Source organism: Tenrec ecaudatus, chromosome 15 (assembly GCF_050624435.1).
Source record: "Tenrec ecaudatus isolate mTenEca1 chromosome 15, mTenEca1.hap1, whole genome shotgun sequence".
Classification (NCBI taxonomy): domain Eukaryota; kingdom Metazoa; phylum Chordata; class Mammalia; order Afrosoricida; family Tenrecidae; genus Tenrec; species Tenrec ecaudatus.
This window is the reverse complement of record NC_134544.1, coordinates 94860099-94932187: the sequence shown is the minus strand read 5'-3', so window position 1 is coordinate 94932187 and position 72089 is coordinate 94860099. Positions and strand designations below refer to the sequence as shown.

The following is a 72089-nucleotide window of genomic DNA, read 5'->3' as shown; positions in this document are numbered from 1 at the left end:
TTTGCATGGGGTGAGGTGAACGTCTTTTTTCATTTTTCTACATGTGGATATCCATTGTTTCCAGCACTACTTGTTATAAAGGGCCTCCCCTTCCCACTTGCAGGTTTTGGGACACGTATTGAAGTTCAGTTGTCTATATGCTGATGGTTTTATTCCTGGGCTTTGTATTCTTTTCCACTGGTGTGAGTCTCTGTCATTGTGCCAGTACCACAATGCTTTGATCACTGTAGCTGTGTAATATGTATTAAAATCAGTTAAGGCGAATCCTCCAACTTTGTCCTTCTAGAGTTCTCTTCTAATTCTGGGCTTCTTCCCTCTCCATATGAACTTGGTGATCAGTTTTTCCAATTCTTTGAAGAAGGTTGTTGGTATCTGAATCAGAATAGCTTTGAGCTTGTATGACCGGCCCCATCTTTGCTATGTTGAGCCTTCCAATCCAATAGCATGGGATATTCTTCCATTTGTTTGCTTTTGGTTTCCTGTAGTAGGATCCTGTAAATTTCCTTGTATAGGTCTTTAGGATTTTTGTTAAATATATTCCTAGATATTTCAGTTTGTTCTTGGCTACTGTGAAGGGTGCTGCTTTCTTGATGCTTTCTTCCATGGTTCCGTCCGATGTGTATAGCAAACCTACCAACTTCTCTTTGTAGATATCATATCCAGCCACTCTTCCATATTCCTCTATTGCTGTAAGTACTCCCATATGGAGCTTTTGGGGTTTTCAATATACAGTATCATCTTCAAATAGCGATGGTTTCACCTCCTTCACTGCCATTTGGATCCCTGTGATATCCTTCTGCTGTCTTATGTTGTTAGCTATAGCCTCCAGTAGAATATTGAATAGAAGTGGGGACAAGGGGTATCCTTGTCTTGTACCCTTTTTCAGTGGAATTGATTTTGTCTTTTCTGTATTAACTATGATGTTGCCTGTTGGCATTTCGTAGACAGCTTGTACCTGCTTGAGGAATTTACCTTCCATTCCTATCTTCGTGAGTATTTTAATTAGAAATGGATGTTAGGTGTTGTCAAATGCTTTTTTTGTATCGATGCATATTATCATATATTTTTAAATCATTTTCCTTCTTGATGTGGTGTATAATTTTGATGGATTTTTGGATGTTAAACCATCCCTGCATCCCTGGCATGAATCCTACCTAGTCAATGTAGATAATATGTTTTATATACTTTTATATTCTATTGGTCATTACTTTGTTAATGATTTTTACAACTATGTTCATTAGAGGAATTGGTCTGTAATTCTCTATACCTCTGGGGTCTTTGCCCTGTTTGAGTATCAAAGTTATGCTGGCTTCGTAGAATGAGTTTGGGAGTTTGCCATCCTTTTCTATGCTTTGGAAGACTTTGTGGGGAATCTGAGTCAATTCTTCCTTGAATTCTTAGTAGAATTCTGCTGTGAAGCCATCTGGCTCAGAGGCTATTTTTTTTGGTAGCATCTTGATGACCCTCTATTTCTTTTGCAATAGGTTTTTTGACATTCTTGACCTCTGTGTGAGATAATGTAGGGATGGACTGTTATTTCAAGTATCTATCCTTGTCTTCCTCTTTTCTGAATTCATTAGAATACAGACTTTCATAGTGTTTTTTGATTATCCTCTTAATCTCATTTGGGTCTGTTGTAATTACCCCTGTGTCATCCCTCATCCTGTCTATGGATGCTTGCCCTTTCCTATCCTTGGACAGATTCGCCAGTGGTCTGTCAATTCTGTTGATCCTTGCATAGAAACAGCTTTTAGTTGCATTTATCTTTTGCATTGTTCTTTTGTCTTTCCACTGGTTAACTATGCCCTTAATTTTATTATTTCTTTTCTTTTGCTATTGGAGGGGTCCTTCTGCTGACCCTATTCTACTTGTTGGAGTTTTGTGATAATATTATCTCTCATAAGTCTCTCTTCTTTTTTTATATGCATTTAATGATATCAAGCTACCTCTGATAACTGCCTTCGCAGTATCCCATAAGTTTTGATATGTTGTATTCTCATTCTCATTACTTTCTAGACACTTCCTAATATCCTCTCTAATCTGGGCCTACCCATTCATGTCGCAGGAGATAATTGTTTATCTTTTTTATTGCTCTTGCTCTTCCAATTGATTGCCCTTGCTCTTCTGGATGTACTTTTATTAATGTCCAGCTTTATGACATGATGATCTAAGAAAGACGTCTGAATAATATCTATGTGTTTGAATTTACACGGACTTGACTTGTGTCCCAGCATGTAGTCTCTTCTTGAAAATGACCCATGTGACCTTGAGAAGAATGTGAATTATTTGTATTTGTATGGAAAGCGGTATAAATGTCAGGCCCAGTTTCCTAATTACATTTTTTAGCCATATAGCCTCTTTACTGAGCTTTTTCCCCAGTAATTTGTCTTACCCTGATAGCAGTGTTCTAGTCACCTTCTATGATGGTTCAATCTGTGATTTATTTTTTCATCTTTTTAATAGTTTGATGAAATTTGTCACTCCAACGTGCGCATAAATATTCAATATGCTAACTGGTTCTTGGTTTACTGGGCCTTGAGGCATTATGTAGTGTCCCTCCTTGTCTCTTTTTATGGTTTGAACCTTGAGATCCATTTTGTCAAAGATTAAGATTGCCACCCATGCTTTTTTAAAGTTGTCATTTGCCTGGTATACTTCTGCCAGCCTTTATTCTTAGTTTATTTTTGTCTGTGTGCTTAAGGTGTGTCTCTTGAAGGCACATCTTGATGAATTATGTTTTCTGAGCCAGTCCTCCAGCCTCCTTTCTTTCCGTGTATGAATTGAGTCCATTGGAATTCAGAGTTATTATTACAATCTGTGCATTCAATGTTCTTACACCCTGTCTTGTGTTTTGGGTGTTTTCCTATCCTTTCATATCAGTGTAGAGATTTTCTATTTTGTCTTCTTTTCTCTCTTAGGCCCTGTTGTCTTGGTAATTGTTGCTGGCATTTTGGCTTCTGGATACATGGTGTCTGCTTGTTTCTGGTGGAGGTTGAACCTCTGGCCACAATGAGTCAGCCAGTATCTTCTGCAGGGTCAGGTGTCTTGCAGCATATTCTTTTATTCTTTCCTTGTCCTGGAAGACCCTTATTTTCCCATCTATCTTAATGGATAATTTGGCAGGGTAAAGGATTCTGGAGGAGGCATTTTTTCTTTCAGCTTTTAGAAGATGTTTCTCCACTCTCTCCTCTTCATAGTGTTTGCTGATATGTCTCAGCATATTCTTACCGGATATCCTTTGTATGTGACTGCCTTCCTTTCTCTTGCTGTTCTTAAAATTTTCTCTTTTTCCTCAAAGGTGGATACTTTTACTATTATATGTCTTAGTGAGTTCTTCTTGTGGTCTAGTCTAGTTGGTTTTGTTCAGCATCCTGTATGAGTGTCTGGTTCTCACACATTAAGGTGGGAAAGTTTTCTTCCAGAAATTCTTCCACTATCTTGGCTGTCGACTTCTGTGGTGTGTTCTGCTCCAGTAGACCAATTATATGAATATTATTCCTCTTCCTAGCATCTGTCATTGATATCTGGTTATTTTCTGCTTCTTTGATTTTCCTATTTGACGGTCTTTCCCACTTGCATATGTCTGTTTGTGGGTCTTCGAGATCACCGATACCGTTCTCTGCCTCCTCAAGCGTAATCGTAAATTCTGTAAGCTTGTGTTTGGCTTCTGCTACTTCATCCGTTAGCACCTGTGTTTCCCTTTGGTGTGTGGACTTCATCCCCTCTATTGTGGACTTCACCTCCTTTATCATTGTATCCTTATTCTGCATTGCTTCCTTCAGCTCCAGTATTACTCTGAGCAGTCTTCTGAAGATTTTCTTCTGTGACAGATCTGTCTCTGATTCTTCTACGAGAGTCATTAACTCTGCTACTGTGTTTTGTCTCTGGATTTTTGTAGGGACTGATGTGGTCTGTTGATTTTTCCTCAATTTTTTCATAGGCCCCATGTTTCTAGGACACCAAGGGCCCCTTAACTCCTTCCATGTGTTACTATTAAAGGTGCTTCTGGGGGCTACATATGACCTTCTATAGAGGTGGGTCAGACTCCTTTGTAGACAGAGTCCCTTGATGGTTCAGTGGCCAACAGTGGTGAGAAGTTTCAGTGACTGGAGTGGAGGCTGGAGCCTAAATGTATGCTCCTAGGATCCTTTGACCTGGTCTGTCAGGGCACACTTAGTCTTTTTCTTGGTTAAAAAAAATTTTTTAATAGGGAAAATCATAAAAGCAAAAAAGAAGAGAAAAAAGAAATAATAATGTAAAAGGTCAAAGAAAAAAGAAAAGAAAAACAGATTATTTTCCCCCTTTTGCCTCCAATTTTTAAAGATGCCGAATTGAAGGCGTATGTTGGGGAGAGCTCACTGTCACCCGAATGGTGCTGATCAAGGGCTCCAAAGCCAGACTATGTGGGAATGAATGCTCTTCAGATCAAGCATGCTCTTCCCAAGGTCCCTGCAGGCCTATTGTGTTTAGCCAGTAGGCAGAGGTTAGGCATCCAGGAAACGCACAACAGCAGCGAGCCAACCACACCAGCCTGAAAGGACTGGGGAAGCAAGAGGTGCTGTGGAAAATGCCAGACCAAGATGCCCACCTCCTCTGCCAGCAGGAACTGGGCTGGGGCCAGAAGGCATTTGGGGCCGCTGGTGCTGGGGATGCCTTGGGGTACTGCAGTTGCTTGGGCCATCTGGAGTGGATAGAAACAGCTCCGGCAGGAAACCCAAAGATTGTCATTAGCCTCCTTAGCAGGCAAGAATGCTTATCATTCGGGCCATGCTGTGAACCCCGCAGGGCTGCACAGGGCTCTGCAGTTGCATGGGCCAGGCCAGGAAAGGGCAGAAGTGGTTCTGGTGGGAAACACGGGGCAGTGGGGCCAGCCCGCTGCACTGTGGGAATGGGCTGGGGCAGGCAGGCTTAGCTCTTGGGGCTGCCAACACTGGGAACCCCTCAGGGCACCACAGTGGCATGGGCCAGCCTGAAGTGGCTCTGTGGGTAGAAGCTGGATGGACTTGGCAGCGGGTGCATGTTGGTGGAGAGTGCCCACCGTCATGCAGCCTCCCAGGCAGGGAGCAGTAGCGAAGCTGACAGGAGCAGGCAGGCAGACCAGGGTGCTGGTGGTGAGGTCCCAGGCAACAATGGGGGCGGATTTTCCCTAGTGCAAGTTACCAAGCCAGCTACTGGTAGATTTCAGGTCAGTTACCGGGCCCAGGTGGATTGCTGCCACATGGGGAGAGGGGAACTGGGAGAAAGGGAAATTTCTCTCTTAGTGGGGTCCCATGTGTGGGCAGCTGTTGTAGGGAGTCCCACCATAGCTTTGCGTGTCTGGGCGGGGCAACCAAGCAGCTCCTGGTGTGGAGGCCCGGCCTGGGTGTGGAGTGAGTCAATCACTGCTCACACCAGTGGTGGGGGTGCACTGGGGTCACTCAGCCTGATGAGCCGAGATTTCCCAAGAATCGATCCCAGATCACTGAGTCTATGGCTCAGGACAGATGTGTGGAGTGGGGGTTGGGGGGCTGATCCAGGGGCATCTCTCACCAGAATCCTTCCACTCGACTACCAGGACACTTAACCCACCATGTCCAAAAGAGCCTTCGGTATGTGTGGCTCACCTGGTTGCCATCTTGACCCCTCCTCCATTTCACTCTTCTAATGTAGTCTTCTGATGTGCATAAGTGGTGTAATTTCATTTATGTCCAGATTGGGAATCTTTATTCTAGCTAGTGGACTTTGGGAGGATTCAAACTCTCTGAAATTCCCCAAGGCACAAAATGATATTCTGGTAGGTTTATAAGAGCAAAAACCATAGTCGGTTTGGCAATCAGTAGGGGTTGAGGATATTACAAAGTATAAACAAAGAAAGGTTGAGGCTTCCACATTCCTTTCAGCAAGCAGTTTATAGAAACTAAGATAAGCATTAATGTTCTTAAGTTTGTGAAGTAGGGTGGAATGGGGTATGAGACAAAGGGCACATTCTGAGAAAAGGAGGATATTGACTTTTGGGTAATAATACACTGTGAAGGAGCAAACCTGAGTGTGGAAGAGAAAGAGGTCACATATTTTAGTGATTAAAGAGACCTGGACATCATTTTTACTAAATTCGAAAATGGGGGCACACGAGTCAAGCTTAAGTCCTTACAACACTGCACTCTGAACCAAATGGTGATTCACCCAGAAGGCCTTGGAAGTCAGGCTTATTGAATTAGTTTTCAAAGGTCTAGCCTTTAAAATAGAAATGCAGTTCTGCTCTGTGCAGAATGGGACACAGTGCATCAGAATCAACCCCCATGGAATCTAAAACAGTACTACATTGGTTTGGTTTTGTTTAAGTGCTATGAGCATAAAGAAACCCTGGATGCACAGTGGGTAGGGCGTTGACCACCTGAAATCCAGCTTCTAGCAAGGATGATTAAAGGGTGTGCCTCCAAATAATTTACATTCCAGACCCTACAAGGCTCCTATGACTTAGAATTGACTTGGTGACTGTGTGTAGGGCCTAATTGTATGATTTGAATCAAAGTTTCTTCTCATTTTGTGGACCTGGTTTAACAGCCCCCAATCAGAAAATATTGCACAGGAAATGAAAGTTTTTTTTCCCTCAAAGCTTTAACCACTACGTGGAGAAAAATAGAGACAGCACACAAATTGTCAAAGTCATTCCCTCTGTCCTGGGTTTCTGGGACATTTTCAGGATGTGAATTTTCACAGTGTTTTCTACATAGTCATAGGTGGCAGTGTCCTCAGACTGCAGTGTGATAATCTGAAGATATTCTGTGCTGACTGCAATGACTATGGAGAAGACACTTCCTTCTGTAAAGTCCTCAGGGAGATGCATTGATACAGTGACTGCAGTACTAGTCTTAAACATAGCAGATACTGTTTTGCAGATGCTGTGTACTTGTTAGGTGTCCTGTAGTCAGTTCTGATTCACTGTGAATCTGCAAACAATAGTCATAAACACTGCTTGGAGTTAGATTTGGTCAGTCATACTCAAGGTGCACTAAAAACCCCAATATTCTGAAATGTGGAAATCATGGTAGAAAATATGATTCCAAGGAAAACATAATCTAATTTCATGCAGTTGTGCTGTTAATTGATAAACAAGAATAAAATTTTCAGATTAAAATTCTAACTACTTTGTTGTTTTGTTTTTCTGACTCTATGACTAAGAGATGGCATGGAGGAGATGGTTCCATTCCAGATCTTATCTAGTGCCTGATTGAAAAGCTCAACAGATGAATGGAGCCTTTTCTTCCAAGATGGCTTTGTCTTAAGTCTGGCCAGCTGGCCTGGTTGTAAGCTAGGAATGCATACAGGGCTGAGGATCAGCACCTTGTTCTAGCACCTGGATCTCTCCTTTTGACTGCGCTTCCTCCCAACATGGTGCCTGCGTGTGTCCTGAAAATCATGAGTTAAATAAAATGAAAGCTACATTAAAATTTATTGATTTTCACTTATGTTTAAATTAAAATATGAAATTGTTTAAATTAATATGGTCTCTAAGAGCTGACAAATTAGAAATACTTTGGGTATTTATAGACAATCAACCCCACAAGGGAAAGTGTAGAGTTTCCTCAGGAATAAGTCCCTCCCTTTGCTTCAAGCACAGGAGCACACTATTCCAAGGGCCCCAAATGTGTCCTCTGAAACCAGTCACTTCTTCTGTCCTGATTCCCAGTCAGTGGCTTAGGATGGTAGCAGGATTTAGGCCACCAGTTTTTCAGACCCACTTGCCAGCTCTGATGAGCAATTGTGGCTTGAGGATACCACTGTGCTCTCGCTGGTCTACCCTGGAATGAGCACATTTCAGGGAACCCCTACCCATCCTATATCTTCTCCTCCTCATAGCAGTTCCTGGGGACAGGGTTGCATCAGAGCTGACAGGTCCTTCAGCTTTGCCTTGTTCCCTCTGCATGATGTGCCTCCATGGGTGGTCTTCTGCTCTTTGGGAACAGAAGGGCATTTCCTCATATTACAATGAAATGTTTCTAATTCAGTGTTTGATACAGACCCACACATCTAGAGAGATCCTCAAGGGAAACGGTAAGATAGAGAGGAAGCCCCAGACACTGACAGGAAGTCAACTTTTAACTCCTCTCTGTTTGGTCTGCTGGAACTGAGCCCTGGGTCCGAGGGTCCTCAGCAATCATTGAAGTCCAGTGTCCCACTGTAGGGAGATTTGTGTATAAACATTTAATGATTCCCTTCACGGTGTCTCTTTTATGGTGATACAAGGTTATGTCTTTAACTTTGAGCCTGACTATTTGAATGTAGGGAATGTTCTTGTCATTGTCTCTGGGGACTGCCAATCAGCCACCCGCTGAGCTTATGTAGGGTGTAGTACCAACATTAGTACTAGTAATTGAGACCCACTGCAGGCCTTCCCCTGGAGCTGGCTGATGCAATCCATTCATAACTGCTGGTAAATGCAGAGACATTGTCTAGTTAGCCTTGGGTCTCCCCCCAGACTCTACCAGCTACTCTTTACCCTAGACATCTGCAAACACAAAAACATCCTGTTCAGGAAACTATCACAGATATCCACTGTTTCTCTTGTTCATCATCTTTTCTTCCTTTTTATAATTGCCACCAGGGAACCTTAGGTCAGCAGACTCCATTGGGACTTGTGCATATCATATCTGCTCAGTGAATGGGGAGACCTGGGCAGCCCATGGCTGTGCACTCTCATTTCTAGAGTTTAAGGGTTAGGCTAGGCTGCTTTTCATCAGCAGACGAACATGCTCTTTGGGAGATGCTTTCATTAGAAAGATATCTGAGGGGAAGATATGAGTGTCCTGGGGCAGATAGCTGGTAATTATAGTGTTTGGAAAAATATGATATCTGATTATACGAGTTTACTGCACTGATTAATCCACATAGACACCAAGAGGAACAGAGGGAACAATATTTTCCCCCGTAATACAGCTCCTGTCATCCATAAGATATAATTGCCTAAGTGTAAAAGTGAATGACACTAAAACAGGATGTTATGCTCACAGGTGGTAAACTACTGTAGCTTGGGGAAAAGATGTGTGTGTGGGGGGGGGAGGGGGTGGGAAAGAGAAAAAGAAGTTCTATCCTGGACAGGGTCAGAAATTTCTCTCCTGGGCCCATAATTCCCCCGAGGGAGAGACATGGATACTTTTAAGGTCCCAAGCCAGTCTTTGGTTCAGAGTGCTCCCTTAAAAATGATGCAAAGTCAGAAGATTAGATTAATCACCACTCCCTTTAAGAAAGCCACATCACAGAACTAACAGTCATCAAATATAATAACCCTGAATGCACCTGAGAGTGCTGGAAAGGCAAGTGGGGTTGGGGGGATTTTTTATATTTGTTTCTGGAGAGTGCAAAGCCAAGCAAAAGAAGCAAAGAAAAAACTTCAACTCTGATACCCACGGATTGAACCTCTAATAACATTCCCTCCTCTGAATTTGGCTTTACCATTTGAAATCCTTGCATCATACTCTGAAGTTCATGACTCTGGGTTAGCAGTCATCTGCGCCTCCATTCCAGGATATTCCAGCTTTAAGTCCAATGGAATATTTCCGTTCCTTTAATAACAGCAAAGTAAGTGATACTATTAAATTGAGCTGAGCTACAGTCATGTAACATTGCCTGGGGCATCATATGAAATGATTACCTAATCTGAGAATAGGTCTCAGACTCTGTGTTGGTGTTTATGCTGATATTGGCTTATGCATTTTTTGCCCTTTTGAGATGGACTGCTTTGACTCAGCATAATGTTCTTTAGGTCTACCTGTGTAGTGATGAGCTTTGTTGGTGTTACACTATTTCCTACACATATATAGTATCCGATTGTGTGTATGTACCAAAGTTGCTTTATCCAATCTTCTATTCGTTGGTTTTTGGTTATGGCCAATTTCTTGATATTTTGAAGAGTACTTTGATGAACATGGGCATTCATATGTCTATCTTTAATTTGTGATCTTAATATACCCACTGAAAGCTTTGCTGGAATACATGCAGTTTATTATCCCATTTGTTTGTGGTATCACCATATCACTTTACAGAGTAGTTGGACAGAACTACCAGCAGCAGTGTCTGGGAATTCCAATCTCTCTGCTTCTTCTCTGGTACATTTATTTCTGTTTTTCTTTCCTTCTTTTCATGGGCTACCATTTTCAGTGTAAAATTATATATCTACAATTTTTTTATATCTGCATCTTCTGTATGGCTCATGATCAGGAACATTTTCTATGGTTGCTGCAAGCCAAGTGCTCACTCGATCAGGAACATTTTTAATGTACCTATTTCACATTTAGATGCCTATTTTGATTAACAGTCTAGGTATAATTTTTACTGCTTTTATTGTTGAGTTATTTGGATTTTTTTCTTATTAAAGTCTTGCATCATTCTATATATTTTAGAGGTATATAATTGCCCCTGTGTCATTGGTCATGATTGTTTTCCAGTCCAGGAAATAATTGTTAATTCTCTTATTGAATTATTTTGATGTACATATGGGTTTTATTATACAAAGAATTAGTCAGTTATTTTGCTTCTCTTGTGTGGACTTCCCCTGCTGTGTTTGAAACGTGTATGCCCTATATTTGGGCCCTTAAGTATGTAACTATTTTCCCATTGGTGATCTTTATGGGTCTGTACATGGAGGTAGGTCTTTGATCTATCTTGAATTCAGTTTTGTATATGAGAAGTCAAATGGGTCCTGTGTAATTCTTCTGTAGATTTAGATCCAATTTTGCCATCACCATTTGTTGTAGAGAATGGTTTCTTCCCATTTAATTTTTGGCACTTTCTTGAATATCAGTTGCCTACAGGTGGTTGACTTTATTTGTGAGTTGTCTCTGCCCCCCGCCCCAGCCACCACCACACACACACTGGTCAGTGTACCTATGATTTGACCAGTCTTATGCTGTTTTGCCTAATGTGGCTGTATAATAGGTTTTGAGATTGGGTAGTGTGAGTTCTCCTACTTTGTTGCTCTTTTGATCTTTCTTGCTTATCCTGGGTCTCTTCTCCCTTCATATGAAGTTAGTAATTAGTGTTAACATTTGATTATGGGATGAAGTTATTATTTGGATCAGTATTGAATGGTATTTAAAATTTGTGTTGGGTAATATTGATATTTACATAACGAGCCTTCCTATCATGAGCGAGGGACAGTCTTCCATTTGTGTAGATCTCCTTTGGTTTCTTGTTGTTAGGTGCTGTTGAGTTGAGTTCTGTCTTAACGTGACCCTCTGTACAACAGTGTGTAGTGCTGCTCAGTCTTGTCCCCACCCCTGTCCTTGATAAACGATTTAATCAATTATTGTCTCTGTGTGCCCAGCACTTCTAGACAATAATAATTATATAAAGATAAAAATAAAATGTAAGAAATAAAAGTCTACTCATAATATGTTTAAAACAGAAAAGGAATTACTCTCATAGAAAAATAAAAAGATATTTAACCCTAGAGAAAATTCAGGTTGAGTCAAGAGGGAAATCAAGTGACCTTGTACCATATTTTTCCATGATTAAATCCACTATAATCAAGTTTACAATAGTATATGTCTGATACTAACACTGAAAGAATTTCTTCAGGGATAATAAATTAAATTAAGGAAAATTTAACATTGTTTATTATTTTAATTGTCTTTAAAGATAACTAATATTTAAAACAATAACAAATTTGTATACTTATCTATTATATTCAAGTGATTTTGTTTAAAAAGGGACAGAAGATAGGGAAGGAAGAATTGGAAATATGTTATTAAATTATCCTTATGCTCAATGGAAGGAATGTATTATTGTCTAAACATAAAATAAGATTATTAAAAATTCATGTTATAAAACAGGATAGATTTGTAAAAGTTCGTGCAAGAATAATTTACTAATTCAATTAATGTAAATAATATTTATAAAATACTAATTCAAAACAAGAAGTAGAGCATAAACAATCCAATAAATAGAAAACTACTAGTTAAAATGTACCTACTAGTAATGTGTTCAGTTTTAATACAAAATGTTCAATGTGGTATAAGTTTAAGTCTGAGTACTGATTTGAGTTGGAGACATTTCCTTTGAGGCAAATACCTATCATTCCCACGTGAGAACAATATATGGCTGTTGTAGGATAGGGGCCCACCTGGGTAAAGTTCAATCTGGTATGAGGGGAGAGAGTAAATTTGGCACACAGTATAAGATTTTTTTTTTCCTCTTAAGAAATTCTCTTGAGGGAGTGGGGAGTTGGAAGGGAGGGGAAAAAAGAGGACTTGATGCAAAGGGCGTAAGTGGAGAGCAAATGCTTTGAAAATGATTAGGGCAAAGAATGTACAGATGTGCTTTACACAATTGATGTATGTATGGATTGTGATAAGAGTTGTATGAATCCCTAATAAAATGTCAAAGAAAAAAAAAGAAAGAAATTCTCTCAACCACAGAGCTGATGAGAATCTTCGTTTAATGAGAGGAAAGGGCCACATGTCATGTAGGTAAAAGGTATTAGAACAGTCACCCTGAAACACGCTGATGCCACCAAGTCAATTCCAACTCATAGTGACCCAATAAAATGGAGTAGAACTACTCCACAGTGCTTTAGAGACTTCAGATATTTATGGAAGCAGACAGCCTAATCGCTTTCCTGCAAAGTGGCTGGGGGGTTTAAACTAACAACCTTGCCATTAGCGGCTGAACACTTAAGCCATTGCATCACCATGGATACTAAGAATTTTTTAGTCACTGGAAAATTCTCATCTGTATAGAGAAAATATCACTTCCTCCTTATAGGACTGCAATAGTGATCAATGAAAGCCACAAAGAAAACACAAACAAAAAAGTGCCCTTGGGGACAAATGACAACAAGGGGAACAGAAGAACAACCAGAAGATAATATTGCTGCACATATATCTGAAAGTATAAATTAAATAAGAAAAAATAAAAAGTAAAACAACCTATCACTTCCTCACATACAAGCCTCAGAAAACCAAAAACTCAAACCAGACACCAATGATTAAGGTATGTTGGTGAGGATATGATAACATGTTAAATGTCTTTGTCATCAGGGAATTGTAAAGTTTAACAGTGAGATACCATATTTTTGAAATGAATGAATCAAGCAACATTAAAGGGCAACCTAATAATGCCTTATGTTGTTAAGTGTTTTAATAGTTGTTTAAAGGACATAAACACAGAGAGTTGTTCTCTAAAATCTGGTCAGGAATATGCACCACTTGTTTTAGTTTTGGTTTTGTGTTTTAATGCACTATGGTCTTAAATAAATGCTTATATCAGTTTGATGATTTCCAAAGTATCTGATAAGGAGGGACACTATAAAATGCTCAAGAGAATGGTAGACAAAGAACGACTAACCATTGTGAACATATATTCCCTGAATGAGAGACCCGCTGAATATGTCAACCAAACACGCTTAAAGATGAAAAAAGAAATCACAGCCTCAAAAATTATATTCAACACACCACTCACTGAGAAAAATCATAGGGAAAGAAACTCAACAATGAGGCTAGAGATCTAAACACTACAATTAGACAATTTGACCCGATAGATATTTACAGAGCTATTAATCCAAATTCACATTCTTCTCAAGCTCACATTAGCACATATTCAAAGACAGACCATATGTTGGGGTATAAGGTGAATCTACATTAATTTAAGCACATTGATATACAGATATCTCTCTGGCCACTGTGCCATAAGGCTAGAAATCGACAAAACGAAGACAAAGAAAACAAGAGCAAACAATTGGAGTATGAATAACTCTACTGCAAAAGGAATGTGTAATGGCACGGATCAGAGATGAAATTAGGAAATTTCTAAAAACCAACGAGAATGAGCACACGATGTACCAAAACTTATGGGCCACAAGGAAGGCACTTATCAGAGGAAGTTTCATAGTGATACATGCACACATGAGAAAGGAGTAGAGACTCATGATTGATAAGCTTGCACAACATTTACAACAACTAGAGCAGAGTCAGCAGGACAATCCTACTAATAGAAAAAGAAAGGAAATTATAAAAATCAGGGCTGAGATTCAGGAGAGGGAAAATAAGAAAACTATGGGGAAAATATTGCTGCTAAAAGTTGGTTCTTTGAAAGGATAAACAGAATTGACAGTCCACTGGCAAACCTAACCAACGAAAGGAGGGAACAAATTTAATAGCAAGAATAAGGGATCACAGAGGGGACAATACAACAGACCCTAATGAAACAAAAAAGGATAACTACACAGTACTATGAAGGATTGTACTGCAATGAATTGAACAATTTGGAAGACATGGACAAATTCTTGGAAAATCAATCATTCCCTAAACTATCCTCAATGGAAATAAAAAGTCTCAACAGACCCATAGCAATAGAAGAAATAAACAAGGTTATCAAGGGATTACCAACAAAAAAATCTCCTGGACCAGATGACTTCACTGGAGAATTCTACAAAGCATTTGGGGAAGAACTAACACCAATACTACACAAACTCTTCCAGATTATAGAAAAAGACAGCAAAGTACCGAACTCCCTCTATGAAGCTAGTATACCAAAACCAGGCAAGGATCCCACAAGAATTGAGAACTACAGACTGGTATCCCTAATGAGCATCGATGCAAACATCCTTAACAAAGTACTAGCCAACAGAATACAAAAGTATATAAAACAAATAATTCACTATGACCAAGTGGGATTCATACCAGGGATGCAGGGATGGTTCAACATTTGAAAGACCACTATTATTATTCATCACACTGACATGAAAAAGTATAAGAACCTCATGATAATATCGATAGATGCAGAAAAAAACATTCGACAACATCTAACACCAATTCCTGTTTGTGACACTTGAGAAGATAGGAATGGAAGATAGGAATTCCTCAAGACAATACAAGCTTTATATGAAAAACCAACACTCAACGTGGTAGTCAATTGAGAAAAGACTAACACAATCCCACTGAAAAAGGGGACCAGACAAGGATGCCCCTTGTCCCCATTCTTATTTAATATCATTCTGCAGGTTTTAGTTAATAGCATAAGGCAAAGAAGAGACATCAAAGGTATTCTTCTGGGGAAGGAAGAAGTGAAACTCATTATTTTCAGATGATATGATTTTATATGCAGAAATTCCCAAGAGGTCCACAAGGGGAGTACTGGAAGCAATAGAGGAGTTTGGCAGAGTGACAGGATACAAGATCAACAAACACAAGTTCACCGGATTGTTATACACATTGGATAAGGCCACAGAAGAAGAGATCCAAAAGGTGGTACCCTTCACAATAGCCAGATACAAATGGAAATATCTAGTGATATACCTGACTAAAAGAACAAAAGATCTATATGGGGAAAACTACAGAACACTATTACAAGAAACCAAGAGTGACCTCAACAAATGGAAGAATATCCCTTGTTTGTGGATTGGAAGACTCAATATAGTCAAAAATGTCAGTTCTGCCAAAGGCACTATATAAGTTTAATGCCATCCCGATACAATTACCCTCATCTTTCTTCAAAGAAATGGAAAAACTGATTACTAACTTCATATGAAGAGGGAAGAAGCCGAGAATTAGCAGAAAACTCATCAAGAAGAAGGACACAGTGGGAGGGCTTGCTTTACCTGACTTTAGCACATTCTATACAGCCACAGTTGTCAAAACCACATGGTATTGGTACAATGACACATACTCAGATCAATGGAAAAGAACTGAAAACCCAGAAATAAAATCAACAGCATACAGACAACTTATCTTGGATAAGGGCCCCCAAAATATCAAATCGGAAGCAGATGTGCTCTTTAACAAGTGGTGCCAGAAAAAATGGATATTTACTTGCAGAAAGATGAAGCAAGACCCTTATCTCACTCCATGCACAAGAATAAGCTCAAGGTGGATTTCAGACCTTGATGTTAAACCCCAAACTATTAGGGCAATCAATGAGGGATTTGGGACGAACTTGAGAATTTGGCACAGGGAATACATAGGCTATTAGAAATGGGGAAGGACACAAACACAGAGGATGCACAAATTGACAAATGGGATATACTGAAGATAAAACACCTATGTACATCGAAAGAATTCACCAAGAGCGTAATAAGAGAGTCCACGGACTGGGAAAACATCTTAAACAATGACACATCAGACAAAGGCCTTATTACTAAAATCTATAATACTCTGCTAGCTTCCCCCCCCCCACAAAAAAAAAAAACCCAAACACTAATTACCCACTTCAGAGGTGGGCAAAGGACTTGAACAGAATTTTCACAGGGACAGAAATCTGAATGGCCAACAAACATGTGAGAAAATGTTCCCGATCTTTAGCCATAAGGGAAATGCAAATTAAAACAACAATGAAGTACCATCTAACACCCTCAAAGGTAGCCCAATTAAAAAAAATCAGAAAGCAACAAGTGTTGGAGGGACTGTGGGGCGACAGAAACTCTCATCCACTGCTGGTGGACCTGTAAGGATGTACAGCCCCTATGGAAATCGATTTGGCCATATCTAAATAGATGGAAATCAAGCTACCATATGACCCAGCAATCCCCCTACTGGGCATATACCCAGAAGAGGCAAGAAACAAACCAAGGCCAGACACAATGTTCATTGTGGCACCGTTCACAATTGCAAAGAGTTGGAAACAACCCAAATTTCCAACAACTGATGACTGGATTAAAAAACTGTGAATACAAAGGAATACTATGCATTGCTAAAAAGCAGTGATGGGCGTATGAAGCACAACGCTGCATGGGAAGTACTGGAGGAAATAATGCTAAGCCAACTAAGTCAAGCACAAAAGGACAAGTACCACATGAGTCCGCTGAGGTAAGCTTTAAAAAAAATTTTTTTAAGGGACATAGGGAAAAAGCTACTGTATAAAACATTCCTGGGGTGAGGACCAGGTAATATGGCAGAGACCAGACCAAATACAGGGATACACATGACAGACACCTAAAAAATAACTGGGCAAAAGGAAAAAAGAGTAATAAAAAGAAATGGGTAGCGGGGGCACAGGGCACTAACCCACCCAATGGGAGGGTATTGTTTAAATCTCCACAGGGAAAGAGGAACCACACTTCAACCCAGTGCTCCAAGATTTGAATGCCACATGTCGGCGTTGGAGTAGGGAACCAGTGGAGAAGTCTGGGGATCCAGCCCCAATCTCAACTACTAAGTGAACACCTAACCCTCTCACCAGAACAATTTATTTCAAAGGTCGGCATTGAATCTGCAGCTTTCGGAGTCGGACATATTTAATCAGAGCACAGGGGAGCAGATGTAGTGGGAGGAGGAGAGAGTGGAGCACATCTGGCCTCACATCTGGCGTGAAGATGATGTTCCCAATTAGAACAGCCAGTCCACAGAAAGGACCACATGGCCAGTCCCACTATGACACATGATGCCCCCTCAGTGACCCATAGCCCTACAGGGGACATCACCGGAGACACAGTGTGGGAATTGCACCTGACCTGATCCCACCACACCTAGGCAAAATACTAAGGTGGTGCAACAGAGCAGCAAGGGAATGGAACAATGAGGTCCCCAGGGAATGCTGAAGGTGGACTTTGGGGCCAGGACATGGTGTCCCAGCAGACTGGACTGGAAAACAGTCCTAAAGGCTAACAGACGATCCTTGGACTAACTACAAGCTTTTCTTTCTTATTATACTTTGTTGTTGTTTTTTGTCATTGTTTTGTTGTTATTTTGTTGTATATTGATGCTTGGTTTTGCTCTGTCTTGTTTTTGTGCATGTTATTATCTTCTCAGGTCTGTCTAAATAAGATAGGCTGGTCGAACAATCTCGAGGAGAAAAAAATGGGACCGACAGTTCCGGGGGGACATGGGAGAGGGGAAGGTGGGGGGGAAGGTAGTAGTGTTAACAAAGCCAGGGACAAGGGAACAACAAGTGAGCCAAATCATTGTGTGGGAGGCCTGGTAGGGTATGATCAAGGGTAATGTAACCAAGAGGAATTGCTGAAGCCCTGATGGGGACTGAGCATGATGGTGGGACAGGAGGAAAATCAAAGGAAATAGAGGAATGAGCTGGGAGGCAAAGGGCATTTATAGAGGCCTAGATAAAAACATGTACATATGCATATATATTTATATATGAGGATGCAGAAATAGATCTATGTGCATATATTTATAGGTTTAGTATTAAGGTGGAGGAAGGACCTCGAGCCCCAACTCAAGTATTCCCTCAATGCAGGAATACTTTCTTCTATTACATTGGCATTCTATGATGCTCACCTTACCAACACAACCGCTGAAGAAAAAGCGGGTGAATAAGCAAATGTGGTGAAGAAAGCTAATGGTACCTGACTATCAAAAGATATAGCGTCTGGGGTCGTAAAGGCTTGAAGGTAAATAAGCAGCCATCTAGTGCAGAAGCAACAAAGTCCACATGGAAGAAGCACACCAGCCTGTGTGATCACAAGGTGCGAAGGGGTCAGTTATCAGGCATCAAAGAACAAAAAAATCATACCATTGTGTGCTCACCTCCATGATATGATCACTGAAAACAAGTAGGTGCATAAGCAAATGTGGCGAAGAAAGCTGATGGTGCCCGGCTATCAAAAGAAATAGCGTCTGGGTTCTTAAAGGCTTAAAGGTAAACAAGCGGCCTTCTAGCTCAGAATCAACAAAGCCCACATGGAAGAAGTACACCAGCGTGTTCGATCACGAGGTGTCGAAGGGATCAGGTATCAGGCATCATCAGAACAAAAAATCTTACCATAGTGACTAAGGGCGGGGGGGGGGGGGGGAGTGTGGAGTGGAGGCCCAAAGCCCATTTGTAGGCTACTGGAGATCCCCTTACAGAAGGGTTTCGGGGAGGAGGCTCAGGGTGTGATGTAGCAATGATGAAAAATACAACTTTCCTCTAGTTCCTAAATGCTTCCTCCTCACCCCACTATCATGATCCCAATTCTACCTTGCAAGTCTGGCTAGACCAGAGGATGTAGTGTGGTACAGATAGGAACCAAAAACACAGGGGATCCAGGGTGGATGATCCATTCAGGACCAGTGGTGTGAGTGGTGATACTGGGAGTGTAGAGGGAGAGAGTGGGTTGGAAAGTTGGAACTGATTACAAGGATCTACATGTGACCTTCTCCCTGGGTGACGGGCAACAGAAAAGTGGTGAAAGGAGACATCGGATAGGGAAATACATGACAAAATAATAATTTATAAATTATCAAGGGTTCATGAGCAAGTGTGGAGGGAGGAGAAAGAATGAGGACCTGATGCCAGGGCCTTAAGTGGAGAGCAAATGTTATGAGAATGATGAGGATAATAAATTTACATATGTGCTTTACACAATTGATGTGTGTATTGATTGTGATAAGAGTTGTATGAGTACCTAATAAGACGATTTGAAAAAAAAGAATGTGTCAACTTGTTTTTAAGGGCCTGTGGCATTTTGTGGGCTTTAGGCATTTTGTGACCCCATGAGTAATATTTCAATGTGCATTCTGAAGGAAGAGCAGAGACTCCTTTCAGGAGGAACACTAAATACGTTTTTGGTAAGTGATAGTGAGACAGAGCATTTGGTAGCTGATAACTGCACAAGGAACCGCATACATATTGAGGTGATGAAATTATTTCTAGAAATCTTAACTAGAACTATGATCAATGTATTGTGACTCATCAATGGCACCATTGGCAGCCTGGTCTGAAACAAGGACACATAAAGTTTTCCATGTAAAGGATATGGCTATGACTCCTTGAAACCACAATTCCTGAGGACAGTTGTATCTGATCCAGTGGGTCTCATAGTACTTAGGCCTGTAGCTCTCAGTTTCCTAATATGTTTGAAGTAGCTTTACTCTCTAGGCACCAGGGAAAGTCTATGTGGCCTTGTCCAATTGGCACTTATCAATAGTGGATAATTAGGGTCAAACTTTTCAGATACAACAGTGCGTACTCAGAAGTCTTGACCTTAAAACCCTGGTTTTATTTTGTTGGGTCTCAACTTGGCCCAAAATTGTTATCCACTTATCTCTTGAATCTGTGCCTTAGCTCTGTAAATGAGAAGTGTGACATTTCATCTACTGGAATCTCCCCATATTAAACCTGTGAAATATTTTAGTCCTTTCTCCTGAAGAACAAATCACCTATCCTCTCCCCACCCCCGCAAACCTTCCCTCTATTTTATTCAATAAAACATACTATTGACGGCATTCACTGCGTCAATCCATCTTTTCCAGGGTCTTTGTTTATGGCCCTCTCCTTAACCAAGCGTAAGATCCCTCTCCAAGGACAGGTCTGCTCTGAAGCATGACCAAAGGAAGAGCGTGACCGCAGTCCCCCACTACCACAAATTATGCAGTCGCGTTTCCCACATTTGGGAAATCGCAGGGGTCAGCACATCCGGAGTGCAATGGATAAGCCTCGCCCTGGGAAAATCACCTTCGTGATCATGATCTCTCCCCTGCCAGCCAAGACCCATCTGAGATCTGCAATGGTGTCCCTTGCTCCACAACCTCTTCTAAATCCAGCCTGAATCTCTGAGAGTTTCCTGTTAATGTATTTGCATATGATGTCAGTGATTTTTAAAATAATTTTCACCTTCTGTTGGATAACCTTTCTTTGGAATGAGTGCAAACATGACTCTTTTCCAGTCAGTTGGATGAGTCACTGTCTTCCAAACTTCTTGGCATAGATGCGTGCTTCAGCAGCTTGTGGAAACACTCCATATGGTATTGCACTGATGTACTGCTGCGACACTCACTGGGGCACCACTTTCCTGTCGGTTTGTCATCCTGTGGCGCCTTGTGTGTTGTTGTGATGCTGGAAGCTATGCCACTGGTATTTCAAGTACCAGCAAAGTAACCAAGGGAACAGGTTTCAAAAGAGCTTCCAGACTGCAAACAAGGAGTAAGTTTTCCCTTTCATATAAATTAGCCAAGGGAAACATATGGATAGCTATGAAACCGTGTGCGATACTGAAATCTGCATGCATAGAACAAGAGCATTGTCAAAGATAGTGCCGAGAGATGAGCCCCTCAGGCTGGAAGACACTCAAAACACGACTGAGGAAGAAGTGCCTTCTCAAAGCACTGTGGACCATAATGCTGTCGATCGATAAAGCCTGAGGGAGGAAAGCCTTCAGAATCCTCATTTGCTGATGGGGCAGGATTCAAAATGAGAAGAAACCACTGAAAATATCATTTAGTCATTGAAACTTGGAGTGTACAGAGTATCGACCTAAGACAATTAGAAGTCATCAAAAACGAAATGGTGTACATAAAGGCAGATACCTAGGCATTAATGAACTACAATAGTCTGTATTGGCCATTTTGAATCAGAAAATCATACAGTTTAATTGTGCCAGGAATTACAAAGTCAAGAGGAATGGCATTGCATTAATTATTAAAAATGGTATTTCAAATTTTATCTTGAAGAACAATGCTGTCTGTGATAGGATAATGTCTATCCAGATATAAGAAACTCCAATCAATACAACTTCCATTAAAATTTATGCATCAATTACTAAATTTACTGATGCAGAAATTGAAGAATTCTGCCAATGTGTGCAGTCTGAAATCACACATGCAATCAAGATACTTTGATAATTGTTGACAATTGGAAAGAAAAAGGAAGGAAGAGTAATTGAAAAATATGATCTTGGTGATAGAAATGTAGCTGGAAATCACACGACAGAACTTTGCAAGATCAACAACTTCTTCATTGCAAATACCTTTTGCCAACAACACAAAAGGCGACTATAACATGACCTTCTCCAGATGGAATGCACAGACTGACTCCATCTGTGAGAAGAGACAATGGACATGCTCACTATCAGCAGCTAAAACCAGGCCCATGTTGACTGTGGGACAGGCCTTATAAGTAAATTCAGGTTGAAATGGAATCAAATGAAAACAAGTCCAGGAGAGCCAAAGTACAACCTTTGAGTCTATCCCACTTGAACCTCAAAAACATCTGAAGACCAGACTTGATGCATTGAACACTAATTACAGGAAATCTGATGACTGGGATAATATCTAGAATATCATGTATTGAGAGGCAAGCAATACAGTAAGGGGTTATTATAAAAGACAATAAAGAAAAAGAAAAAACATACTATTGACATATTATGTTCTAGCCTCCTAACTACAGTACATGATCATCTGTGGATTTATTTTTATGGTTTTATTCATTCGAAACAATTTAATAGTGTTATAGGCATGTAATCCACATATCACACAGTTCAGTAGTTCAATCATAATAAGAGTTGTACACTCATTGCCCAATCAAATTATTTTTGAACGTTCACTCCTGCCTCCATGGTTAAAACACTTTTAAAATGAGTTGTGTAATCATCATCAGTTCTAAAGAATGCTCCCTCCCCATCCCACATGCATCATTTGCTCCCTCAAACCTACTCTCCCTAACTCCCGCCCTAACCTCTCCATCCCCTATAAACCCTTGCAGTAGTTCTTATGTTTGTGCTCCTATTCCTTCTGTGCTTAGCAACCTGGAAAACAAACAGAAGCAGTATAAAGAGAAAAAGTTCAATTGCAAGGATAATATAATATTACAGAGATAAAAATACAAATAGTTGGAAAGAAAGAAAAGACCGGCGTGAATTGGTATGATTTCTGTAAGAGCTCCAATAAAATGCTTTCAGGGGGAAATTGTCACGCATCTGAGTGTGAGTTTGAGCCCCTGTCCCAACAACCAATTTTTCAAAAAGACATAAGAAAGTGTCCATTTGGGATGGTATCTGTATTTGAAATGAATTCACCTCTTTGTGATGTTTGGCTTAGGATCTGTAAGTAATAGTGACTTTATTAGATAGAAACCAGGCTACTGCCAACAACATGTTGGGTCAAATTGGGGCCAACCTGTTGCTCAAAGTTTACATTTGGAAATCCACAAGGGTTGCAGCGACCAGGAGCACAGGAAGGAGGATGGTGGGGGATGGAAGAAAGACAGGAGATCTAATACAAGAAGCTGAGGCAGGTGGAGCCTTTTCCCTGATGAGGAAGGAGGCTTCCCAGCAACTGCAGCGCATTAATTTATACGGGCAAGGCATAAGGAATTTCATGGCTAGTCGAGGGGAGTCGGAAGCTGGGAAGAAGGAGCATAGCTGATTTGCAGGTCATCCTGCTTCAGCGATGTTACAGGGAACAAGGGGGGAACTGTCAACTGTCCCTTAGGTGAAGGACACGACACTTGTTGCATCCGCTCCTTGAGCTGTCAGCACCCTTCCATGGGGCCCTGCCTCAGCTGAAGGAAGTGATGATCCTGCCCCACTAGTCCAAGAAGTAGACAGTTTTCCCCCCAAGAGTTTGCCTCCAGCTTCTCGCAGCCTTCACCAGTTGCATCTCACACTGGACACCTGCAAACATAGGGACATTCCAGTCAGCAAAACCCTCACACACATCCACTGTGTCTCTCCACCATGCACATTCACGCTTGCTTTTTCTCTGTAAAATCACTTTTTAACATAGTAACAAGGAAAACCCGGATCAGCACTCAAAGGTGACTTGTGTTCAGTCCTGATAATTGAATTTGGACACCTGGGAATTCCAGAGTTGAGGCACTTCTCCCAGGGCTGGGTTGTTTCATCAGCAGAAGGAAGGGTTGACACCAGTAAGTGAAGTGCATGACTGCTGAGAAGGTCATCACAAGAGCAGATAAGAATGTCCTAAGTATCATAGGGAGTCTCAGGCGTGTTGTTTATGATGAGTGGGGCTGCTAATTACAAAGTCAGCAGTTTGAACCACCAGTGGTTCATTGGGAGGAAGATGAGGCTTTCCACTCCCACTGAGATTTGCAACTTAACACTCCTACAGGGGAAGTGCTACTCTGGCCCCTTGTGTCTTTGAGAGGAAATGACTCAATGGCACTGATGCTTTTTGGATGTGCTTTTGGAAGGACACTGCATTCTGGGTAAAGTAAGGTATGTATAATTTTACTATACTATATGGAGAGAACACATCACTTTATTGCATTTTTGAATAAATACACAAATGTGGGTAGAGGCACCATTACCATCTTAACTTTATAGGTGTAAAACTACAAATGGAATTCTTAAAATTTCAGCTGTGTATCCCCCAGAGACTCACCTCATGCTCTTTGACCATGTTCTTTGAGCTCTTAGGGGGAAAAAACAAAGAATTTGAGTTAGGCTACTTCAATGCTATAGGGTGAAATTTGTAAGATTTTCCTATGAAACTATCAGAGGACAACTCTTCATACCTAAAGAATAGGTGAGCACAATGTCCCAATGGGGAACAGTTCCTCAGTTCTTCTATCCACACATGTGCCCATCATTGCAGGTTTCCATTGTGTTCAGAGTTCATAATGTGTTCCATGTTCTATTTCCTTAGTTTAAAAAAAGTCTTTGAAGATTAACAATTTGATAACAAAATTTACTCATCATAAGCTTCTGAGTTAACTTTTATGTCTTTAATTTAACTGACCCCACAGATAGATTATACAGCCCCCGTTAGCCATAATTATTAGTATTTTTACCCACACTTGTGCCTCTGGTCTTGGGTCACAAGCCAGTTTTGTGATAAGACAGACTTTAACCTACTTTGTCGTTTATGCTTCTTGCTTCTGCTGTCATATGGTTATTTCTCATTAAATAAAAATTTTAAATCACACTCTTATACTTACTTAAAAATGACTTTATTTTTCATGCTTAGATCTTTGGATATTTTTAGTTGTATGCCTGTGTGTGGCGGGTGGGGGACATGATCTGATACACGGATTCATTCTTCTGCACGTGGAAATCTAATTCTTTTTTTAGGGGGGGGGTTTAAATTTTTATTCCAAAAGCTTGGATAGCTTCAATATCCAGGTCGTGGCAAAATCAGGACATGTGTAAAATACCTTACAATACATTAGATTCCCAAAAAGGTACCAAAAAGTACAGTAAAATTAACACTTCCGTTAACAGGAAATGTATGACACAAATAATATAAAATTAAAAGGTGAAAAAAGGTGACACTGGTTTCCTAAGATGCAAGTTTACTCTTTACCCACCAGGGCCTGCAGGCCCCGGATACAGAGCAGCAGCAGGGCGCACACCCACCCCTCGGGTTTGGGGGAACCTGGTGTTAAATTAGGCCCACGATGCTGCTCGGCCTCTGATACACCACACGCTGCTAACACAACTAGCTCTGGAAATAGTAAACAGGAGAGTGATTTCCAGGGGGAAATTTTTAAATAAGATGCACATGGGACAGGCCATAGAAAGTTTGCCAAGTTAAATTTGGTACATAATTGTGTTCACTGATATCCAAACGGAGCGGCGCGGTCACCTGTCGTGCCTGCCACGGCCTCAGTATGGCTTGTAGTTATTCTGGTGGCCACCGCGTCGCTGGCTCTTCCCGTAATTTGTACTACCCTGACTGTAGTCGTAGCCGTAGCCGTAATAGCCATAGGGCGAGTAGTCGTAGCCGCCATAGCCGGGCCCGTAGCCCTGCTGGTAGCCGTAGCCCTGGTTCCAGTAGTTGCCGTAGCCCTGATTCCAACTCTGACTCTGACCTCCACTTCCACCACCACCACCACTGCCTCGGTTCCCTCGGTTGCGGTTTCCACGGCCCCCAGAGCCGTACTGCTGCTGCTGGTAGACCTCTTTGGGCTGGGCCACCTGGATTTCACACTTGCTTCCACTGACAGTGTGAAACTTTTTCTCCAGAACCTTCTTCACAGGTTCCTCTTCTTTATAGGTGATAAAAACAAAGCCTCGTCTTTTGTTAGACTTTGGATCCATGGGAAGCTCAATGGCCTCAATCTCTCCAAATTCGCCAAAGTACTCCCTAATCTTCTCCTCAGTGGCCTCAGGATTCAGACCCCCAACGAAGATTTTCTTCACCGGATCCTTTTTCATGGCCATGGCCTTTTTAGGGTCAATAACCCGACCATCCAGCCGGTGCTCCTTCTGGTCTAGTACCTTCTCCACGCTGGTCGCATCTTTGAAGAGGATGAACCCAAATCCTCTTGACCGTCCAGTGTTAGGATCCATTTTTATTGAACAGTCAACGACCTCTCCAAATTTGGTAAAATAGTCTTTCAGATCCTTTTTGCTGGTATCCCAGCTCAAGCCACCAACAAACATTTTTCCCGCGTCCTCCTCGTTCTTGCTGGCGTTGATCTGGTCTCCCTCGGCGCCATTCTGATTGCCGGCCGGGGTGGCGGCGGTCGCCGTGGTGGCTACAGTCGCGGTCGCCGTCGTGGTCGCGGTCGCGGTGCTGGACCCGGCCGGCGACTCGCCCTCTGGGGCGGCCTCGTGCCCGTTTTCCGTGGCGCCGGTCGTCTCCATTGGCTGCTCGTCACCCGTTTCTGACATAGCTAGGCCAGTGCGCGGCGGCTCAGCTTCCCTCCCGCCCGCGTAGTTCCGCCGCCTCGGAAATCTAATTCTTACAGAATCATTTATTTAATGGTTACTTCACTTAAGAGGATTTAATACTCTTTTTTTAATTAATTTTAACAATTTATTAGGGGCTCATACAATTCTTATCACAGTTCATACATATACATACATGAATTGTACAAAGCACATCTGTACAGTCTTTGCCCTAATCATTTTTTTCTCCTCTTTTCTTTTTTTACATTTTATTAGGGATTAATACTCTTATATAAAATAAGTTTACCTCAGTTGTATAAGCATATAATTTTTACTTTAAAATTTACTCCATTGGTCTATGTGGAGTCCCTCTGTGAAGGATTACACTCTATTCTGCTCACCATATAACAGGTGATTCACACTCACCCAGAGATACCTGAGAGTAAGGTCTAGTGAATCATTTCCCAAAGATGCCTGGAAAGTAAGAGGAGGAGGGACTGCATTTGTCTAAATGGTGAGATTCTGTTTTGCAGGAAACTGTGGATGATAGTGGAGTCCCCAATTGTATTCATTTGTATATCACATTTATTATGTATGTATTGCACATTGTTTTCCTGATTAATAGCCATACAGGTAAACTGAATAAGGAGTGGTATGTGTACTGAATGTTAAACATTAAACAATTTAACACTTTGTGAATGTAAAAAACTATAATATATTCTTAATTTAGGTAATTACTTGACTAAACAGCATTAATCTAAACATTCTGCACCACACTTCATCAGAGATGTTGTTGGGTGCTTTGGTGTCAGCTTTGATCATCATGGTTCTATGTACATCAGAAAAAAAACATAAACTGCCACATCTTGGACTGTCCCCACTTATTCCTAGAGAACAATTTTGTAGCCACTCTCTGTATATCTAATTAAGCATTTTCCCCTATTTTGCTGACACTCTGTCAAGCAGGATGTCCTTCTCTAGGAACTGGATTCTCTGATCGCAGGTTCAAAATATGTAAGAAGTCCCACTATTCTCAATTCTAAAGAGCATTCTGAGATGTTAGTCTGCAATTTCTTCCTCTTGTGGCAAATTTGCTATTTTTAAAATTAAAGTTTCCTTCCATTGAATGTTTGCTTCATTATGCTCCAAAGAGTAATCTCAAAAATGACACCTCCAACCAGACGGGTCATTCCAGTTCCCCTGTTTCCTATGTTAGAGATCTCTCTCTGCCTGGAACACTTGTGTCTGCATAAACCGAGACAATGAGTAGCAAGCATCACTAATGACATGTCACAAGTTCAGCCCCAGGTGTCCCCACAGTAATTATCTCAGACATAGAAAATCAGCCAGTCACTACTCACATTGCAGAGGGAGCAAAGCAGTCAGACACCTGACCCTTCAACAAGTTTTGACGAACAGATAAATGATAATAACCATGATAATCTGTATGCCAAGAAGGAAAATTGATCATATGGGATGCCAATGAAGGGTCGGGGTCACTTTTAATATTTGGACTACAAACAGAGAATGCTAGTTTCTCCTATTAAGCCTGCAGTGAGGAGAAATTTAGAGAAAAACTATCCGGGGGATGCTGAGAGCTAAGAGAGGAAGTGCTCATTCTAACACGTCTGTGCTCAGTGGGTCCTGTGTGCCCCCTGCTGCCCATGTCTCCCCTGCAGGGGAGGTTTGTGTCTGAGCTCACACTGACATCCCCTCACTGTGCTCCTTGCACAGTAACCCATGGCCGTGTCCTGAGTGTTTATGGAGTTCAACTGCAGGAAGAACTGATTCCTAGTGTGTCTCTGGCTTTGGAAGGATGGGTTATAACTTGTACTACACCATAGCATATCACTCACATCCACTGCAGTCCCTTTTTTGAGGTCTGGCAGATCCAGTTCCAGCAGGAAATTCTGGTGATGGAGAAAACTGAGACAGTGCAGGTGAGGGACTGCTTCTGGGAGGGCTTCACCAGTCCTGTTCTCGACTGCTGAGGCTGCACTCCTGTAAATAAAGATAATTGGTCTCTGTCAATCACTTGCAGTTACAACCATCCCTGTAGACCCAGGTCAGATATCTGAATCTCCCACCTTAGGGAACTGTCACTTGGCACAGGAGAACACAGAGCAATAGCATCTTTAGACCACAGCTCTGCTTTGCCAAGAGACCTAGAGTTCTGCTGAGAACTGACAACCTTCAGTGCCCAAAAGTGAAATTTTAACTTAGTGCCTGAAAAATGATTTGCATGTGAGTTTTAAAAGTTTGGCGTTGAAAAAGTAAGACCAAAAAAATCTATCCATTTGAACTGTGGTCCTGAAGAAGACAGTTGAAAGTACCTGGGATTGCTCAAAGGACAAACTAACTTGGAGTGAAGTGAAGGGGTATGGAAAGAAGAAGGCCTTCAAGGAACTGGACTGACAGTGTCTACAACAATGGGCTGAAGCATGGGAACAATTGTAAAGAAAGCGCAGGACCGTGCTGTGTTTTGTTCTGTTGTGTACAGTTCCCTATGGGGTTGTAACCAACTGGATGGCAGGTAACGACAACAAATGGGTGATGGTTGTGGTTGAGTCATTTGGATGACAGAAAGCATACTGGCTGGGAAGTACGTTGACCATAATGCAGAGCCATGTGTAAGCAGAATGGTCACAAATGTGATACCGTGTCTGTAAACTTAATTGTTTAAGATGTGATCCCGTGATTGCAGGAAGGTAGTGAGTCAAGTGGCAGTACAGTGGAGAGGTCTGACTAGAAGATCTTCCAGGTCAGTTAGTAGCAGAGAATCTGATGGCAGGGATTCTGGCACCTGAGCTACCCAATGTAGATATCAGGAAAGGGCTGAGAAACCTGCTATCCACTGCCTGTGAGCTAGGTCACATAGCAGTAGAGAGGTTGCTAGTGCAGAGACCGAATGCAGAACTTCTGTACTGACCTGGAGTTAGACCAGTGAGCAGCAGAGACCCCACTGGTAGAGAACTGTCCAATGCTCTGATCAAGAATTGTATCAACAGGGAATATTTTTGTTCCAAGGTTTATCTGCTTTGAAAGCTCCCCTGGTTAGCCAACTACATACAATTTGTATCTTGTTACTTTCAAATGATTATTTTTCTTTAAAAAATACCTTTTTGGGGGGCTCTTACATCTCTTATCACAATCCATATGTTCCTCACATGTGTCAAGCACATTTACACATATGCCACCATCATCATTTTCAAAGTATTCTTTTCCCACTCGAGCCCCTGATTTCAAATTAATTTTCATCCCAATGTATAACCTGTTTCCAACCTCCAATTAACTACATACCTGTGAGTGTGGTGTGAGTCTGTGCAGCTAGTGGATGGATTTGTCAAACCCAGCTGAGCAGGGAGTGAAGCACAGAGAACTGATGGGTTTAGAAATGGTGAAGGAGTTGGAGAACGGTAGTGGTATATCTGACCTCCAGCTTATAGTACTCACCTTTATGCTGATTGCAAATCTATTCCACTGTGAATTACTCAAATAATTAAACTACACCATAAACGAGTATCTCCCCACAGGTTATTAAACATTCCTTAAATTTTTATGAGTTTTTAATTCATAAATAAATTAGCAATAACTTGATGGCACTACTTTGTGACGATTCAAAAAACAAACCTTAAAATTTACAATCCAGTTTTTTATTTATATTGATCACATTTCATGTGTTAGCTAGACATGTGTTACCACCCTACCAAATTGAACATCAGAGATAATGACCAAGACTTCCTGTTTTATAGCTATGACTGTATAATGAGAAATGTAAAGTATAGTGTGTATATATATGTACATATATATATTGAAAAAATATATGAAAGTCAGTGAAAACATCATTTAAATGATCCCAAACAATAAAATTCCAAAACTAGTTGATATTTCACAGCAGAAAAAATATATATGTATTTGAAAGTGAGTGACTAACCTCATGAACCAGAGTGGAGTGATGGATTGCTTTTATATGGCCTTTCTGTCCACTGCTTTGTCCTTCCCAACCAAAGAATGGGTAAGGCCCTGCAAATAAGGTGTATGAAATTAGAACAAGTGGGACACACACACTCACTTACTCACTCACTCACTCACTCACTCACTCACTCACTCACTCACTCACTCACTCACTCTTTCCTCTTGTACAGCAAGTATCTAAGCATGGCGCCCTCCACCAAGTCTGTGAAGGGCGGGGCCGGAAGTGCGTGTCGCCAGCATCTGGCGTGTATTTCGGCCTTTGGCGGCCGCCATCGTCACGCACAGCATCCCCGTCGCGCCGGGAGTTGCAGCGGGAGTTTGAGGAGGATCCTGCGCACCGGCGGCGCGGTGGAGCCTTTGGGAAGTAGTGTAAGTTGTCGGAACGACGGTAAGTGAGGAGAACAAGTGCGTGTCTGCCTCTGAAACAGGGCGAGCGACGCGCGGACGTGCGGCGTCAGGACCCGGGCTCCTGAGGGCGAGGCGGGGCAGAGGAGCTGGCGGGGGGGGGGGGGGGGGGGCAGCAGGCGGGAGCCATGGTTTCTGGGGTCCGACGGGGAGAGCGCCCACACACAATCACCCGGGGTGCCCTGCCCGTCAGGGCCAGAGGGCTTTGCGCCTCTCCCTGAATGACAGAATTCACTGGATGGACAACCGTTTATAATTGTATTAGAGCTTCTTAAGTTCTGAGCCCTCCAATTTGCAAAAAGTGGTGGCCTAAGTGGTTACAGATTGGGCTGCTAACTGCAAGGTCAGCAGTTCGGAATTACAAGTCACACCTGGACAGAAAAGCAGGGTTTCTACCCTTGTAAAGAGTTACACTTTCGGGAACCCACCTGGGGCAGTTCCAACTTCTCCTAAAGGGGCGCTGTAATCGGAATCCACTCGATGGCAGTGAGTGGGGTTTTAGGTTTGGGTTACAGTGATACCTCAGTGTCCATTTGCTGCGTCCCCACTTTGATTAAGCCGCCATTAAATTCTCTCTGATCATTAACCAATGATACAGAGCATCTCCCCCTCCGGGAGAATGCATGAGAAAGTAGATTGCCTGCACTCTTTTGCAGCCAGCCCTCTCCATGGGCCTGCCTAGGTGTATGCTTGATGGAGGTCACCTTACTGAGGACGGAACAAGGGACATTGTCATGAGTCTTGCCTTGATTGCTTGTGTATGAAGGTCCTGGACCAGTCTTGTAAGCTCTTCTATTGAATAAGGTGCACGTCCTAATTATGGTCCCTTTCCTGCTGCTGAAGTCCCACCTGTACCTGTGATGTATTGATCTGCCACCAGTCATGATCTGGGACATGCCTTTTCTTCTCTGCCCTGTTACCCAGGGCCCAGGCTGTGAATACTCAGTTGTTATTTTGACCTCGTGCTAATGGTCTCACTTATCCATACGGTGTGTGTTTGTCTTTTGTTTTCTCTTAAAGTTGAATAAATGTTCTCCTTAAGTTATATTTGGCATAGGGGTAACTTTTGTACCCTAACACACAATTTGGATCCTAAATGACTCAAGATACAGTTCTACTTTGGGACAGCATCTTGACAGCAATACCTGCAGCTAAAGTCAGACCCTGCAGCCCTTTGGCTTCTGTCCTGAATGGGCAAGTGTTTCAAAGGTCTTTTAGTTCTGCAGATAAGTGCCCACTCTGTCCCTTAGCCTCATGGAACTCTGTGTAGGTTGGCAGATCTGGTTCCCCAGATAAATACTCAGATGTATACCACTTCATGTATTAACCTCCTGCCCAGAGGCACTCAGCTCTCTTGTTCTGTGGCCTGGGAATTGCACTGCTCTGTCTCAGTCTCTTGGTTCTGCTGCCACCATGTCTGTGTTGCTGCTTCTCCCCATCACTTCTTCTCTTGTGGCACAGCTCTCTGTCTTCTACATTGAAGAGTTTCAATGCAAGAATCTGGGATCCAAAGGCCCCTACTCCTGGCTCTCTCTCTCTCTTTTTTTTTTGGATGGTAGTGAGATCCCAATTTGTGTCTCAGAAATGTCTCAGTTAAACCTACCAGGATGTCCAGTGTGACTCAGCTCCAGGTTAGGTTGTCAGGCAGCTTATTTGCATAACTCCAAGTCTCAAGGGTACCAATCTATTGTTTGGCAATTTTCACAATTCTCTTAAACCAAAAAACCAAACTCACTGCCATCAAGTTAACACTGACTCATAGCAAACCTATATGACAGGGTACAACTGCCCCATGTGGGTTTCCAAGAGTGTCACTCTTTAGTGGACTAGAAAGCCATGTCACTCGAGAAAGGGGAAAGCCCCATCTTTCTTTCTAGGAGAAATTGGTGGTTTCCAACTGCTGACCTTGCTGTTAGAAGCCCAACAGTAACCACTATGCCACCAGATCTCCTTTTCCTCATTCACATTGTCGAACGACACACCCACCTAAACATTTGGAAGGAGTTATGCGGCCATCGCTAGAAAGGCGTACAGGCAAACTAAGTGCATTGGGTTATTGTAAATAATGCTACATTAAAAATGTTATTTGTCTTGGAGTTCAAAAGTGCACTCACTATGGGGGATGTATACTTCTTACTTCATATATACATATTTAAATTTCAAACTAATAGGTGATATATGTGTTTAATATGGAGCTGTGGTTTTGACAAGTGGTAAGTGTTGGACTGCTAACCCATTAGCTGCCTGTCGTGGCTCTGTAGTCTTGGAAACACTGTAGAACCATTCTCCTTTGTCCTATCGGGTGCTTATATGTGTAACTCTACTTGATGGTGATTTTTAAAGTGTTTCTAAAGTGATTGTACAATTTACAGTTCCTCCAGCAAAATAATCTTCAGTTTATAATAGTTCGTTATATAGCTCATTTCAAATTTTCCAGATGCTTTAATTAACATAATCATCATAAAGGTTCATTGATTTGTCATTCTCCTTGAGAGTCACACAGTAAGGAATTAATACTCTGTGTGCTTTGAGGTAGTGGTCCAGATTTATTGTTTCTTCTTTTTGACATGTATATTTGATTATCCAATCCCTATTTATTGTAAAGTCATCTTTTACTCAGATCTGAAAATTGAGTTTTCACTTTTATTGCTCATGGTATTAACATGCTTTCTGTCACTCAATAAGGAGACCATTAACAGTATTGGGGACTGTGTTAAGAAGATGGACAAGAACCCTTACAGCATCTGGAACTAAATTTCTCGCATTGTAGCAGCTTGCAGATTTTCACCAACCAGCAGCTTAGAGGAAGAAGGAAGAAGTGCCTGGTTTGGGTATTATTATTTCTGGGATGTCCTCATGAGAGACTGAAATTTGTGAGCATCATTGGAGCTGATAGAGTTAAGACAAGCATAGAGCATCCCAGTTGCTGGCCGTGTTATAAGGACCAAAGAAAATGACCAAGGCTCAGGTAATTCTGCTGCATTTTCTTCTTTTTTTGTATTTCCTACTGGAAGTGCAGAAGCCTGTATAATACTGATTTGGTTCCTTGGAAAGTGGAAATTTGAAATAGCAGAAGTTAGAGATAAACTTTGACTCTGACTTCAACATTGAGATGGAGAAGATTAAGAATATGTTGATCACAGGAATAACACTAAACTACTGACATTGAACATAATACATCACTAAGGATTCTTTGGATGATACTAGCTTTCAACTAATAATTCATTATTCTATGGCCAACCCATGAGAATCATTCAAATTTAACACTATGCTCAGTTTTTAAGGAGAAATAAGATCACTTATTTAGGAGAGTCCATTATTCCATGGGTTTTTTGTCTGAGTAAGTTTCCGTAATGTTTCTTTCTGAAGGTGGTGTTGAATAATCTCCCAAACTGCAGCATTCTCATTAATGCATCTGAAATGGGCCTTGTAGCAATACTAATTTAAAAATGGTTGATGGCTTCTCACTTCCTCTAATTATAGATGTAGGAGAGAGAACCAACCATCAGCATTAGCCCTGATTCATATGAGGCAGAACTTAAACATAAATCTACCCTCCAATGGTTTTCCAGTTCTGACAGCAGTTATTTTTACAGTTCTCTCCTTCTCAGATCATTCATTTTTTTTCAGTGGCCACATAGAAATTATAGTCCAGAATCACAGGTACAAGTTTTATTAAGTAACAAAATATAACTTGCTAACAGAATCAATAGGCTACACATTGGGATTCATATTAAGGAAACATGTAGGCAGATTTGCTCTTCTTCAGAGCAGGCTTGTTCTCTCTGTCCCTCTCAGACATTGTGCCTTCTGAATATAAGCTCATTTCTTGGTTCCATCTTTTTCAATTCATCTATATCAGCTCCTTAGTGATACTGTCCTCTTGATCTTGCCGGCCTGTTCTACAATCTTGGCTGGAAAGCTCTGTGTGGACCTGTCACTGTGTCCCCTTTGCCCTGGTCGTCATCTTCATTGGACAGCTCTTGATGCAAGAATCTTACAGTTCATTTTGCAGGACCAGCAGTAGACCTTCACTATGAGGTAGAGCTTCAGGATGTCCATGATCTGCCCTGCTGTATCTCACAAAAGTAAACAGCCATCAAGTCAATAACTCTTCAAGATGTGGAAGCTGGTGAGTCCCAAGTCCATAGGTCAGGTATCACTCTGGAGCAGTGGTTCTCAACCTTTCTAATGCCGCACCTTTTAATACAGTTCCTAACGTTGTGACCCCCAATCATAAAATTATTTTCGTTCCTAATTTGTAGTAATTTTGCTACTGTTAGGAATCACAATGTAAGCAGGATGTGTTTTCATTGTTACAAATTGACCATAATTAAAACATAGTGAGTAATCAGAAAACAATATGTAATTATATATTGTGAAATATTTCTTTCTAATGACAAAAAAATGAAATTTTGTTTTGAAGCATGTATAGCATGGGTAATAGTCTTCACGCCCGGTACTTGAATGTGGGCGTATCTGCATGTGGGTGGACTTCCTGGATACAGATAGAGGAGCGGTATCTTGGTTCCTAAGACCATTGGAAATATGTCTTTTCTGATGATCTTAGGCAAGCCCTGTGAAAGTGTCATTCGACCCCCAAAGGGGTTGAGACCCATAGATTGAGAACCGCTGGTCTGAAGGGTTCTCCTCATTGATGTGTTTGCAAAGGCTGATGAACCAGATCACCAGGACAGTAGTCCACAAGGTGAAGTTGTTGAATCTGGTCACATAATAGGTTGCAGGGGCTGAGGAACCCAATTGGGAAGGTCAGACAGCACGCTGTTGGCTCATGGAGTGGAGCAAGCTCTCAAGTAAGTTCACACAGGTGGCTCAGAGTTGTCATTCAAAGAAATGGCTCATGAATTTCTGGAAGCTGCAAATCCCTAATCCGTGGGTTCATTCTGGACTGTGTGGCTGCAGGGGCTAACAAAACCAAATCAACAGTTCAGATGACAGGCTAATTTCTCACTGTCTCTTCTCAAACCATGCCTGCAGGCAGTTCTCTCTCTCCCTCTTGATATGATGGTTTCTTGGGTCAACCTAGCACCTTCCCTGCCTAGGCAAGGTTAGGAGGGCTCCAGAGGTCCACCCAACAGAACTACGAGGGCCCCTTGGAGAGCATGTGGTGAAAGATGGCAGGTTCAAGAGGACCTAGCCATTAACGTAAAGGTAATTCTGTCCAAAGGTGGCTGAGGAGAATTTGTCCTAAGGTTGTCAAGAGGACCTTGTCCTAAGGTGGCCATTAAGAGCTTAGAAAGTTGTTCTGCACTCAGGAAGGGAGATAATGTCTGTGAACATTCTGATCTTGGTTCTGAGTTATAGCTTCTTGTTCCTGATCCCGAGTTGTACCTTGTTCATTAATAGACCAGTTTGATCTATTGAGTGTTGTGTGACCACAGCAACAGATTATCAAACCCAGAAGTTAGACAGAGTGGTGTGGAAGGACTGACTTGTTTTAGAGTTGACAAGAAATGTTGGAGAGTTGAGGTATGTTTGACCTCCCCCATCTGCACTGTTCCTAATACTTATTGTCACTGTAGGTACCGAGCCTCTTATAATGGTGATGCCGGTAGAAACCCTAATTCCATTTTATAACAAATAGGTGTTTATCTACTTTGTGTGAGTGTAAAGCTGAGCTATTTCTAGAACATTCAGAAGATGTCACTGGACCTCAAAATTCTAATTTTATGAGTGGGTGCATTATTTTCGGGCACTAGGGTCCCCAACACTCCAAAAGTGATCCTCAGGAGTGACATTGCAATTGTGGCAAATATTAAAAGACAGAGAGCAGACAGCCGGACACAGGGGCTCTCTTCCCATGTCAGGACTGAGAGAGTGAATATATTTTCCAATGGGGATATATAATGGAGCTTACACATCTTTCCATAAGTCGTTCATATCATGCAGGTAGCATGTACATAGTTAATGGGTCATATCATAAGCGGGTAAAATTATAAACAAGCAAGATGCTGAGTTACCATCTTGACCTAGTGTTAGTTGACTTCAAACCGGCCCTGTGCCCTCCCCAGGCATTTGCTACATTTATGTTGGGCTGGCTCTAGAACCTGATTGCTCTGACCTCCAGATAACTTTCAGGCACAGTGAAGTAGCCAGGCACAGAAATGATTCATCTACTATGGGAGCTCCTTTAAGTCTGCTCCTTAATGGAGAGCTAGCTATTGTGGGGGTCACATTATTTGACCTGGAGAATGCATATTTGAAAACATTTATTTCTCAGAACACTGGAGCTCTTTCTGAAAATAGGGCTAGTTTTCTGGGCCGATGGTCGCGAATGAAGAAATAAGGTCAGATATTTTCTACCCTGTCCTCGGTTAATGGCACATTATGGAATGAACTACCACTGTAGTTTTTATTACTGTTTTGTTTTCTTTACTGTAAGAGTTTTTTTAAATTTTCAAATGGAAAATACTTCATTTAGTAGACTCCTCTTACTACAGGAACCACTGACATTCAACGATGTGGCTGTAAAGTTCACCCGGGAGGAATGGCAGCTCCTGAACCCTGCTCAGAAGACCCTATATCAGGATGTGATGTTGGAGAACTATCGCAACCTGGTTTCCATTGGTGAGGAGAATTCTCAAGTCATTGACCTCGTCACTGGCTTTTCCTGTCTTATGTGTTAAAAACTTTGCGGTGTTTGTGGTATTCTCAAAGAGGTCGATTCTCATTGCATTGTCTCATCCTAGGTTAGTGGGTTAGGTCTTTTACCCTTGAGAGAACACTATTTACTTTGTTCCTTTGAACATTATTTTCCTAGAAATACAAAATTCTACAGGCTTTACAAACGTTACGTTAATGTTGGTGTCTAAGAGTCTGTAATTTCTCATAAACAGGTTATCTAGTTGTCACCCCAGAAGCTTTCTCTCAGTTGGAACAAGAGAACTGTGTTTGGTAGTAGAAGCAAGCTATAGTGGAATTTTTTCAGATGCATGGTCAAAATACCTTAAGGGGAGTTGGCTGGGGTAGTTGATTCAACAAGGAGAAGGCCTCATATCTATGATACGTGTCCGAAATTGCATAAAAGTGTGTGCTACTTTGAATGTGAGAGTTCACTTGTCTTAGATGTTGAGGGAAGTGCACCTGTAGCTCTTATGAGATTAGATTTCTATTTTCTTGTTTTACACTATTATATGTTTGCTGCCATAATTTTCTTTAACATTCTGAAATATTCCCTTCTTTTATGTTTCCACTTTACTATGAAAATCTATCTTGCAAGCCTCTCTCCAAACAGAGAACTCTTAATTTATAACTGTCCTCTGAATTCAGCACATTCATCCCCTACTGAGTAAGAGTGGATTGCCATTTGTATTGTGCAGCACCATCTTGGATCTTGAGCCCCCACCATAAGCAGGTCTCCTTTGGGCTTCCTTAGCTTCCCCCCTCGGAGTTTCTCTAAAGGTTTTGGTGTCCATTTTCTTGTTTGTTGTCCTGTTCCTTTAAAGTTTTCTTCATGCAGGTGACATAAGTTATTCTGTTTTCTTAGAGAGATGGCCAAATTGCTTTCTCTGTTGGAATTCTTTAACAGACATGTTTCTCCATATTTTACTCCTTTTGGTGAAACACATTTATGACTTCTGTTATTTTTAGGTATCTAAAATCATCTTCCTAACAAGAAAATTGTTATCAGCTTAGAACATACTTTAGCACTGTACCTTCAATATTTTTTTACCTGGAAGATTTTTATTTGAAGTTTTCTGTTCCTCCAATCATTTTCTAGGTGGAAAGGGCATTTTTAGCATCTTATATTCTTGCTTTCTTCATTACGCACATGTCTGCTGTGTATTCCTTAGTTTACAGTGTGCCTTCCTTAGACCCACTATTTCTTAACAGGTTCCAATACACGAACGATGTCCGTTGCTGCTTCTAAAGAATATTTTTGCAGTATATTCCAATAGATTTTATTGCTGTTACTCAAACAATGCATAGTATATTCAATATTGCTCTCTTTTCTTTTCTGTATTTTGAGTAGCCTTTTGATTTCCATGTGTAAGTTGGCTTTCATGTCATCCCACATCCCATCTGGTCTCTGTCATTAGTCCTCAGTCAATTTTTTATTCCTCAAGTTTATTCTTTACATAGTCTCTAAGCTTGTGCTCTAGCTACTTTGGCTAGCTTCTACTTGGATTTTAGCGATTTATGATCTGTTCCACAGTTAACCCCTAGGCGTGTTTTGACTAATGAGCTTCTCCACCATTTCTTTCTATAGATGTGGTTGATATGATTTCCATTTGTTCCATTCCAAAAGATCCATATGTGTAGTTTCCATTTCTGGTGTTTAATAAGGAATTTGCTATGAATTCATCATTAGTACCAAAATTTTATCAGTAAACTTGCGTGTCATTTCTATTACTAAGGTCACATTTTCCAACTACTGATACTTTCCCCAAATTTTACATTTATCAGTGTACATCATTGTATGATTGATCAATGTCAGGCTGAAAAATTCATGTGAAATTTTCAATACATATTTTAAAAATATATTTTTGGGGGTGCTCTTACAGATATCATTACATCCCATAGTTCAATTACATGGAGCAGTACTGTACAATTGCTACCACAGTTTGAAAACATTTTCTTCTTGAATTCCTTGATATCAGCTCTCCTTTATCCCCTCTCCCATCAATTTCTTTATTGTGGAAAACAGAACCTAGATGAAAGTGTGAGCAGCCTTATCTCTATACTTCTGACCACAGGGCTTGGAAGACCAGTACTAGTGTTGGAAGAAAACCTCCACAAGCTCCAAAGGTAGAATTGCTAATGCGCAATCTCCAGATAGAGTTTTCCCCACAACTGCCCTCCAGGAAGATGTTAGTGTACAGCTGCTTCAGGCGCCTGACTTCTTGCTACTCAGCTGAAAGATGCCTAGCTTTAAAAGCAATTAGGTTCTCTTTGTTGCTGTCACTAAAGGAATCAACTATCACTTTGTCTCTTAAATGCCCTCTGGATGGTTCCTAAAGGAGAGTTGTGTAATTGAAGAGCAGAAATAAAAAGGCTTTGCATTCTTTCTCCAATTTATATAATCTCATGGCATGCAGCTCCCCCTGCTACACCACCACCCCCCCACATGCACAGGCAGACACCTACCTACCTAACAAGGTAGGCAGGATCTTTACCTTGGGGTTCCCTAAAATAATTGGATGACCAACTTAAGACCAGTGCTGAGGGTAGGTGGAGTGGAGTAACTGTCTTCTGAGCGGGGAGAACAATAACAACATGTCTGCTTTTGTAGTTAAAGCTGCTGGCAGATAGTAATTAGCCCTGTGCTTGTATGAGGTATCATTAAGGTAGCACTATAATGAGAGGATATTGTGGCCATGATTTTTAATTAAGAGAATGTGACTGGGACTCTTCTCCAACTTAGTGAATGCTTCTATATTTGCTTTAATTGGCGCACAAAACTAAATAACACTTGTACTAACTGGTCTTGCTTGCAGGCATATGAATATTAGCCTACCACTGACAAGATTATACATCAGGGAAGACACTGAAGTGTGCTTTTGTATAATGAATATGATGCCAATCTTCTTGAATTTGTCAATCTCAGCCTTATAAACCACTTGATTACCTAATTAAAAATAGCCAGTACCAGTCTATTACAGTTGAATAATGCATACACTATCAATTTTTTACCGTTCCGTTTTGTTTTGACAACTTGCAAATTTTTCATGATAATATTGCATGTGTGCCATTTTCCAATGATTAGAGGATGTTAGCAGCTATTTTTTCTCATTTTCAGTCATGCCATGTCAAGCATTGAAGGTCCCCAAAGCTCTTCCTCCATCCACATCATTACTGTTGACTGTACTTTAAGGATTTAGTACTTCCTCAGTGTTACTTCATTGCCATTAAACCTGAGGAGTTCATGTTCCAGAAGTTGATCACCAGGTCTTCCTCCCAGTCCTTGTTTCTGGAGATTCCACTAAGACCTGTACACCATGGATGATCCTGTTTGTATTTTAAACACTGGGTGGCAGTGCTTCTGGCATCATAGCCACCTACACGCCACCAAGGACAACACTGTAAGATGAGAGCTGTGAGCTAGAATACAGGCTCCATTATCATAAAGAATGTGTTTCTGTACCCTAGTCCCTTTCATATATACCTGTAAAAAATGGTTTTCTCCCAAGTAGAACATTTGGCATGTTTTACATTTCCAACTTTGTCTAGTACTTAGTTGTCTTTCAGTAAAGATGGATGAAATGAATACATCTAACCTCTAATCACTGGAATTAGCAAGTCTTATCACTCCTGTGGTCTATTGGTCTCAATGTCTTCCTTCTGTTATGTTTGTTTTATGTTTTCATGTACTTCTTTAAGCAAATATCAAATCTGTGTCTATTCATCACTTTCATATCCAACTTGATTTCTATAAAAACTATTTTTTATCATTTGAATTGTTTACATGATTGTATTTCATTCAATGGGCAATAAACATTAAGGATAGTGTTTTATTTATATTCATAAAAGAGGATTGTCACTAAAGATCTACTTTGTATCAATGCGTATTTTAAGGGGTCCATTGTAAACCAAGATGTTGAAAAGAGTTAATGTTCTGTTCTTTTATAGAAATCCAGAAAGATGATGATCATTTGCTTGAGCACTTGCAATGTGAAAGATGCATGGACAGAATAGAACAATGCTCTATATTTAATACATATCCTCAGCATAAAAATAATTTTCCTCCAAAGAAAACTTATGAGATGTTTGGATTAGATGAAAAAATTGTAAAATCAGATTTAATCATTCTAGAATTAAATCAGAACAGAAGCAACAAAATACAGAAGTCAGTTGTGCTCAGTAAAGATGAGAAAACTTTTCTCCACATTGAACAAGAGCGATTTTATACTGAAATGAAATTCCCTGAGTGTGAACCACCCAGGCTCATGAAGTCACAATGCATTCAACATCAGGAGTCTGATGAAATTGATAAACCACACACAGGTAATAAATGTGGAACAACCTTCATCGAGGACTCTGTGCTCTATGAGCACCAGATTATTGATATACTAGGTAAGACCTATGAATGCAGTCAGTGTGGGCAAAAATTCAAGGAACTGTTCAAACTCAATGAACATTATCAAAAAAGTCATGAAAGACAAAAGCTATATAAGTGTTTGCAATGTGGGAAAACTTTCAAAAGTGGGTCATACCTCAAGGAACATCAGGAATCTCATGTGGCAGGAATGTCCTATATATGCAGTGAATGTGGGAAAGGCTTCACCAGGAAGAGTGATCTCAATGCTCATCAGCAAACTCATACTGGAGAGAAACCCCACATATGTGGTGAATGTGGAAAAGTCTCTATCAGGAAGACTGCTCTTACTGATCACCAGCGAACTCATACTGGAGAAAAACCCCACATATGTGGTGAATGTGGAAAAGCTTTTATCAGGAAGAATAAGCTTGCCGTTCATCAGCGAACTCACACTGGTGAGAAATCCCATGTATGTGGTGAATGTGGAAAAGCCTTTCTCAGGAAGGATGTTCTCACTGGTCATCAGCGAACTCATACTGGAGAGAAACTCCATGTATGTGGTGAATGTGGAAAAGGCTTTATCCAGAAGACTTCTCTCACTGTTCATCAGCGAACTCATACTGGAGAGAAACCCTATGTATGTGGTGAATGTGGGAAAGCCTTTATCACGAAGACTGCTCACATTGTTCATCAGCAAACTCATACTGGAGAGAAACCCCATGTATGTGTTGAATGTGGAAAAGCTTTTATCCGGAAGAGTAAACTTACTGTTCATCAGCGAACTCATACTGGAGAGAAATCCTTTGTATGTGGTCAATGTGGAAAAACCTTTCTCAGGAAGGATGGTCTCACTGTTCATCAGCGAACTCATACTGGAGAGAAACCCCATGTATGTGGTGAATGTGGCAAAGGCTTTATCCAGAAGGCTTCTCTCACTGTTCATCAGCGAACTCATACTGGGGAGAAACCCCATGTATGTGGTGAATGTGGAAAAGCCTTTATCAGGAAGCATGCTCTCACTGTTCATCAGCGAACTCATACTGGAGAGAAACCCCATGTATGTGGTGAATGTGGCAAAGTCTTTTTAATGAAGAACGAACTCACTGTTCATCAGCGAACTCATACTGGAGAGAAACCCCATGTATGTGGTGAATGTGGAAAAGGCTTTATCCAGAAGACTTCTCTCACTGTTCATCAGCGAACTCATACTGGAGAGAAACCCTATGTATGTGGTGAATGTGGGAAAGCCTTTATCACGAAGACTGCTCACATTGTTCATCAGCAAACTCATACTGGAGAGAAACCCCATGTATGTGTTGAATGTGGAAAAGCTTTTATCCGGAAGAGTAAACTTACTGTTCATCAGCGAACTCATACTGGAGAGAAATCCTTTGTATGTGGTCAATGTGGAAAAACCTTTCTCAGGAAGGATGGTCTCACTGTTCATCAGTGAACTCATACTGGAGAGAAACCCCATGTATGTGGTGAATGTGGCAAAGGCTTTATCCAGAAGGTTTCTCTCACTGTTCATCAGCGAACTCATACTGGGGAGAAACCCCATGTATGTGGTGAATGTGGAAAAGCCTTTATCAGGAAGCATGCTCTCACTGTTCATCAGCGAACTCATACTGGAGAGAAACCCCATGTATGTGGTGAATGTGGCAAAGCCTTTTTAATGAAGAACGAGCTCACTGTTCATCAGCGAACTCATACTGGAGAGAAACCCCATGTGTGTGATGAATGTGGAAAAGCCTTTATCACGAAGACTGCTCTCACTGTTCATCAGCGAACTCATACTGGAGAGAAACCCCATGTATGTGGTGACTGTGGAAAAGCCTTTATCCAGAAGACTTCTCTCACTGTTCATCAGCGAACTCATACTGGAGAGAAGCCACATAAATGTAGTGAATGTGGCAAAAGCTTCATTTGTAAGGGAAATCTCAAAACTCATCTACAAATTCACAGAAGAAAACCCCTATGTATGTGGTGAGTGTGGCAAAGGCTTTATCCAGAAGACTTCTCTCACTGTTCATCAGCGAACTCATACTGGAGGGAAACCCCATATATGTAGTGAATGTGGCAAAAGCTTCATTCTTAAAGGAAATCTCAAATTCATCTACAAATTCACAGGAGAAAAACCCTATGTATGTGGTGAGTGTGGTAAAGCTTTCAGCCAGACGCAATGCTTTACAGCACATCAGAGATTTCACACAGGAAAGAAGCCCTTTGCATGAATTAAATGTGGAACATCTTATATTGGATGTCAGATCTTGTTAAACATGAGAAATTTTCAACAAGAAACCTTTCATTGGAGTTAGTTTAACAACGCTTTCAAAACAAATGAAGAGGTGCTGGAGTTTGGCCTGGGCCAAGTGTGGGAAAGGACAGTTGGGACTTACCATATGGGTACCCATGTTCTGTGTTGCTGTCCCTCTACTGACATGGCCCACCATTTTGGGGGCAAATGACCTTCCAGACTTCCGCAGAGTGTATGCTCTTCCAACTTTCAGTGCCTGAAAGAGAGCTGAACCTGTTTCTGGATCACAGATGTTCCAACCAGTAGAGTGCCCACCTACTTGCCAGTTGTGCCTGCCACACTTGCATTCTCTTTGTTACCTCCCCCTCCCCCAGGTGACAGCACAGAAGTACAATAAATTAAAAATAAAGAAAATAGAAGGTGTGTGGGACAATTCATCCTGAGGATGAATGGACCATCAACCACCACAACCCTGAGACAAGAAGAACTAGATGGTGCCCAGCTTCTACTGCTAATTACTCTAAAGGGATCACAAAAGAGGGTCCTGATTCGAGTGGGAGAAGAAAGTGGAACAAACCAAAATCATAAAATAGATCAGGCTTACTGGTCTGATGTAGACTTGGAATCCCCAGATTATGGCCTCTAGTGACTCTTCACTCTTGGAACTGTACTCACTCCTCTGACTCAGGTTTCAGCCCAACAATATACAGGCTCAGAGGGGAAAAATTACATCTGAGAGGTATGCACTCCTTAGAAAAATCAACCATACTAAATCAAAAGGAGAGCTTTTGCTTATGGATCAGAACTTTTGAAAGCAAGAAGGAATAGGAAAGAAGGAGGACTAATATAAAAACACAAGGAGGGCTGAAGTGGGAAGAATGCTGGTATGTCTTGAGAATTGCAATCAATGTATGAATTCAATGGAATACAATTTACTCTGTAAAGTTTGAAATCATAAAAAAGTTTTTTTTAAAAAATGAAGAGCCCGTGTCTCATTAATGCTTTCTTGTAGGATAGTTATCATGTAGCTGTAATGAGTGTGGGTAACAAACTTTTACCTGTGTTTCTAAGTTTTCTTGACATAAATCTACAAAATTTAAAAGCCTTCAATTCAGTCAAGATGGGAAACTCTCCACAGGTAGTCATGTGACATCACATACCAGTGATCTCACGCAGAAGGAAAGCTCTGGCTATATAGTGACTTTGCAAATACCCTCCTTGGTTTCCCTCAGTGTGTCAGTCAACTACATTAGGATTTTAACCACTAAGTCCACTGCACTTGGAAAAAGTTTCAGAAAGGGCACAAGCTCAAGGAAGTATAATCTACAGATATAGGCATTTATATAGATTTTGATATTGAGATATATGCCACAGTAAAATACTGGTAAAAAAAATCTGGCTCAAAGACAGTAAAGATGTTCCACAGGGTTTAGGCTGCATTCTTTACAGAGGAAAGGGGAAGTATTTAAATCAGGCTATTCGGAGGGCTTGCTCTACCTTAACTTTACACATACTTTACAGCCACTGTAGTCAAAACAGAGAGGTACTGGCATAATGACAGATATTCAGAACAATGGAAAAGAGCCAAAAACCCAGAAGTAAAAACATCAGCATACAAGCAACTGATCTTTGATAAGGTCCCAAAAAATATTAAATGGGAAGCAGATGCCATCTTTAATAAATGGTACCAGAAAAAATGGATATCTACCTGCAGAAAAATGAAGCAAGACCCTTACCTCACTTTGTACTTCTTTTTCTTTTGAATTCATTTTTTGAGAATTTGTTAATAATTATTTGTTTCCTAACAACAGTATTGGCATAGACAATATTTTCTAGGGTGTTCTAAGAGGAAATTATCGCACAATGTGCACTAGTGAGTATTCATTAGAATGAAAAAAATCAAGATATATCTGAGGATGTAGACAAAATTTGAGACAACATGATCATTTTTTAACTGTATTAAATATTTCTAAGTTTGACAACAAATGGCAGTAGGTTGTATCTAAATTGTAAACTGAGGTCTGAGCAATACATAGTGCTCTGAAATCTGCCTGGTGAACGATAGACAAACCCCATTCCAATGAAAAGAAGGCATGGTCAGATGCATGAAGGTTCCCTAGAGTCCATGCACGGTGGTCCCTGAAGAAGTGCTGACAAGGTGGGGAAACCACAGCTTCTGAGAGGAAAGCCTCACTGCCTTCATTCCCTTGTCTCTGCTGAAACTGAGTTTGTGTTTGTGCTCACACTGACTTCCCATCACTGGGTATCTTGCACAGTAATACATGGCTGTGCCCTCAGGATTCACAGAGCTCAGTTTTAAATAAACATGGTTCTGGGTGGTGTCCCTGGTGATGGTGACTCAGTACTGGAGATCTGGATTATACTTTGTGCCCCCATTCTCCCATATTATCCCAATCCACTCCAGACCCTTTCCTGGAACCTGGTGGACCCAGGTCACATGATAGCTGGTTAAAGAGAATCTAGAGACAGCACAAGTGAGAGATAGGGTCTGTGAGGGCCTTGCTAGTCCAGGGCCTGACTCTTGTAGCTGCACCTGGGCCTGTACAGCTGGGGATAGAGAGAAACACAGTGAGTCATGTGCTCGAATGCTGCACTCCCAGACTTCATGTCTGACTCCCTGAACCACTCACCTCCCGGAGTTGCCAGGAAGAGGAAAACCCACACATGCTTCATGTTCATGTGGATAAGATTCGTGACACCCAGAAAATGCTCTCCGGGTGAGAAGGAATATAAATTTTAAGTCCATGCGTGCTGTGGTTTCCTTTGGGTTCGTGTCAGGCATTTGCGTGTGGGAGGTGCATGGTATGTAAAGGTGGAAAGGGCTGAATGGGGCGCCTGCCTCTGGGACTCACACTAGAAAAGCAATGCTGGTGGAGTCCTTGGGAGAACACAGCCCTCTCTCTGAGGTCTTCACTCTACCAATCATGCGGACAGCTGTGCAGATGTTAAGTTTAATGTAGCTTTACATCCATTACCATCAGAAGTACACAGATGATCTGGTGAAATTAAATACGATCTCTATCCTTACCATGCAATGGAATCAAGACTAGGCCTACCTGAATCGTTTCATACCTCTGACCATGTAGGGAATCAAGTATATGTCATCCCTAAAACTCTTTGTCCCCATAACATTTCAGAATATTTGGGAAGGGGTAAAAGATACTTTGTCATATTATGTTTTTAATATTGGAATAAAAAGGTTTCCTAACAACAAGGTTATTTGTGGGGTTACAGGAACCCACAGATATCATAAGAAGGTCATTTTTCTTCCCATGGCTTAGTACCCTATGTGGGTGATGGGTATTCTGAGCCCCCTGCTGACAGCAACCCATCACATACAGGAGAGGTGTTTCCTGGGCTTACACTGCCTTCCAACTTCTGTGGGCCACACAGTAACATTTTCTCTGGTCATAAGCATTCAGACTGTTGGTCAGGAGTGTGACCTGGAGTTGTCTCTGCAGATTTCCAAACATGGCAGTGGAGCTACCACAGAAGTCAGCACAGCAGTTCTAACTGCAGTCTTTATCCAGGCTCCTGTGGGTTCTTAGCACCCCTGCAAGTCAACTTTCTCCCTGAGGTTATTTTTTATCTCTGGTCCCTCAGTGTGAAAAGCTTTAGAGGTAGAGAGTGCTACAAGTTGCAAACACTGAGTTGGATACAGTGAAAGGAAGTATGATATACAGACATAGCTATAAAGATTTTGATACTGAGATATGTGCCACAATAAAGTACTGGTATAAAAAATCTGGCTCAAAGACAAAGTTATTCGACAGGGTTTAGGCTGCATTCCTTACAGAGGAATGGGTAAGTATTTAAATCAGGCTTCTATTCAAAATAATTGAAACAGGAACTTTTAATTAATTATTCGATGTTAAGAGGAAAGTTTCTAGCCAGAATTATTTTGGGGGTGGTTTTCTGTTATGTTTGATGGGAAATTTTGCAGATGTTGGTAATTGTTGAAAACAATAATCTAATGCCACTGAACTACACCTGAGAAGAATGTTACAAATAGTATTTTGTTGCATGTTTCATGAGAAAAATATGTTCCAATGTATGACAGAAAATTTTGCACACATAGCTGGAAACTGATGGAAATCCTTGCCAGTACAACATATCAAATACTGTTTAAAATATTGAACAGGAAAAGGGATTATGATATAAGCCAGTAACTGAATTTACCAAAAAAATTCATAATGAAATAGTCTATTTTTATCATTTTATTTTATTGTTCATTTTTGCCCAAACCAGTTTATAGTTAGCTGTGGTAGTCATATAATCATTTGTCAATTTGACAGGATTAAGAGTGAAAGGGTAGAGTCTAGCCAGTCACTCAGATCATAGCCAGTGTGGCCTCTGTTGGCATGGCCTTCTCCTGAGGATTCTGGGAACTCCTTTATTCCTCCTTGGATGTAGGAGTCTCTCTGTCTCTGTCTCTCTCTGTTCACTCCCTGGGAGACATTGCAGCTGACAAGACACATGCAACTATGCTAGTGCCCTGAGCTGGAGAAACCACGCCATGCTGGACCCATGCCAGCGCTGAGATGCTTACAATGCAACCGGATCCGGAAGACTTCCCACCCACTGGCCTGTGCTCTTCTTACGTTTGGCATCATTGCATGTGTTTTGTGAGTCTGAAGAAGACTTTAAAAATAGCTATCGGTAATATGGTCTAAGATCGGACTTAAGGACTTGATCTGGACTGGTCTGGGATGTTTTCTCAATATTTGATTGCTCTTGTATATAAAGCTATTTCTCAATGACACAAGTGTCTATGAATTTGTTTCTCTAGTCTACCCAGAGTAACACAGATACCATATCATTCCACAGTTCAATCACATCAAGCAGTATTTTACTATTGCTACCACAATCAGTATGAAAACATCCTCTTCTTTCTTGAACTCTTTAATATCGGCTCCCGTTTACCCCACCCACTGCCCCACTGTACCTCCAAGAAACCCTTGTTTGTCTTGCTGCCTCTATACATTTATCAATTCTGGGTTTGTACTGTTAAACAGAAAAACACATAACAAAACTCAAGAGTATTACCCCCAGTTGCAAAATACATCTGAGATGAACCCGAATAGGAATTGGGAGTTGAGGAAGAAGGCAGTCCGAATTTAGTCTTCTGTCCTTCCCTGGAGTCCAGGACTGAGCCAGATGTGTTTCGGATCAATTATGACAGTCTGGCTACTGGGGTGTGGTGACCTTGCTGGATAACTGCCTTTCCAGGGCTTCTGTGTTCAAAAATACTCTTTAGGTCCTACAGCCTGCCCTTTCTACCTTTGGCTTATCACATGCTAACATCCCCAAACTGATTGTTAAACATATTACAAGAAATACACAAGACACCGAGAAAACGAACTCCCTGCCTTCCAGTAGATTCTGCCTCATAGCACAGCCCTATTTTGTCATCTTTGCCGGTGAGGAGGGAACACTGTTCTTTTAGCAGCACAAGCGAGGGATGCTTACAAACCACCATCCCTGCACTGGCCGCAGAGTGAGACCGCTGGCTGTGGGGAGTGGGACCCACTCCTGATGATGAGCCGGCTCCATCTCTGTGTGTGCAAAGTTCTGTTGCATGCAATGTCTGTGGGTAAACTGCTTTTGTTGGCGACCACAGACAATGGTTTAACAGAATTATGCTGTTAAGTTGACCTTACACTACAATAGAGGGGAATACTGTTGGGAGGAAGAATAAGGCTATTTTTATAAATCTACCTTTAAATTAAAGCACAGCAAGTGAAAAAATATGCTTAAAAGGAAAACCAAGTGTTTGATCGCCCCTGTGAACAACTTACTGCTGTGGGATCGCCAAATTTGTGGGTGGTAGCTGGGTTGGGAGACCGGGATATAATACCGGGTGTCCTTTAAATTGGTTTACCCACAGAGAGCACAGCTGTGCTTTCAATCATGCCGTCCCAGTTCACAGCACCTTCCTGTGCTTTGCTTCCCTTACAGGTGCTGTGGCAACTCCCGACCGAGCAGTTGATACTTCAGGAGCATCCCACAGAAGCCTGCAGAGACAACTGGAGGCTTGATGCTGAACCACAAGGTCCGCAGAGGGAGGAGAGCTCCCACTGGTGATAATCCCTAGCTATGCCCAGCTCCCTCCTGCAGATGATTTGACCAGGCCACATGGAGAGTCTCAGCACTCGGGAAACAGGAGTGCTTGGAATCTTCCAGGAGCGGGGCTAGGTGTCGGTGGAGGTGTTTCTATTTTGATTTGAGAAAGGAATCACAAAGCTCCTCACCCTGCTAGTAGAAATGGGACCTGGCATTTCCAGGTTTCCCAGCAGTTTTCCTGCACAGGCCTGGTACCTTTCAGAACTGGTGCCCAGACTCTAGCCTGATCCACTTCTGAATGTACACTCCTCTTCCTTGGGCCATCCACTGTACTAGAAATCTTACACCCCAGGACCACGCATAAACAGCGGATAATTCTGAGCTGTATAGGAAACCACTGTTATAAGCACAATAAAAGTGCACTCTTCTAAGAATAATTCACAGAGTCCATAAGGGACTCTAGTAGATTGATTATACTCCTCCCTTGCCCCAAACCACAATAACCTCTGTAAATGCAGACCGGTATCTCTCATGAATATAGATGCTAAAATCCTCAACAAAGTCCTGGTCAATGGAATCCAACAGCATATAAACTTTTTTTTAAAGACCAATATTCTCAGGCCAATGAATCAGGACAGAAAATCAACAATAAAAATATCCACATACAATTGATTTTTACAATAACCCAAAAGACATTAAATAGGAAGCAGGTGCCCTCCTCAATAAATGGTGCTGGAAAATCTGGATATCCACCTGCAGAAGAATTTGGATATCCACCTGGATATCTTATTCCATGCACGAAAATAAACTCGAGGTGGATTAAAGACCTATATGTAAAATCCTGAGCTAGCAGGATCATTAGTGAGAAAATTGGGACATTGCTAGGAGGCCTAGTTCAGGGAATACATGGGCTGGCAGAATTAACAAAAGAAACATACTCCATAGAAGGTAAAATAGATCAATGGGACCTATGAAAAAGAAGACACTTGTGTAAATCAAAAGTTTATTTAATAAAAGAGTAAAAAGAGAGCCCACAGACTGGAAAATGATATTTTCCATCTAATGACACATCAGATAAAAGACTAATTACTAAGATCCACAGAATGTTACAAGCTTATAGCAAGGAAAAAACAAACTTTTGATAAGATGGGCAAAAGACCTGAACAGACAATTCACACAAGATGACAGTTAAATGGCTAATAAACACATGTGGAAATGTTCCAGGTCTTTAGTCATCCAGGAACTGGAAATCAAAACAACAATGTGATACCAACTAAAGCCCAGTACTGTATCCCAATTTCAAAACAAAACATAACTGAGAACAATAAAGGGTGGAGAGGGCCTGGTGGGATAGGGACTCTTGTACACTGCTAGTAGGCATGTAAATATGTACAGCCACTGTGGAAGGAGATATGGCGATACATAAAACAGATGGAAATTGAACTACCATATGACCCACCAATACCATCACTGGGCATATACCCCAAAGAAATAAGAAAGAGATGACGAACAGACATGTGTTCCCCCATGATCATTGCAGCACAGTTCACAATAGCACGAAGCTGGAAACAAATAAATTCCCATCAAGAGAAGAGTAGATACATTTTTTAAAACACTCTGATACATACACACAAATAAATAGAATCCCTAAAAAGCAGCAATGAAACACCTCAAGTCGTGGTGGAATCTGGAAGACATGCTGAGTGAAGTTAGTCAAGCACAAAAGGACAAATGCTATCTAAGTCCACTGCACTTGGAAAAGGTAGCAGAATGGGCACAAGCTCAAGTTTACTGGCCATCAGGTCTTCTGGCTGGGAACTAGATCACCTGGGAAAGAGCTGGACCGGTGCCATGAACCACAAATCCTGTTCAAGGTAAGTACAGTGGAGGTCATTTGGCCAGAGGGCACTTCCTGACCTTATAGCTGGGATCCATTGGTGGCAGGAAAGGGGGTAGGATGCTGAGTGGTAGCAATATGGATCTGGGGTGAGGTCCCCTGGAGAGGGTGGTGGCCCTCTCAAAGGGTTGAGGCTTAGTGATGGTAGGGGTGGGCAGCTCTGGAGAGTGGGGATGGAACAGTCAATTTTGGGTGAACATAAGTGCGTGTCTGTTGGGGTGTGGGAAAGGAGAGCTGACAGCCAACTGGGGGAAGGAGGGACTGCAGGTGCTCTTGGGATCAACAGGTAGGGAGGGTATTTCATGTCTTGCACTGGGAGAGCAGAGCTGACCTAGGACTCTGGGGTTACCTGGGAAGCTAGGCCAGATGTCACAGAACAGTGGGAAACTGAATCCTGACTCTCAGAGTACAAGTCATGCTGCAGAGCTGCTTCTGTGAGATCCCCAAATGGGAACTCCACTGGGGGAATTGGATTCTACCCCAGACTCACTGTAACCTGAGGATTTAAGCAGGAAAACACATGGTGTCGGGTTGAAGAAAAGACCTGTACCAAGAGCTGTGTACTATTGGTTGTCAAACAAACAAGTCTTGGTACAGCGAGTGTGCTGTGTTAAGACCTGTATTATCCTGGCAACCCTGTGTGGCTGTCCTATTGTAGTCTGCTTATACTCATCTACATTAGCCTGTCTCTCAGAGGTGTGCCGCCATTGGGGCTCACCGTCTTGAAGCAGTGTAATTTGTTTTATTATTTTTCAGAAAATGAAACCTAGGGATGTTGAGCCCACAGGGAAAGAAAGTATAACAAGGGTTTAGGGTGCTTGAAGGGTGGAGGAGACAAAAGGGAGATGATTTCCAGAAGTCTAGGAAGGAACCCTATCATTTGGAAAACATGTTATAAGTATGCAAGCAATTCCACAATTAGTTTTGACAGAATTGAACTATGGGACAATGATACCTATACAGTGGTTCCCAAGTTAAATCATTTTAATTTTATCAAATAAAAGGAAATAAAGGAATAGATCAAGGAATGGGTTTAGAGCTTGCACTAAATCCTATCCCCAATTTAAGAACAATCAGTTCTTACATCATGGCCCTGCTTGATCCTCAGCTTAATGAAATGATCACTTGATATAAGGGTGCTACAGCAAAGTGGTGAAGAAACCAGAAGGTGCCTGACTATCAATCAGAACAGTGTCTGCGGTCTTAAAAGCTTGTATTCAAACAAGCAGCCATCTAAGCAAGGAGTCTGCTAACTCCACACTGAGAAAGCACAGCAGCTCGTGTGACCCAAAGATGGCAATTACAAAACAGCAGTACAGTGAGGAGAAAAGCATCAGAGCACACATTGTGAACACCCAATTTGTGGAGGCCTATGGGCATGGTGAGAGCCCCAAACCCATCTGCAGAGCATCTGGTCAGACTGAGCCACTGGCAGATGGCTCTAGTCACAGGCAAGAGTCTCCGTCAACCTTACTGTCAGAGACCATGGTCATCCTGATTATGCAAGGTTGAATTCAACACTTGGCCAGGGGACCACCAAACAGACGAGACTTCAATTTGTTCTGGGCGCAAGCATTTCTTACTGGTTCTATGACAGAAACCTCTTCCCTGGCTTTTTGAATATTTTTGGTGGTCTTTTCCTTCTTGCACATTGTTTGTATGTTTGTCTTTATACTATTATGTTTTTACCCTTACCACCTTAGCGCATTTTTGTTTGTTTTTGTTGGGTCATCCAGCAGTGAAGTACAGGTAGAGCGGATGCATGTTGATAATAATGTCTATAAGGGTCTATAGGAATAGGTAGGGGGAGATCGGGAGGGAAACAGGATTTGGGGAGTAACTAATGAAGATGGGAGGGGGTGGGAGCACTAGGACAGATTGTGATTGCATAAATCATCTTAGAGGCAATTTACCTATGGCGGGGCAGGGGACGATGCTCTAAAATTGATGTGGGGCGATTGTAAAATTCTCCATGACAGGATTGAGTAAATTAACTACAAAATAAACAATATAAACCATTAACATCTTAATAAAAATATTATAAATGATATCATAAGTGATGTCACAGATGAAAGGGCATAATTAAAATAAGAATACCATGAAGAAAATTATGTGGAGACCAAGATAATGGAAAAATAGAACAATTCCTGATAATAATATTAAATACTGTTAAACAAAATACAGAACACACAGAAAACAAACTACTGGAGAAATGCAATCAAAATAAGATACAAATTGGAGACACAATTTCCATAACCCACTGGCACCAAGTGAACCCACACTCACAGTGACCCTCTAGGACCGAAGAGATTGCTCCTTAGTGTTGTTTCAGCCGCCAGAAATCTTTTTCCTTCATTGAGAAATTGACACATATGTATTAGATAATCAATTTTAGACTCCCTTTTGAATGTGCAACTGTGCTATATAAAAGTAATTTTTAAATATGTTCAAAATAAAAGTGTTCTGAAACATTTGTTTATCAACTAAGATTCTTTAATATTGACTTAAAAACACTTTATGATTATCTATTTCAGACATCATACTATTCTATAATTCAGTCCTATTAAGCAGTGTTGTACAGTCACTACCACAATCCGTTTCAAAACATTGTCTTCCTTCTTGAAATCCTTTATGTTAACTTCCCTTTACCTGCCACATCCCCTGCCATAGCCCCCAGAACCCTAATTCTAATTATTGTCTCTGTAGATTCACCCATCCTGGGGTTTAAAATTTTCAAAATATAGAAAAAGACCTAACCAGGAGTCAAAAAAATTACCAACAATGACAAAACACCATAGCAATAAACCTGTACCTGGAAAAAAAACCCACAGAAAATATTAAAAACCAAATCAAGCACAAAGGGTATCAAAAGGGAGATCAAATGATAAAGTTTTAATCATTCAAGTCAGATTTGCCATTTTAATTTACTTTAGTCCTTTCTCCAATGCTCTCAATCTGAGCACCAGGTTATTTCCATTCCTCAATTAAGGTTCGAGGGAAATTTCCGGAGGCTTATAACCGGTGTAAATCCTGTAAGTATGTTTTGAGTTTTTCCTGTAAGTGTGTATTGAGTTTTCAGTGTCACCCACAGCTTTCTGCACACCATAATCTCACAATTTACGCCCTGATACTATCCCCCCTTTTGGATTTTAATGATACAATTTATAATCCTGGCACATCTTTTCAGAGCCTTATCACTCTCTCTTGGATTGGCTGGTGATTTTGAACTGCTGATCTTGTACTTGGCATTCCAATGTGAAATCCAATGTTGTATCAGGGAGAGTATATTTGTATATCATGTTTATTACTTATTTATTAAACTTTATTTTCCTGATTATGATAGCCATATAGTTAAATTTAATAAGGAATGGTATATGTATTGAATTTTAAATATTAAATAATTTATCACTTTCTGAATATAAAAAGCTGTAATATATTGTTATTTTAGGTAATTACTTGGCTAACCAGAATTAATCTAAATGTTCTGTACCGCACTTCATCAGGGATGTTGTTCGGTGTTTTTGAGTCGGTTTTACTCACAATAACTGTGTGTACAAGAGAACAAACACATAAACTGCCAAGTCTTGAATTATCCTCACATGCTCCTAACTTTGAGACCATGTTTGCAGCCACTCTGTCTGCGCATCTAACTGAGCATTTTCCTGTTTTGCTGACACTTTACTAAACAGGATGTTCTTCTCTCGGGACTGGTTCCCCAATAACATGTTCAAAATATGTGAGAAGGCTCACTATTCTCAATTTTAAAGAGCATTCTTAGATATTAGTCTGAAATTTCCTCCTCTCGTGACACATTTGCTATTTTTTATTAATAAATCTTTTTATTGGGGCTCATACAACTCTTATCACAATGCGTACATACATCAATTGAGCAAAGCACCCTTATACATTCGTTGCACTCGTCATTCTCAAAATTCACCTTCCACTTGGGTTCCTGGAATCAGCTCGGTTTTCCTTTTTTTCCCCTTCCCCTTCCCTCCCCGCTCCCCCCTTTCCCCTGGTCCCTTAACAGTTTATAAATAATTATTATATCTTATCTTATACTGCCCGGCATCTCCCCTCACCCACCTCCCCATTGCCCATCTCCCAGAGAAGAGGTTACACATAGATCTGCAAGATCGTTTCTCCCTTTCTACACCCCCTTCCCTCCTGGTGTCGCCACTCCTTCCGTGGGTGTTGAGGGGTTCGTCCGTCCTAGATTCCCTGTGTTTCCACATCCCTACTGCACCGCTGTACATCCTCTGGTATAACCAGGTCCACAAGGTAGAATTGGGGTGTCGCACAACACAGGGACAAGGGAACAGTGAGTGGTTCAAAACCAGAGGAGGGAGGGGAGGGGAGGACTGGTAGGGAGTGCCAAGGGCAAGGTAACTGAGAGGAATTACTGAAACCAGAATGAAGGCTGAACATGGTAGTGGGACGGGAGGAAGGAGAAAGGAAATAGAGGAAAGGAGTAGGAGGCAAAGTGCATACAGAGAAGCCTAAATACAGACATGTACATATGTACATATATTTATGATTATGGGGCCAATAGGCCTATGTGCATATATTTATAGGTTCAATAGTAGGGTAGCAGATGGACATTGGGCCTCCTCATGCATACTCCCCCAATACAATAGCACCTCGCCCTGCTAAACGGTCATTGCATGATACCCACTGTGTTGGACAGGGTTCTCTAGAGAGACAAACCAGGTTGCTAGTAATTATATATAAATATACTTATAAAGATAGATATATAATACAAGAAATGAACCGTTAAATTATATACAGATAGATAATACAAGAAATTAACAGTTAAATTATAAAGCAGTGAGACACTAGCAGTCCTTTAAGGCTTGAGAGCTGCCAGTTGCCAGTCCCCTTCTGTAGAGAGAGCTGGGATATATATCTCCAGGCAACAAACAGGAAGGCAGGTCCTCAACTGTCATCAACTGTCGGTCCCCAGCTCCAGAGATGAACATTCCAATCATGTGGGCTTAAAGGGACCTTAACTTACAGCGACAAAGTCCACAGGCTAGGCATCCCACAGGTAGTGTACCACTTTGAATTGAGGCACAGAACAAGCAAGGCGAAGCTCACCGAGCCATTTATCCCTCTGCCCTTCTGTTAATCCTACTTGTGTTTATCGGCCAGGCTGGCACAATAAACTATCGCACCCACCTTCCCGACATGATCACTGAAGACAGACCTGTGTGTAAGCAAACGTGGTAAAGCAAGCTGATGGTGCCCGGCTATCGAAAGATATAGCGTCTGGGGTCTTAAAGGCTTGAAGGCAAACAAGCAGCCATCTAGCTCAGAAGCAACAAAACACATGGCCTAAGTAAATACAAGGTGCTGAATGGACCATGTAGTAGACACCAAGGAACAAAAACAATCATTGTGTGATCACCTTCCTCACATAATCGCTGAAGACGAAGTGTGCATAAGCAAGTGTGGTGAAGAAGGCTGATGGTGTCCGGCTACTGAGAGATATAGTGTCTGGGGACTTAAAGGCTTGAAAGCAAACAAGCGGCCATCTAACCCACAAGCAACAAAGCTCACACGGAAGCAGCACACCAACATAGGTGATCCTGAAGGACAGAGGAGACCAGGTCTCAAACAACAAAGGCCGGGGGTGGTGGTGGTGGGAATCACATCATCGTGAATGAGGGGGAGTGCGTGATGGGGGACCCAATGCCCATCTGTAGACAGTTGGACATCCCTTCCTGAGGGGTTGTGCGGTGGAGATGAGTCACTCAGGGTTCAGTGTAGCAACCATGAAACTCAAAACCTTCCTGTATTTCCTGAATGCTTCCTCCCCTCCCAATTATCATGACCCCAATTCTACATTTGCTATTTTTAAAATCAAAACTGTCCTTCCAAAGAATGTGGACTCTTTATGACTCCAAAGAGGAATCTCACATAGGACTCCGCCAAGAAGATAGATCACTCCAGTGCACCTGTTCCCAGTGTTGAGGGTCTCCATATGCTTTGTTTCTGCATCAAGGGAGACAATGGGTAGCAAGCATCCCTGAAGACATGACACAAGTTTGGCCCCAGAAGTCACCACAATTATTTTCTCAGACCTAGAGATCTTTTGTCAGTCACTACCCACAGCCCACAGGGAGCAATGCAGAGAGACATCTCCAGAGACCTGACCCTTCAACAAACTTTGATTAAGAGATATAATGAGAATGACCATGTTAATCTGTTGACTATTTGTACTGTGAATTGAGAAGGCTAGTTCCTTCTCAAGCTTTCAGTGAGGAGAAAATGTAGAGAGTAAAAAACACCATCCTTGGGGATGCTGAGAGCTAAGTGAGGGAACCCCGATTCCAACAGGAAATTCTCCCTGTCATCCATCTGTGCCTGTGTAGGCCTGGGTGTCTGTGCTCTGTGGGTCCTGCGTGGCCCCTGCTGCCCAGTGTCTTCCCTGCAGGGGATGTTTGTGTCTGGGCTCACATTGACTTCCCCTCGCTGTGTTCATTGCACAGTAAACACGGCCGTGTCCTCAGCAGTCACGCAGCTCAGCTGCAGGGAGAACTGATTCTTCGGTGTGTCTCTGCTGATGGAGAGTCCAGTTTGGAAGAACGGATTATAATATGTATTACCATCATACCTTATATCTCCCATCCACTGCAGTCCCTTCCCCAAGGGCTGGCGGAACCAGCTCCAGGTGTAAACACTGGTGATGGAGATACCAGAGATACTGCAGGTGAGGGAAAGCTCCTGGGAGGACTTCACCAATCCTGGGCCTGACTCGAAGCTGTACCTGGGACAGGATCCCTGCAAACAAAAACAGATGGTCCCAGTCAGTGACTTGAAGTCACAACCATCCCCATAGACTCAAGTCAGATGTCTGAGACCCCCACCTTGGGGAACTGTCACCAGGCACAGGAGAACACACAGCAATAGCATCTTTAGACCACAGCTTTGCTTTCCCAAGAGACCTATAGCCCTGTCTGAAGAGGACTGATAGCCTTCTTAGCCCAATGGTAAATTTTACCTTGGTGCCTGAAGAATAATTTGTATGTGAGGGAGCCCTGTCCTTATAAGCAGAAAGTGTTAGAGACCAGACTCCCCTCTTCCTTCTGAGCCCATTCTAGGGTAACTGATTCCTTTAGCTCATATGCATCTTAGTCTATAATGAAAGAAGGTTTTTCTGAAGAGGTGTGTGGTAAAGGACAAAGAATGTCCAGAATTTCTGAGTCCAGTGTTCTCTTCTTCCAGCCTCTCATTGCCCTTGCCCTACCTTGGACTTCTATAAGTCCTGTGTCCCAGAGAGTGGGCAGGACAGGGTTTGTTGAAAACATCCATTGGACACCAAGGCATCTTCAGATCACACTCTCCAAGACCCATTTTTTTCCTGTCCACCCTGACACCTCCTAATTAACATCCTCATATTACTGAGAAGTTTTACATGTGTGAGCGTAATATCTATTAGAAGCATTAACACCAAATCAGTCCCAAGGAGTTGGGCTTGATAATGTCTCAAAGGTCCAACTCTTGTATGAAGCCATTCAGTTCCAATTCCCACCCACTCCTCCCTTGAGGAGATCCCCTCATGTATCTGGTTTCTGAGAATCACTGCAACATCCACCAGAAATTCATGAAAGCTTGAAGGAATCAATCACGTGGTGGTGGGGTCTGGTCAGTCCAAATTCTGAAGATCAGGAGAGGTTAAACCAGACAGTGGGTAGAAAGATATGTCTCACTCCTAGCTTTGCATTTTATTTATGCACATCTGACCTGAAGCCTCTGACAGAATGTTTCCAGTTGGCATTGTCCTGCTACTAAGCTTATTCCGCCAGGATTTTCCCAACCTTGGGTCATGGTCATCACCAACTCCACTTCTCTTACAAGCAATAGACACACCACATCCCAGAGCCTAATGATCGAGGTCACTCTCAGTGTAAGTAAAGAGATTCGAGTGCCAAAGGGTCTCAGGGAAGAACACGTGGCCTATAAAAGTTGGGCTTAAGACAAGATAATGTTTTCACTCTGTAGCCGCTAAAAAATGCAAGATTCTCAATAGACACGCACACACGCACCTTTGTTTTCTGGAATATCGAAAATGATGTCAAATCAGTCGAATCCTGGTTTCAAGTATAAAAATTCAGAAGAGCAGTAGGTGGAAAACCATCATTTGAGAAAATAATCAGAGTAAGAAGAACCAAGAACAGTGTTTTAGATCTTGAACCAAAAGACACTTTCTTGAGACCCAACAGGCACTCTCCATTAACATTAGGTCCATCCATGCAGTTGATCCTCAACATTTAGAGAATGTGCGCAGACACTCTTAAATGTCCCTTACCCAGGGGGCTCTGGTTCAATTGAAATGGGAGCATCTCCAACCAGCGACAACCTCTCCATTTGTGCTCTGGACACAGCCCCATTACAACTGCTCATGGGTCTCACCTTACATTTATTCCCTAAACTCAAGGAGAGTCTACTTTTGTAAAACTGTTCATATTATTGACTCTAGAAGCTGCGCCACTATCTCTAGCCATGCTACTTTCTTCAAATACTTTCTTCATAATGTATCATTTTCAAATAAATGACAGTCAGTATAATGTCTTGATAATTTAGAAGAGTCTTTATTTGGTTATAACTGGATGGCTAGAATCTAAAAGTGATTTGTTGTTTGCAGTCCCAAGTCCACATTTCAGTCAATCTTTTAAAGGCAAAAAGATTATTTATCCTTTGTCTAAGATGTACTCAAGCATGGACAGAAAAAGAAAGAAAAATTAATGCTACTATTCTTTAGGCTTAGGGAGCATTACAGGGCACAGCATTGATTATAACATTCTGCAACTAAAAAAACCAAGCATGCATTACCAGGTACATTCCTTATCATAAAAGAAACAATGCCAAAATTGACTATAACAACCTGGTTACCATAACCATAAGATTAACTACACCGTTCAGATTACAACATCAAAGGAAGCAATATTGAATCAGAACAAATGATATATTGAAGAATAGTCAAAACTAATTGTGTCCAGAACCTGGGAACATGGGAGTACATGCTAAAATTAATCACAAGCAGATACTTTCCCATAAGGGGAGGGAGAAAGGACAGGTCAACTAGCAGTCTACGTTTTGAGTTGGGAGGGAGGAACAGGTAAGTCACTTAGCAGCTCACAAAAATGGAGTTTCTTTTGTTAGCCTCAATAACACAGTTTAAAATATTTTCCCCAGACTAAGCTTTGACACCATTCATTTACTGAATATATATATATATATATATATATATATATATATATATATATATATATATATATATATATATATATATATATATTACAATGGGGAAATCCAAGCACAAGGTTTTTGTTACCTGGACTTCCTTGGGCCAGAATTTGCTGAAGGGAATAAGCAATTGCTTTGAAACGAAGACACATAGATATCAGTACAATCCAGGGGTATAAGCACAGGACACTAGCATTTTTCATTTGGAGATAATTGAGTCAGTTCCCTTTTCATATGTGCACTCGCAGAGCATCACCTGATCCTGTTCATTTTACCAAGCCCCCATCTCACCGTCTACCCTTGGTGCTTGTCTGACTGATTTAAGCTTGAGACCGTGATGTAGCTGCACATGAGTTCAGCTCACTTCCATGTCTGAGTTTGACTGCCACAATCATCTCAGATAATTTCATAGCAGTGGTTCATAGGGGTCTCCTTAAATGTCACCCACATGACATTACCCATCTGCACATCATTTTCCTAACAGGGTTGGTACACATGTTCTCAATGAGCTCCTGAGTGCTCCCTTTACTCTGAAGGAGCAACACATCCAACTCTAGACGCAGATGGGTTTCCTTTGCAGTCCCCCATCTCCTGGAGTTAGGCTTGGTTGGTCACTTAATCAAGGTGCACTGAATCTCTCAAAATTCTGAAAGGTGGAAATGATGAAAAATTTGGCTCCAAGGAAAATTCAATCATATTTGCTTCAGTTGTCTATAGTTGTACACGAAATAGACATACAACACTGCAGCCTAAAATTACAAGAATTTTGTTGTTGTTGTTGTTGTTTTATTTGTTGCTTGGTTTCCCCTTTTATTCTTTTGATGCAAAAATGTCTGATTTTTAGAAGGTCACTCTCATCTATATTGTTTCTTTGTGTGTACTTCTTTTGCTCTGTTTGACAGTGTACGAGTGCCCTGCAATGGGGCACTTACATGTGTCCCTGCTTCCTTATAGATGGACCCTATAGCTCTGGGATTGACGTTAGGTCCTTGATCATCTTGTGTTCGTTTTTGTACATGAGCTGTAGTTTCAGGTCTCTTTCATCTTCTGAGGGTTGTGATTCAATTGTGCCGGCACCATTGTTGAAAAGAATGTTGCTGTCCCTTATAAATTCCCCTTGGACCTTTATTGAAGATCAGTTGCCTGCTTGTGGATGGATTATTTATTTGTTTTCTATTCTGTTCCATTGGTCAAAATGCCTGTCATTGTATGAATGCCAGATTGTTTTGATGGCTGTGGCTGTAATAATTGTAAGGTTGGTTTCTGTGAGGCCCCTACCTTGTTCTTATTCTTTTGGGGTCTCTTGCTTATCCTGGGACTCTCCGTATGAAGTCAGTCATAGGTTTTTGTTGTCGTTGTTGCCGTTTTCATTTCTTTAAATGATTAAGTTGGTATTTGGATTGGAATTGAATTTTATTTAAATATCTCATTAGGTAGTATTGACATTTCCTTTATATTCAGTATCCTTATCCATGAATATGGCATATTGAGAATGTGAACAGATTTGCATTGGGAAGCATGACCATTCCTGAATCATATCATCTAACTGAAAAAGAGAGACTGAAAATAGATAAATAAAGACACAAAGAGATTTTGGACAGTTCTGAATCTGGCCTGCACACTTCCTACTGAAGATGAGAGTCCTATGGGAGGCACCTTCTGCTTTGATGTGGTCCATTCCCTAACTAATTGCCTGCATATCTCTAACCTGGAACTCACCTCCCCCAGTTTCTGTGGAGAGTTACTCTAATCACTATTTGTGATCACTGCAGGCTGTACTGTAGAGTGACTGCCACACTTCTTGGGTAGTGTGTTAGTCTGGGTTGACTAGAGAAACAATCCTGAAATACTCACATGTGTGTATGAGAGAACTTGATACTAATGAGCAATTTTACATTATGAAAACATCCTATTCCAGTCTAGATCATTCCATAAGTCTGGTATTACCCCACATGTGAATACTAGTACATAAATTCTTCTTTAGACGCACGAAGCCATGCAATGATGTTGAATACAGGAAGATCGCAAGCCAATGGGTGAAAAGTCTTCTGGATCCAGTGGTGGTGGAAGCCTCTCAGTGCTGGCATGGGTCTCCATGTGGCTCCTCCAGTTTCAGGTCTCTGGCTCCATCAGCCTAGCTCTATGTGTCTTGTCAGTAGGAAGACGAAGCAGAGAGTATGTGTCTGGCCTCCAGTGAGATATTAATCTCAATTGGACCTCTAAATGAGGTCATCAAGCTGCAGCCTGGGTGATAGGTTAAACTCTACCCCTTCACCCTTAACAGTGTCAACTTGACACCAGATTTTTTGACTACTACAGATAGGTTGTACTATCTCTGTTATTCGGGAGCTAAGGCTTCCAGGGCATCCTACTAGAGCTCTCCTGCCTTGTTCTGCAAGCCAAGTCTTTTTGTGCATATATCAGCCTCATGCTGGTCTTGTAGACTTATGACCCTGAATCTCAGCACCTTCATCATCCAAGCTAGCTCCTTGACTGGGAAAATTAGGTCTAGAGATTTGGGGGTCTTCACACAGCCGGCTAGTGTTGAGAGTCGATATCAACGTGGAGTCTATCAGCAAAGGTTACTGATCTTTTACTAAATTTGTGTCTACTTTATGCTGATAATCCTTCATTCTGGAAGTATAGGATATCCCTCTTGCAGTTATTTTCCACTGGCCTTTGTGGAGTCCCTCCCATGTGTGCTACTCAGTCGCCATATTGCTCCGTCTCTGAGATATAGGATATATATATATATATATATATATATATATATATATATATATATATATATATATATATACAAAATGTTTCTCTACAATTTTAAACATTTTTACTAAACAAAAAAATTAAAATGTAAAGCTATTCTTCTAAACTTTCCCCCAAAGAATTCTATCCCCCTTGATTGACAGCACATCAGAATGAAAGTTCCACAAGCCTCAAGGAAGTTCTCTTACTTTTGGGGACACCCAGAAATATGCAGGGGAAAGTCAGCTCTTCAGTGTCCATGGTGTAAGGTTTGTCCTTGGTGTAAAATCCTCTATGGACAACCTTTCCAACTCTTGAAGAATGAGCTGGTGTATTGTCATGATAGATAGAAAAGATCTTTTGTGCAACATTCTAGGATGTTTTCTCACTAATGTCATGTTTCATTTTCTTTAAACTTATTCATAGTAATATTCTTAGGTTTTCTATGTCTTATGAGAATTTCACTCCAGACCTACCTGTTAGAATCCATAAAATCGCTGTCATATTCTGAATTGAACTTTATCCCTTGAATATCGACCTAGATGATTCCCTCAGAAGTAACTGTTTTCATTGTGTCTTTCTCTTTGGATCATAGTGATGCATCCAAGATTTATCAATAATTAAGTTTCATTACCAAAAGCTGGCTTCATTAATTTCAGTTTTCTTTTAAAACAATTGTGTAATATCAATATTTTGAGCTCATTGATGTATGTGTACTGGTTTCTGGCACCAATCAAGAAACCAAAATTATCACTTAAAATTTAAAATGCAGAACCATGTGATATTCTCACTTCATAAGTTACCTCCTCAATGGTAACTCGACGGTCTTCTTCCACAAGCACTTCATGTCTGCCAGTTTCATCATTTGTAGCAGTTGACTTTTTCCCCTCTTTGGCTCATCTGTGAAGTTTCCACTATATTTCTTATAACACTTGATCCATTTTTTAACTATCATGTGTGCAGAAGACAGACTTTCTGTCGACCTAGTTTCTTTCTTTCTTTCTTTCTTTCTTTCTTTCTTTCTTTCTTTCTTTCTTTCACGACTTCCACACAAACATGTATTTTAAATCACCCTAATGAAACCAAGTTGAGTGTGTTACTGAGAAAATATGGCCACAGTCATCCCCTGATAGCAGAGGCATGTTTAAACATGTTTTACTTGGAATAAACACATGAATGCAGAATTTATTTTACTAATTCTTACATAAACTATAGCTCTTCTTGGCTAGGCAAAAATATGTATGAATGTGTGGATAACTGCAACTGTGAATTTATTGATAACATAACCACATATTTATAAAGGGTTAAGCGTTCTAATTTGATTTGGTGAAGATGGTCATAAGTGTAATTCTCATAAACTGTCATTTACTCTGCAGATGAATATTTGTATTTACATGGTAAGTTTTAAGGCTATATAGTACAGTTTTTCAATCTTAGCATAATTGATATTTGGGGTTATATATTTATTGTGATTTTAAAAAAGGAATCCCTGGATTCGATCTACTAGTGCCAGCAGAACTTCCCTAAGTTTGGCAAATTGAGATAAATTTCAAGAATTTCAAGGTATCTCTGGGAGAAAATATTTCTTCTGAAATGTGAGATTGTTAATATCAATGTGCATAACATTACCCAGGTTATTCTAAATATGATATTGCAGTAACATAGATTGATGAGTATTCATATAAATGAGAAAATTGATGATATATGTGAAAGCTGGGGAAAGATTTAGTTTTTTATTGTTAAAAGGTCATTTTATTGGGAGCTTTTACAACTCTTATTATAATCCATATATCAATTGTATCAGGCATATTTGTACATATGTTGCCATCGTTCATTTCTAGACATTTACTTTCTATAGAGCCCTTGTTATCAGCTCCTCTTTTTTCCTTCACCCCAGATGTAGTTTTAACATGATCAATGTTAGAAACAATTCTGCATTGTTTCTAAACTTTGCCATTAATGATGCCTTTTAGTTCCCTGAACTGCAAACCAAAGTCTCACCAAGAACCATTGCTTTGAAATAATCTCTGGGATGATCAGTGGAAGACAAACAAATCCATCCACTTGAAAAAGTATTGTTCCCTGTCAAATTTTCCCTAGAGTTACTGTGCTTGGGAGTCCCCAGGGAGGTGGTGACAAGGTGTGGAAACCACAGCTTCTGAGAAGAAGCCCACACCCAACTGCTTTCCATAGCATCTGCTGAGAAGATAGGGCGCTAAACTGAGTGTGTACTGGGGACCCCAACACACCGTCCCCCTGCTGGCTACCACAAGGAATTTTTTGTCTGAGCTCACACTGTTTTCCCAACACTATACCTGTCTCTTGCACAGTAATAGACTGCTGTGTCTTCATAATTCACGGAAGTCAGCTTTAAACAATCTTGGCTCTTGGAGATATGCCTGGTGATGCTGACTCGGGACTGGAGAGTTGGAGTATCGTGTGTACTCCCCTGGACTCCATATCATACCAAACTACATCAGCCCCTTTTCTTGAGTCTGGTGGAACCAGTGCACACGATTGCTGGTTGAAGAGAATCCAGAGACCGTGCAGGTGAGGGACGGAGTCTGCGAGGGCTTCACCAGTCCCGGGCCTGGCTCCTGTAGTTGCTCCTGGGACAGGATCCCTGGACACAGGGAGAAACCCACTGAACCATTTGTTCCGAGGTAGAATTCCAGACTTCACAGGGAGCCCCTGAAGCATGCACCTCTAGAAGTTGCTGCCAGAAAAAGGAAAACCAACGCATGTTTCATGTCCCTGTGCATGAGGTCTCTGACACCCAGGAACTGTTCTCCACGATGAGGAGGAACCCGAGTTTAAGTTCACGTGTCCAGTGTTCTCTTGTGGCTGCCTAAGAGAAGTTTGCATGTGCGAGATGCATTTGTATGTAAACGTTAAATAAGGTGAAGGAAGGTCCCTGGCTTAGAGACTCACACTGTGGGGAGAATGATGCTGAGAGTACCATTGAGAGAAGACAGTTCTGTCTCAGAGTTCTTCATTTCTACTAGACCAGGGTTCTCTTTATCCACCCCAGGACATATTCAGGCATCCAGATTTAGTTATGGATCCAGGAAATCTCTAGGAATAGGGTAAATGAACTTAGACTCCAAGGTGTGGATGGATATTTAGATAGTGTCAAAAATAAAAGATAGATTGGTGAACACACCTGCAGATAAATAATTTATGTTAGCTATGTGGAGATAATAAATAGATATAAAGAAAGATCTCTCACTGCTGTATGAGTCCAGTCAGACTTAGCACGAATCTGTAGGACAGGGTTGAACTGCCCCTATGAGTTTTGGAGACTAACTTTTTATGGGAATAGAAAGCCTGAGCTTTCTCTGCACAGCAGCTGGTGGTTTTCAACTACTGACCTTAAAGAACACAGCCTCACACGTACTCACTACACCACCATGGATCATGTTGGGTTGTGATCCATAAGGTAATCAGTTCAAAATCCTCACCCATACATCAGAGACACTCTGGGCTTTCTACTCCCCTAACAAGCTCCAGTCTTGGAATCTCACGAGGGCAATTCTACCCTGCCCTATAAGGGCCCTGTGAGTCAGCATCAGCTCAATGGCAGTGATTTTTTTCATAAAGAATGACAGATAATGGTAAATGGAGAAGTAGACCAATAAACATCAAAGAGTCACCAACTCTCCAGGGTTCCCTGAATGCTCACATTTTTAATCATTCCAAATGTCCATTCACTCTTGTTGAAAATATTAAATATTCCAAAGTATTAATAAAGGAATTAAATGGTCCCCAAACATTGACTCATGATGAAACCGGAATCAAGGTGCTATTTGTCATACACCTTGAAACATTCATTAACTTGGGCGAGTAGTCTGCACCAAAAATATCTTTGGAGTCAGGTGCATTGAAGGGTTATTGTGCCAGGAAATACCTCCATGTCAACATAAAGTAGATTTTGTTTTTCTCTGCCTATGTGTCTGTCTGTCTCTCTGCCCTCAGTTTACCTCTCTGCCTAGAAAATATTCCCTTTCCCTTGAAATGGAATTTCTTCAGAGTCTGTAGATCATGACCTTGAAGGAGCACTTTGGGAAGCAGAAACCATCAGGACCACAAACAAAGAAAATACATGGTCCTCAGTTCACAACTATGTTTCTGAATAACCAGGACTTCATACTTTGATCTCTGATTATTAGCACCTGCCCTGCAGAGTGAGGATTCACTAGCCCTCATAATCCCTGTTATCTTAGCAGCCTGACAGCCACCTGCCCCTATCATATTCAAGGTCAGTAGTTTGAACCCACCAGCCACTACATGGAAGAAAGACTGGGATTTGTATTTCCCCTAAAGAGTTACAGTCCCTGAAGCTCACAGAAGCAGATCTACCTGTCCCGCAGGGATGCTATTAGTCAGAATTGGCTTGATGACAGTGAGGCTTTGTTTCGTGTTGTTTATCACATAAGACATCAGCCTGCCACTTAATCCAAGGATTTGGTACTTGTGAGTCCTCATTTATCATGTGAGCTATTTCTTGATATCAATCTCTGTGTGTGTGTATATATATATACACACACACACACACACACATCTACTTCACCAGGTTTATTGCTCTGGGTAACTCAGATAAGTATGTGTATGGATGTGCATGTGTGTGTGTTATTGAGAAAATTTTCAATTCAGCTAACCTAACAGTGACTTATAGAATATTTCACTGCATTGAAATATCACCAAACAAAATTTATATCTTTTTTTGGTGTTTTGGTTTTCATTGTCTATTAACTATGTCTAAAATAATTTAGTGGAATGATGTCCTATGTGAATGACTATATATCCCCAAAATAATTGAAAATGAATTAAATTCAACTAATCGTTCAACTAGAAGTAAAATGCAAATATTTTCAAACAGACAATTTTACACAAACTCATATTTACTTCAAGCCTTTTTATTTTCCAATTACATAGTACTGAAGTTTAATATTATTTCAAGTGGTCTCATTGATGTGAAGTTTAAGCACTTGTTTGTTGGAAAAATGTTCATCTTTCTAATCCACCAAGCTATTTTCCTTAGAACTGAGGCAGGCTGTTGTACTCTACCCGTTGGTGTTGTGATGAGTGGAATATCAACTCAAGTACACCTACCAACAACCGTGATGTCAGTGGCTTATTCGTAATTATTAAAATACCAACCTATTTCTCTTCAATATTAATTATACTGTTTGAGAGTTCATGATGAAAATAGTCATGAAACTTATTTTCTTTTTCATAAAGTGGTAAAAATAAGTGTTCACAATTTAAAGTATACATATTTCTTCCATGAAAAAGAAGAACAAAAATAAGCCAGAATCTTTTCCTGGATAGAATTCAGGTTACAACATTTAAGAATATTTTGTGGTTCTGAAACTATAAATATATTAACCAAGAGCCCTGCATTGTTTTAGGAGACACTCAGAGTGACGGTTCATGAGAGAGAGCTGCCCCGTACGGTTTTCTAGTGTGTGATCCTGATGGGAGCAGGCCATCAGATCTTTTCCCAACTGAGATACCAAGTAGCTTTGCATTGCCCAACTTTTGGCTAGTGTGTTAGTCTTGGTAGACTAGAGAAACAAATTCATGGACACTCACATGTGTATAAGAGAGAGCGTTATATAAAAAAGTAATTTTCCATTAAGGAAACATCCCTGCCCAATCTAGATCAAGTTCATAAGGCTGATATTAGCCCATATGTACAATACCAATCTATAAAGTCCTCTTCAGACTCACGAGACACATGCTATGATGCCAAATGCAGGAAGATCACAGGCCAGTGGGTGGGAAGTCTTGTGGATCTAATGGTGTTGTAAGCCTCTCAGTGTTGGCAGGGGTTTCCACGTGTCTCCTCCAGTTCCTAGGGCACGGGATCTATCAGTGCAGTGCTATGTGTCTTGTCAGTAGAGCATCTCTCAGGGAGTGAGCAGAGAGAGAATGCCTCCTGCCTCCAAGGAGGAAACACAGGAATTCCCAGAATCCTCAGGGGAAGGCCATGTCCACACAGAGGGCTTATTTGCTATATCCTGATTGGCAACCTAGACTCCACCCCTAAACTCTTAATCCTCAAACTGACACCAGATTATGCATCTAGCACAGTTAGCAGTTGAGCGCTTACCTATTCTGCCACCAAGGCTCTCTGTTACAAATTTAACTAGGAGGGAATGCAAGGTGGGAAATTCACTAAGCTCCATGGATAACTTTGAGACTGAAGAAAGGAGCTCTGTTTCTTTTAACCTTTGTCCCAGGTTTAATTCTTTAGTAGAACCGCTGCCCTCTGCCAACACTCATACAATACTAAATTAATTCATTACTTATTTACAAAATGCCTCTATATTCCCATGAACTCTCAGTCCACAGAGTTCTTCTGAACATATATGCATTTTTCCAGTTGTCCTAGACCCTTCACTCTGAACGCACTATATTTCTCATTCCTGAGGTACAACCCATTGCCATGATGTCATAGAAAGTTAATGATGTGCATACCTAGATCCTTTTGATTCTAATTTCTGTCCTATCGTCTCCTACAGAAACCAAAGACAATCTGCTCTCAACTCAACGTTTGGTAAGCACTCTTCAACGGCTAAGCATTACAGATCCCAGACAATCAACGTTCACGGAAAGCAACACAAAAGACAGAAAGAGGAGCGTGGGAAGGGGGGTGGGGTGCTCTCTGCATTAAAGTGGAAAGCGTACATTCTTAGAGAAATAGTGCCCTTTTCTTTTAACATAGTTCTAGAATTATCCTAGTGTTTACAGGACCATGTACATCCACGACTGTTTGAATGTCTTCCCCATATATAATGAGAGGTACTGATCTCTCAGATTTCAGCAGAAGAAATGGGATGTGGAGTATGCAGGCTGGTGATAACATGGTAGGTATGAAGCATACTGAAGCGGAAGCGTGAGGAAGCACCCTATATACGTATTTGTTCACACCTACATTACACCCAACTGTTGGTGTGTCTTTGTCTTGTGACCCGTTTTATATTCTCCTGAGGCAAATACCTGCTCACAGCTATATATTAATGAGTTCTGAGAGTGGTCTGGTGACAGCAGTCTGCTCCAGGCAAATATAAATTGCCTTACTTCTCAAGCAAGTGGGTCATTTAGTGGTGTTCCCATGCTCCTCCATTTCTCCCCATCCCACAATCTCCTCCTGAAATGGCTCTGAGAGCTCTGCTCTGCAGCTGTGACTGTCAAGGGTTTGGGGCGCTTCGAGATGTGGTTTCCGTCGCTCTGTCCTCACACAGTAATGCATGGCTGTGTCTGAGACCTTCATGCTGTTCCACTACAGGAAGGCAGTGCTGAAGTCTTGTCCATGGACAAGATATGGCCTTGGAATGAGAATCTATAGTGTGTTCTTGAATCTTAAGGATCAGTCATCCCCTCGCACTGCAGGTCAATCCAGATGAACCAATAGCTACTGGAAAATTTGTATCCAGATGCTTTACATGAGATCTTCAAAGCCTTCCCCCACTGCCCCCCCAAGACCTCTTCACCTCTAGCTCAGGCTGCAGCAGATGTACCTGGGTGAAGATGCCAGTGGAGACATGGGTGAGATGTCCATTCCAGCCCTTTTGTGATGCCAGACAAAGAACTACCCCTGACCTGGGAATACAGAGACTAGGAGGGAGAAACATAGACAGAGACCATCCTTCAAGAGAACAGAAAAGACAGCACTCAGGATGCCAGAAGGGCACTGTAGGAGACTCCTCAAAGGAAGGGTACTGTGGTTGTAGATGACACATCTCTGATTTTACATAGTACAGCCTGACATCCAGATAAAACTCGTCAAGGCTGGTAACCCAGATATCAGGCAGAGCTGGTTTTCAGCTTATGGAGAAGAGCAAAATGTCTCCATTAACACACACACACACACACACACACACACAAACACACACACACAAGCACTGCGGCAATAGAAAATGCAGAACAGTGCCTTTCCCAATCGAGTGCATCTCTCAGCTTCCTCTGGTGATGAGAAGGGGAACATCTGTGTGGGGCTGCTCCTGAGGGCCATGGGAAAGAAGGAGAAGGGATTTTCAAACTTCTCTGGGTCATCTTTCATGTTCTTTGGTTAGAATAATTCAGTGTTTTCTTGGAGATGGCATCAAGACCTGTGGGTTACAGAAGTTCCTCCCCCCAAATGCTGAGTGTATCATTGCTGTATCTACTAAAGATTAAATAATTTGCAACAAGATAGCGGGCATTTATTTTATTC

The 72089-nt window shown here is 41.3% G+C and overlaps 1 non-coding gene and 1 pseudogene across 1 annotated transcript; both read right to left on the bottom strand.

Annotated features, from left to right (window-relative positions):
* Positions 1-20235: 20235 nt before the first annotated feature.
* LOC142428196 (U1 spliceosomal RNA) lies at positions 20236-20398 on the bottom strand. Its single transcript, XR_012780167.1, has one exon. It is a non-coding gene; the product is annotated as a U1 spliceosomal RNA (small nuclear RNA).
* Positions 20399-25137: 4739 nt separating this feature from the next.
* LOC142427835 (heterogeneous nuclear ribonucleoprotein A/B pseudogene) lies at positions 25138-26260 on the bottom strand (annotated as a pseudogene).
* Positions 26261-72089: the final 45829 nt, after the last annotated feature.